Source organism: Ceratotherium simum, chromosome 3 (assembly GCF_057802395.1).
Source record: "Ceratotherium simum simum isolate JZ-2026a chromosome 3, ASM5780239v1, whole genome shotgun sequence".
Lineage (NCBI taxonomy): Eukaryota > Metazoa > Chordata > Mammalia > Perissodactyla > Rhinocerotidae > Ceratotherium > Ceratotherium simum.
This window is the reverse complement of record NC_141902.1, coordinates 93,549,430-93,604,943: the sequence shown is the minus strand read 5'-3', so window position 1 is coordinate 93,604,943 and position 55,514 is coordinate 93,549,430. Positions and strand designations below refer to the sequence as shown.

General features: G+C 53.4%; 2 protein-coding genes across 5 annotated transcripts; both read left to right on the top strand.

Annotated features, from left to right (window-relative positions):
- The first annotated feature begins 23,197 nt into the window (after positions 1-23,197).
- Positions 23,198-35,207, top strand: FURIN (furin, paired basic amino acid cleaving enzyme). Of its 3 annotated transcripts, none has more exons than XM_087428975.1 (16): positions 23,198-23,399; positions 27,308-27,647; positions 28,053-28,151; positions 28,264-28,359; positions 28,678-28,806; positions 28,917-28,993; positions 29,308-29,396; positions 29,923-30,095; positions 30,531-30,743; positions 31,210-31,310; positions 31,410-31,513; positions 31,604-31,721; positions 31,834-32,013; positions 32,435-32,559; positions 32,674-32,784; positions 33,053-35,207. In XM_087428975.1, the coding sequence occupies exons 2-16, from the start codon at positions 27,471-27,473 to the stop codon at positions 33,640-33,642; spliced, it is 2,382 nt and encodes a 793-aa protein (XP_087285101.1). In that variant the 5' UTR covers positions 23,198-23,399; positions 27,308-27,470; the 3' UTR covers positions 33,643-35,207. The 3 variants fall into 3 exon arrangements, with proteins under 3 accessions (XP_087285101.1, XP_087285102.1, XP_087285103.1); XM_087428976.1 differs by lacking the exon at positions 23,198-23,399 and adding an exon at positions 23,521-24,034; XM_087428977.1 differs by lacking the exon at positions 23,198-23,399 and adding an exon at positions 24,505-25,409.
- A 1,006-nt stretch (positions 35,208-36,213) lies between these two features.
- On the top strand, positions 36,214-52,746 carry FES (FES proto-oncogene, tyrosine kinase). 2 transcript variants are annotated; one of them, XM_087428973.1, is made up of 19 exons: positions 36,214-36,333; positions 36,856-37,077; positions 37,267-37,440; positions 38,899-38,995; positions 39,125-39,308; positions 47,252-47,389; positions 47,464-47,583; positions 47,730-47,852; positions 47,982-48,168; positions 48,292-48,375; positions 48,957-49,166; positions 49,521-49,643; positions 50,001-50,054; positions 50,597-50,715; positions 51,015-51,109; positions 51,208-51,331; positions 51,570-51,727; positions 51,832-51,954; positions 52,385-52,746. In XM_087428973.1, exons 2-19 carry the CDS (start codon positions 36,865-36,867, stop codon positions 52,525-52,527), a joined length of 2,469 nt encoding a protein of 822 aa, XP_087285099.1. In that variant the 5' UTR covers positions 36,214-36,333; positions 36,856-36,864; the 3' UTR covers positions 52,528-52,746. The 2 variants fall into 2 exon arrangements, with proteins under 2 accessions (XP_087285099.1, XP_087285100.1); XM_087428974.1 differs by lacking the exon at positions 47,252-47,389.
- Positions 52,747-55,514: the final 2,768 nt, after the last annotated feature.

The following is a 55,514-nucleotide window of genomic DNA, read 5'->3' as shown; positions in this document are numbered from 1 at the left end:
ACCCTCCCCCCCGGAGCTGAGGGCTGACCCGGCCTGCAGGCCACCCTGGGCTAGGCTGGAGGAGCCCATGCCAGCTTCCCTCAAACGCTGCTCTGATTATATGGCATTCCTAGATAGAGAATCCAGTTTCTTCTGCCTTCTTTTGAGCATTTCAGGAATTTTTAGCTGATTGACTTAAGGGCTCTTGTGCCTAGGATTGGCAATTCTAATAAGCATTTGTGGAATCTCCTGGTTTTAGACCTAAGGCTTCACGTGTCCCCGCTCACCTCCATTCTTGGTGAGATTTGCCTGCATTTGTGCAGAGAGAGAGCTCATCACCCAAAGTGGCCCGTGCCCAGTGCCTGCTCCCTGACTGGTGACGAATGACTGCTTCAATTGCAGCGTCAGAAGATACAATGGATTCTACCGCAGAAGTGCATTTAGCTCCCCGCAGACACGCCATTTGGAAGGTGACACTGCGTTGTGCCATCCCCAGTTTACATGCACATCAACGCCTGGCAATTGGTCACCAGCATGATTTCATTTCACTCCAGCTGCCTCCACCCTTCATGAGTGGGGCTGAAAGATCAGCCTGTTTCAGCAGCTCCTGATGGTCTCACCGGGATCCAGGTCAGGAAACTTGTTGCTCAATGCCCACTGCTGAGAGCAGGCCCCTGGGCCTTTGCACACGTGTCCCTCTGCCTGAGTGCCTCTCACTATCATCCTTTTAAAAAGAGGTAAAAGGGGCCGGCCCGGTGGTGCAAGTGGTTAGGTGCATGCGCTCTGCTACGGCGGCCCGGGGTTCGCCGGTTCGGATCCTGGGCGTGCACCGACGCCCTGCTTGGCAGGCCATGCTGTGGCAGCATCCCATATAAAGTGGAGGAAAATGGCCACAGATGTTAGGCCAGGGCCAGTCTTCCTCAGCAAAAAAAAAAAGAGGAGGATTGGCAGATGTTAGCACAGGGCTGATCTCCTCACAAAAAAAAAAAAGAGGTAAAATCGTGACTGTCATACATATACAGAAATGAACACGTGTTAAAGAGTTTATTATACTCCTGAATCAGTGAGGGAACCAGGCAGCTGTGATCACCAGTTCAAAAGAGAATGTGAAGAACAGACATTTTTTTTTTCGTAGGGGAAGTTTTGCCCTAAGCTAACATCTGTTGCCAATCTTCCTCCTTTTTTATTCCTTTTCTCCCCCTCAAAGCCCCAGTACGTAGTTGTATATAGTTGTAAGTTCTAGTTCTTCTATGTGAGCCACCACTACAGCACGGCTACTGACAGACGAGTGGTGTGGTTCCACGCCCAGGAACCGAACCTGGGCCACCAGAGCGGAGAGTGCCCAACTTAACCACTAGGCCATCAGGGCTGGCTCCAGACACATTTATTGATATGAATAAATGTGCGAATGGAGGCAATATTGAAATGAATGTGCAAACAGAGGCAAAACTGGGGAGAGGGAAGTCAACTGGTGTTCCACAGGACGGTTCAGAATCCGCAGGTCTGTGGACAAAAATTATCTCGCATTACTATCAGTTGTCTACAATTTGCAGAGTTGTGAAATAGCATGCATAGAATGGAATCAGATAATACCAGGGGTGTCCTGCAAAGTCAACATAATGCATAGCTTTTCCACAGACGTACAATTTTCCTACAACCCTGACCACCCAAAGGCCTCACCTGGCCAACTTAGCCCATGTCTTGCCCAGGAAGCGCCCCCTGGGTCCCAGGCTGGGGCAGTTGCCATTCACTCGGCTCCCACCGTCCCTTCAACTTCTGGTCACACGTTGTTCTGTCTCCTGTCTCCTCCACCAGACTTATGAGAATCTTAAAACAGTAGTTGTCTTCTCCACCTCTCATTGTGCCTGTGAGAGCTCAAGAGACATTTGTTGAATGAATCAATGAATGAGGGAACAGAGGAACAATACAGGGTCCTAAAACTAGGGTGGTCCATGGGGCGCCCCCATGAGACAGTAAGAGACCCGTGGTGCAGCACTGGAAGGTCAGTAGTGCCTCAGGAAAATGTGTAGGTTTCAAGTTTGATCTTAATGAGGACTCCTCAGAAAAAGCTTTGAGAGCCAACAAGCTTGGATGTGCTGAGTTACACACAAACAAGCTGTTTGCTTTTTTCCTTTTAACCACAGCACTTCTGAGAGCCTTTAATATCCCCAAGTGCCCTATGACTCTCTCAGAAGGAGAATGCAACGTTCCAGTGTTTTCCATGCTTATCTAATGGTGAAACATTTTTTTTTTGCTGATTTTTTTTTTTTTTGCTGAGGAAGATTAGCCCTGAACTAACATCTGTTGCCAATCTTCCTCTTATTTTTTTTTCTTTATTCTTTTTGCTTGAGGAAGATTAGCCCTGAGCTAACATCTGTGCCAGTCTTCCTCTACTTTGTATATGGGTCACCACCACAGCATGGCTGACAAGTGGTGTAGGTCTGCGCCCGAGATCCGAACCCGTGAACCTGGGCACTGAAGCAGAGCACACTGAACTTAACCACTAGGCCATGGGGCTGGCCCTGAAGCTTTTTTTTTTTTTTTTTTTTTTTATGGAGCGAAGACAAGGACTCTGGAGAATTTACATTGAAAAATACCAATTTAATTCAGCCGGCCTGATTTATTTAATAATACATAAATTATTATTGCCTGGATCATAATTCTGCCTCCAGCGTCAGTGTTCCTGTGGCCTTGGACAAGTTACTTAATGTCTCTGCACCTCGATTTCTTCGCCTATAAAATGGGACTAAAAAGAGAACTCCCCTCAAAGTTGCTGGGAGGATTAAATGAGTTTCTGTGAGGAAAACACTTAGGGTAGAGCACGATACAGTGTGTACCCAATAAATATTACCATGTCAGGATTATTTATGAAAACACCACGTGCCGTTTATTGACTGTGTGTCTTTGCATCATCTCGCATGACTCTCACGACAACCCTGAGGCCGGATGAGGAAGATGAGGCTGAGGAAGACAGAACGTTTAGGAGGCGAGGTCACCGGCTCAAGGCCTTGTAGCCGGCAAGCAGCCAGGGTTCTTGGACCAGACGCGCGGCCCTAAGAAGCAGCTAGTTGAGGGCTTGGCGTGAAGTAGGTGCTTAATAAAGACTGGTTTCTTCTATACCACCCTCCTCCCTCCTTCCCTTCCAGCCAAGAGTCATGCTGGGCCCCAGTCTGAAGGTCACTTCTGGCCAGGGTCATGGCGGGATGGACAGTGCTTCAGGCCAAGGGCTGCCAGGTGCGTGGGCTGGGCAGGACCCAGCTGAGCCTGGCCTCCCACCCCGTCCTCCCAGCTGAGGCCCTCCCTCTCTTCCTCGTCTTCCCTGAGCCTCGCCCCTCTGCCAACTCCCTCAGTTATTTGGGGATTTAAGAACCCAGGGGTTCCTCCCTTTCCTTCAGCCATCATAGAGACAGGGCTCCACTTTTGACACACAGAGGGGCTTAAAATTGTTCTCCATTCAGTGAATAAATAAATGAAGCCTATGCCCTGGGGCTTGAGTGGGCCTGCCAGGCCACCTGGGGCTGTCCACAGGCTAAACACAGACCCACACAGAGCCCCACCCCAGGCCTTGGCCAAAAATGCTGCCCCAGCTGAAGGCTTGCTCAGAGAAATGACTCACCTTGGGTGCTCAATGTAATTTCCATGTTTTGTAGACTGAAGGTGTTTTCATAACAGCTGGGGATGATGAGCCAGCAGCAGACCGTAAACAGAGCAATGATCTGCTCAAAAACGCCCCACTCTGAGCTCCCACCCACAAGCAGGGCCTCTGAGGCTGTAAGCTTCTCCACGGCGGGGCCTCCTTCATGCCCAGGTGAGGCCAAGGGCTCCTTGCTTCCTCCCAGTAAGTAGCACAGACCCCCAAAATGACATGGAGACTCACCCAGGCCACTTCCTTACCTGAGGGGGGAGGTGAGTGACAGCCAGCCCTGCAGCCTAGGGGGCCTGCTCTGTCCTCCTGGATGCCTGGGGCCTCCTGTGGGACTGGAAGCCTTCCACGAGCCAGTGTCCTGGGACCAAATATCTGGGGGGCCCAGCACTGAGCCAGGCTGGAGGGTAGGGGGAAGTACCACCACACAGGCAGGGAAGATGTCCCTCCCCCAGTAATGACAATCCTGCTTGGGGGACAGGACACAGATACACTGAAGCAACCAAAGGTGTGAAACAAAGAGGTGCTTAATCTTCCCTGAGGACTCAGACACACGGGCGGCAGGAAGTGAGGCCAGCACCACCGGCTCACTCCCCCACCTCCCCATTCATTCAGACAGTCATTTATCAGGCACTTTCTAAGGGCCCACCTGTCAGCTTCACCCCAGTCTTTCCCATCTCAGCAAATGGCACCACCATCCTCCCGGCTACTTTGGCCAAAAACCAAGGAGTCATCTATGATCCCAATTTTTCCGATCTGTCAACAAATCCTGTCCACTTTACCTCCACTACACATCCAACATCAGCCCACTTCTCGGCCACCTCCCATGGCCAAGCTGCTCACCTCTTGCTTAGATAGTGCAGCAGCCACCAACTGGACTCCCGACCCTTTGAACTTGACCTCTGAAATCCCTTCTCCAACTCCTCAGAGTGACCTTGTCACAGCATCATTCTCACTATACCTTTTCTTGTCTTCAAGTCCTCCATTGGGTCCTACCAAATAGTAAAAGTTTTTAAAGAAATTAAGTAGACCAGCTATGGCATCATGTTATAAAGAGATGAAATGAACAGAAGAAGGGCCCAGAGGCAGAACTCTGCATAAATGGGAACTTGCTATATGACTGAGAGGCATCACCAACCGGTGAGGAAAAGATAGACTTTTTATAAGTGGTGTTGGGACAAGTGGTGATCCATATGGGAAGAGCAAAATTAGACCCCTACCTAACACCACACACACAACTCCAGGTGGATTCAAGGCTCACAAGTGAATAACAAAAGTTTAACATATTTAGAAGAAAATCTGGGGGAATATTTTTATGACCTCAGAGTAAGGAATGATTTTTTTTTTAAATAAACTTTTTGTTAATTACAATATGCATAAAGAAAAATGCATGTCATAAGTGTGCAGCTCGATAAAATTTCACAAAGTGAACCCTGCTTTGTACCCAGCACCCAGACCAAGAAATAGGCTGCAGCCAGCAACTCAGTAAGTCTCTTTCTGCCTCTTGATAGGGAAGAGTATCTTAGGTACAAAAAGCATCAGCCGTAAAGGAAAATATTAATAAGTCTGATGACATTAACATTCAAGTCAACATAAAATACCATAAACAAGATTAAAAGATATGCCACAATTTGGGAGGAGATACTTGTAATACATACAACCAGCAGAAGATTAGTTTCCAGAATATGTAAAGGACTTCTGCAAATCAAGAAGACAGACAACCAACCCAACAGAAAAGTCATCAATAAGGTGTGAACAAACACCTCACAGAAAAAAGAAACCCATATGGCCAATAATCCTACAAGAAAAGAGGCACTACCTTGCTGGTATCAGAGGAAGATAAATTAAAACAGCAATGAGATATTATGTCTCAGTCATCAGATTGGCAAATATTAAAGGAAAAAAAGCTGATGCTAGCAAATGTGGACCCCAGCCTTAAACCCGGCTGGTGGAGGAGTAGATTAGTATGGCCACCTGGCAGGGGCATGATATGGCATCTCGCCTGGTTGAAGGCGAACATATGCATGACCCGGCACTTCCTCCCCCAGGAACAGACTCTACAGAAGCTCTCATGTGAGTGCACCGGGAGGGAAATTGAAAAGATCATCAAATTCTTTTCTTTCTTTTTTTTTTTTTTTGTGAGGAAGATCAGCCCTGACCTAACATCCGTGCTAATCCTCCTCTTTTTTTTTGCTGAGGAAGACCGGCTCTGAGCTAACATCTATTGCCAATCCTCCTCCTTTTTTTTTTTTTTCCCCCGAAAGCCCCAGTAGATAGTTGTCTAGTTGCTGTATGTGGGACGCGGCCTCAGCATGGCCAGAGAAGCGGTGCGTCGGTGCGCGCCCAGGATCCGAACCCCGGCCGCCAGCGGGGAAGCGCGCGCACTTAACCGCTAAGCCACGGGGCCGGCCCTCATCATCAAATTCTGATACAGTCATGTGACAGAAATGGCCTGGCAATTAAAATAAACAAAATAAGAGTGAATTATCAATGAGATACAGCAAGCAGGACATGTGCACAAGGCAGGACATGAGAGATGGGAGCAAGACCAGAGCCTTTGGGAGGAGAGAGAAGCCCCCTGAAGGGGCTGACCCTGGGGAGGTGAGACACAGGCTGGGCTTGAGCACTGGGGAGAATTTATGCACAAAGAAATGGGAGAAACAACAAACTTTTCTTCGTCTCCCTCATTTGCAGGTGACACAGATAATCTCCAAGAAGGAAAATGACTTGCCACATTGGTGACCAAGCTGAGATGATCTGTGCCCTTTCTATTGTCCCCCCTCCTCTGTCCCATGCTCCCTGCCTGCGGGCCCCTCCTCACAGAGGCGTGGCCCAGTGCAGCAGCCTCCTTGCTGATCTCCCTGCCTCTGTTCTCCAGTCTGCCCACGCCTGAGAGGCTTTCTTAGCCCAGTACCATAGTCACACAGCTCCCCTACTCAAAAGCATCCCGCAGCCCCCCATAGCTCCCCACCCTAAGTCCAGACTCATAGTGGTCTCCTATTTAAGGGATAAAACCACTGGTACTAGGCTCACAGATTCTGTGGGCCAAAAATTTGGACACGGCCCAGAGGGGACAGCTTGTGTCTGCTCCACAACATCTGGGGCCTCAGCTGGAAGACTTGAAAGCTGGGGGCTGGAATCTTGAAAGCCCCTTCGCTCACATCCTTCACTCTTTTACATTCCCAAAAGAGAGAAGAATTCAGAAGACTACTGTATTTCGTGGCTGTTGTAGCACATCTTTCTGAATTTAAATTACACAAAGAAAGCGACAACCAAATGTTGTCAAAAGGATATTCTCAAAAGCTATTGTTGACAATAAAAATTTACCCAAAGGCAAAACTCATCTTTGGTTCTCTGAATGGGATGATCGATGCGGGTGATTGATCAGCAGAGATGTTAGCTGAGTGATGGCTGGAACGTCTACATGTGGCCCTGCCGTGTGTCCTGGCTTCCTCACAACGTGGTGGGTGGGTTCAAAAGTCGAGGGGGGGGCGGGGGGGGAGAGAGAGAGGGAGCGGCAGAAGCCTTTTATGACCTGGCCTTGGAGGCCACCACACAGCATCACTTCTGCCATGTTCCAGTCATCAAGGCAGCCTGTGCAGCTTCAAGGAGAGACGAGATGGAGGCACCACCTGTGGGGGAGCAGCAAGGTTTAGAAGACCACGTGGGACTGGAAACTTTCTGTAGCCATTTTTAAACAGTTCAACATAGGAGAATATTAATGATCAGAGCTGGAATAGGAGCCTCTCAGGCTGTGGGCAGAGGAGAGGAGACGCAGGGAGGCCAACGAAGAGGCAACTGCACTGGTTCTGGCCTTTGTGAGGAGGTGCCGTTGGGCTGGGAGGAGGAGATGAGGGGGGGACAATAGAAAGGGCACAGAATTGCAGGTGAGGCCCAGTGATCCTCTCAGCTTGGGCATCAGCGTGGCAAGTCATTTTCCTCCTTGGAGCTTATCTGTGTCACCTGTAAGATGAGTGACACACACACACACACACACACACATACACACAAAGGGAAGAGTTTTCTTATCCATATTGCGGACCCTTTGAGAATCTGATGAAAGGAATGAACCCTCCTCCCAGGGGAAGAAAGACACACTGGGGCACATACATGTCAAACTGGGCTGAAAGTTCCAGGGGTGCTCAGAGTCAGGCCAGCTTGGTGGTTAAGGATGAGGCCTCTGGACCCACAATGTCTGGGTGTGAATCCTGCCTCCACTCCTTACCAGGGAAGAGACCTTGGGCGAGGGACTCGACCTCTCTGTGCCTCTGTTTCCCAATCTGTAGCAGTTAGGAATGCATTTGGCTGCAGGTAACTGAGAATCTCAACATTCATTCAGTGGCTTCAGCAAAATGGCAGCTGTTTCTCTCATCTGGAAAAGCCCAGATGTGTGCGTTTGGTGGTGTCGGTTCAGGAGCTTGGATGGAGGATCTTTGTCCCTTCTCTTAGAAAAACCTCTTCGCCCTGAAGACTTCCCCTTAATCTCATTGCCCAGAGTGGAGTCGTGGGACCAGCCCACCGTGAGCGAGGATGAGGAAGGGGCAGTGGTTGGGCGGTTCTCAACCAGAGCCGAGTCGCAGCTCCACGGGATGTTTGGAAACGTGTGAGGACATTTCAGGTCGTCACAATGACTGGGCATGTAGTGGGAGGGGCCGCTACACTGCATGGAACAGTCTTACGTGAAGAATTGTCCCCCTCAAAATGCCAAGAGTGTCCGCCATCGAAAAACTCCAATGCTCTTCTGGTCCCTACAGCGGAGGCAAGGAAGAAGGAAGGGCTGGGAATGCGGGTCCAGTCAGCCAGCCCGAGGCACCTGCCAGTACATCGCCTCCCGGGCTGCTGTGAGGAGCAGCGGTAAGTGCTCAGGTCAATGCACAAGCAAATGCTGGGATCCCCTCAGGGTCAAGAGACTGCACGTGAGGCCCATCTGGGAGCCCTGCCAGACCTTGTGGCCAAGGTCTGAGAGGAGATGCTGCAAAGAACCACCCACAGGACCGGGGGATGGATGCATGTGGGAACACAGAATGTCTCTGCCAGTGCTCTGATTTTCCTCGGAGCTTCTTGCCTCTCTTTGAAGCTCGCCTGGCCCTCGGGGGCTGCCCGCGTGTCCTGCCACATCCCGCCATATCATGCCACATCCCGCCTTCAGTCCCCAAAGGGACCCTGACTCAGCAGCAGACACAGCAGGGCAGGTCAAAGGAAGTGGGGAAAACGTCACTGTTGCTTGTCACCACCACGTCCGTCCGCCTGGCCCAGTTCCCGGCAGGCAGGGAGTTGGCCCCCGGTGGGCGTGGGCCAAAGCCACAGATCTGCCAGAGGGCCAGCAAGATGGTCGGCAGGACCTCTTTAGGACTGGGGGACGGGAGAGGTCTGGGTCTGACCCCCAGGCAAGAGGGACGAGGTTTCCCCAGCCTGAGGAACAGAGAACCAGATCTCACCGTTTCCAAGGAGTGGACCTGGCCCCACCGCAGCCTGAGGGTCCCCACCCCTGTGGGAGCCGGTGAGCAAGTCTGCCCTCTGCTCACAGCTGGAGCCCAAACCATAGGCTTCGTGCGCCACTGTTTAAAGATAGTGCTTTCTGGGGCCAGCCCGGTGGTACAAGCGGTTCAGTGCGTGCGCTCCTCTGTGGCGGCCCGGGGTTCGCCGGTTCGGATCCCGGGCTGGCACCCACACACCGCTTGGCAAGCCATGCTGGGGCGGCGTCCCATATAAAGTGGAGGAAGATGGGCACGGATGTTAGCCCAGGGCCAGTCTTCCTCAGCAAAAGAACAAGGAGGAGGATTGGCAGATGTTAGCACAGGGCTGATCTCATCACAAAAACAAATAGATAAAAAAAAAAAAAGATAGTGGTTTCTGTTGTTGCTATTCCAATGTTACAAGTAAATTGTGTTCACTATGGAAAAGTCTGACAGGCACAAAGAAGAAAACAAAAATCTATCCTCAAGCCCTTCACCTAGGACAACCACTCTCTGCCTGTTGGTATATTTCCTTCTAATCATTTTTCAGTATGTGTATATAAACTTCATTTATACATACTATTTTATAACTAGCTCTTTTTTTTCCTTTAAAACTACATTATGGATCGTTTTTTGTTTTAAAACACTGTAGACCAGTCAAAGCCAACTCTTCCTCCTCCCAGCAGTCCCTCCAATGTTCCCTTCGGGACAATGTTCACCTCCTGTATGGTGAGGGTGAGCACACAGGAGCTGACATCGCTGGGAATGGGCCCTTGGGAAATCAGAGGTGGGCAGAGTTACACGCATCTCCTCACCAGAACCTGTGTCCAAGCGGGAGATTCGCTGATCACCGGCCCGTCCCTGGCCGGCCACACGGGGAATTCCCTCCCTGAACGGGAGGGGCCTCTGTCTACAGCACCCCCACACACACACGTGAAGGAGGCCACAGAACATGGGCTCCGGGAGCAGCTGCTTGGGAGCTTCTGGGCTGTGCCTCAGAGAGAGGATAACCTCATCTCTCTCGTCCTTCCCCAAATTCAGTAGAAACCAATTTTCTCATCCTCCAAACTTGGCCAAGGTATTTCAGTTCTGACTACAGAGCCAGAGAGAGATGGACAGTTTCCCATGGGAAAGTGTAGGTCGCATGCTGGGCTCTTAGATCTGGAAAAGTCCTCAGGTAATTCCAGCTGTCCTCCCTGAGCACCTGCTGTGTGCAGGGCATCATGCCAAGCATTTTATAGCATTAGTTCATCCCATTCCTATGGCATCTCAGAATTCACGGGTGAAGAAGCTGAGTCTCAGCCAAGTTAAGCCACAGGTCAGCTTCCTCATCGATGGGTTGGGCATCTGCAGCCGAGAGAGAAGAGGACCTGCCCAGAGTAGGGACCATCCTAAAGCAAAGCTTGTCCGCCTGGACTGGGCTGACTGCCTCTGTCTGAGGGGCCTGGGGAGTTTGCCTTGAACACAGGCCAGGGATAAGGCTTAAATGGACATGTCAGGCCAGCAGCTACATTCTGGGCACCAGGCCTCCCCAACATCTGCCTACTGCTGCCCACTGACTCCTGGAGCGCAGAAGGTACAAACTTTATAAGGCCAACTCAAGCCCCCTGGGACTTCACACTTGCTCTAGTTGACATGTGGGGCTAGACTGTCTTCTTCCGCTGCACGTGTGGGCATGGGGACACACATGTGTCTTCTGTCTCCTGGACCAACTGTCCAGTCACAAGCCACAGCTCTGGGCCAGCAATGGGAAGACCAGAGCTCCAGACCCGCCCTCCCCAACTAACGCCTTGTGTGACCTTGACCAGGGCTCACACCCGCCCTGAGCCTCGGTCTCATCATCTGAGGAATCCTAACCCCTGACTCCTGGAGGGCAGGGATGGTGAAGACACATTTCTTTTGCCCCACCCTAAAGGATGGCTCTTCCACCAGCAACAGCCATTACGTTTTACCTCGTACTTGAATGCTGCTAGATTGGCAGCGACCGTCTGGAACTCTGTGTGGTGACGGATTAGCAGTGTCTGCCGTGGACCAGGACAGAGAAGTGGTGGCGCATGTGCTGTGTGTTGGCCATAACTGTGATCCCCATGTCCTGTCCCAAGTGAATGCTCAAGGAGTTCCCCAAATGCTTCCCGTAGGTGAGGTGCCTCAGTAACCCCATTTCTGTGAAGACTGAGTCCTTGGAGAAATTATGTAGCTATTGAGAGGGGATTTTTCATCGGTTTGTGCTCTCATCGCCACTTCCTGTCCCAGATAACTGTTCCAGTGCCTGCAGGGGGTTATCTGTGAGGTCACAACCGCGTCCTGAGGTCTTGGGTTCTGAGGACTCCCATCTCGGAGAACAGCCCTCACAGGCTGCCTGCTTTCCTGTGAGCGTGCCTGCTGCTAAAGGTTCCCATTACCAAACTCCCGCCCCCTCCTGCCCCATTCTTGGCTGACATGCAAATTCAGACCCGGTTTACGTGGTCAAGATGGCAGAATGCCCGACCCTCCCAGGAGGTCACTCTGAAAGCAGAAACGTGAGTCTCTCTAATGATGGAATCATTAGACATCGCAGCAGGTAGATGGGGACACATCTGAGGATGTGGACACGGCCTCATTCCTCAATCAGCTGGGCCGGTGAGCATCCAGCGCGGCGTCACCCACCTCCGTCACAGTCGGCCAAATGCAGAGCAGGTCTCTGCCGTGTTTCTTCCCGGTGCAGTCTTGTGTGGCTCCACTCGGTGACGTCACTCTGCCCTGTTTCCCAAGCCTTCTGGGCTGGGGGAGCCCCTGCCCAGTGCTGAGGGCCAGGGGAGAGCCCTGTGCTGTTCAGCGGCTGTTAATCGCAGAGCATGACTCCTGGCAGCAGGGAGCGTTTTGCAGGATCCCAGAGTTTTCCTGAGAGCAGGAGTTACAACTCCACCCAGTGCACACGTCCTTCCACAGCCCTCGCCAAATGGACGCCCAGCTTCCACCTAAACGCCTCCAGACATGGGGAGACCAGTTGGAGTGTTGGCAATTCTAGGCATCTTTTATTTATTCTTTGTGTTTTCATGTAGACTCAAGTTTTCTGCAATGAAATCATTCATTCAGCAAGTATTCACAGGGCACCTACTACGTGCCAGGCACTGCTATAGCCATTGGGGGTATGGTAATGAGCAACACAGACAGAATCCCTGCCCACATGGAGCTGATATCCTCAGGGGAGAAGAAAGGCAACAGGCAGACAAATAAGAGAATATAAAGCGTGTCCAATGGTGCAAGTGCTGTGGAGAAAAAGGAAGCAAAGAAGGGTGGTGGAGTGCTACATTTGCATTTTAACATACTGTAGGCAGTGAAAGTGACATTCAAGCAATGTCCTGAGAGACGAGGGGGCTAAGGCATGTGGGTGCAATAGAAAAGAGGTCCAAATACAGGCAACAGCCTGTGCAAAGGCCCTGAGGTAGGAGTGCAGTTGGAGAGATAGAGAAACAATAAGGGAGGCCAGTGTGCTGGAACCAAATGAGCCAGGGGGAGGACCGTGGGAGATGAGATGAGATCAGGAAGGCACAGGGGTGGGGAGGATGGTGCTTAGATATGTATGGCTTCTGTAATGCAGGAAGCCACAGTTTTAAATAGGAAAGGGTTGGATTCTAGTAGAAGCTCAAATCCAGATGAAAAGAATACCCAAATCCAATCACGGTGAGCCAAGTAAAGACCTGCACTGCAGGGAAGACTGGGAACTGCATGGTGGGACCAGCATTTCTGCAGCTCCAACAGTGCCTGCACATCGCCAGGAGCCAAAGGGACAGAGTAACTTCGTTTTTACAATCAGTCTTACTGATCTAGGAAAACAGAAACCAAATTGCTATGGGGGGTAAGAGGCTTAACCAAAAGGGCTGGGCTTCCTGGGGCCGAGTGGGGGTGAGGGGGAAGGGTGTTAGTGTTCTCAGGCCTGGAGCAGAGGAAGGTGAGGTGGGCATGGAACCGTGGGTGCCTCCCAGGATCCTCGCCAGAAGGGGCTCTTTGGCAGGCAGTAGGAGTACCCAGACCCTGAGAGGGCCCAGGCGTTTGTTACAGAAACCTTCTTGTAAGTCAGCCCTGAGCAGTCAGAGCGAGCAGCCTGGGCAGCCCTTGTCGTCCTGATCTTTGAGGGCTACACCCACCCTGGGGTGGCCATTCAGGAGGACGGCAGCCAGCTTGCTACATACAGGACTCCACGGGGTCATCGACCTGTTAATAAGCCTGTTGCCCAGGAAGCATATGTAACTCAGACACGCTCCATGACGTGGTGACTAGGCGTGGCTGGGCCTCCATCTGCAGGCCTACCTGCCTGCCCTGTCTCTCCTGAACAACAGGGAGCAAGGACAGGCCCGGGTCCGTTAACGAACTAACAGGTAGTGACAAGAGAGGGGGTGGGAGCGTAAGTGAGACGCGGCAGGAGGAGAAGGAGGCAGTAGGCCACAGGGAAGTGACGGCCGCAGAGTCTGCACTTCATCTTGAGCCCTGGCCAGCCTCAGCCCAGCACAGCCGGCCAGGGACTGTACAGGAACATTCAGAACTCTCAGTCATTCGCCAGAACCTGACAACGTGTCATTGCTACAGTCATGGACCTGGATCGTTATCTTCTGAATGACACTTTTGGCGTGTGCATGTTTATTTGCTTTGATACCGAGAGAGAGCAGGCAGGGTCACATGCCAGGCTTGACGCACTGTCACTCAGGACTCAGGGAGAGGCTCCCCAGGGAGTCCAGGCCCCAACAGCGATAGTGACCTCCCCACTGCCCTTCCGCCCTCTGCCCCAGACCCCATATATGCTGCCTAGCCCAGCCCAGCAGGGCTTAGCCAAAGTGAGCATTTATGGCCAGGAACTGATGGCAAAGAGCATAGTAAGGTCCCTGCCCCAGCCACCAGCCCTTGTAGTGGTCACTGGGGTCAGCCTGCCACGGGTGCAAATTCTGACTGTACCACTTCCTGTACACGTGACCTTGAGCAAGGTGTTTAATCCCTCTAAGTCTAAATGTTCTCACCTGTAAAATGAGTAGCACTTACTTCATAGGGTGGTTTGGAGGATTACATAAGACCCTGCATGTAAAGGTCTTAGCATGGTGCCAGTGCATAGCGAGTACTCAGGAAATGTTAACCATTACGATTGTTTTCATCATCATTACTGTCAGCATGACCACCTTACACTCTACTGTTGACACAGGATTTCACTGCCCGAGTTTGCATTTGTGTTTATGATTGTGTTGGCATCAAGCAGTCCTTTTTAATTGCTGCTGGCTAACGAGAAAAGATCAGAGGCGGATTTAATGCGTAAATGATGCGTTGAAGCCAAGAGAAGGCCAAACGATGTAAGAGCCCACTGTGCAAACACAAGTATTGCAGTAATTCAAATAGAGAAAAGTGGTGGGAGAACTGAGTCACTCCCAGCACATGGCAGCATCCACAGTCGTGTCAAACTCGAGAGACCTGCTCTCATTGGTCAGGCCTGTATCACTGCAAGGGGCGATTTGGTTTCAGCCAAAAAACGTCATCCTTCCCATTAAACTAATGTTGTCACTTTGAATTGTATTGGGTTTGTAAAGTTTTTGTTCGTATTTATTATGTAAATATCTCCAGAATGTATTCCTAAGTAAAAAAACAAATTGCAATATGCTTCCTTTTGATAAAAAAGGGAAGTATGAGAATAGAGAGATATAAATGTGTGTATATATAATTTATTTTTTCTTGCAGAAAGAAACACTGGAAGGATAAATCAGATCTAATGAAAACTGGTACTCGAGTGTGGAGGGGGACTCATAGAAGGGGTTGAGGAAGGAGCAAGATTGCTTTATGTGTATTTTTCTATCTAGTTTTGACCTTTGAGTCATTTTGGATTAATGGTTGCATGAGAGCTATCAGAAGGAATGTATACTTACTATAACAAAAATAGTTCACCTCAATCCGCACTGGGGAGGCTTCAGGAGTCTCTTTCTGTAAAGGGAATGTACAAGGCTCAGATTAGAGACCCGTGTCAGTGACAAAGAGCCCTATTGCTTCCCAGGAGAACAGCCTTCCTAGAACACTACCTGGAAATTATTTCTTCTCTCTAGAAACTAGAAGGTCAGGAAGATCAGCCCTGTCAGGACCTATGAAGAGGGAACTTAGTAAGGACAATGGTGTGGCCAGCACTGGGAGACAGTATGGCCACCTGTCCCCCATGTGGCCAGATGGCCAGGCACCCCTTGGGGAGAACAGCCCACTAGTGTGCCTGAAATGGTTTCTAGAGCCTTCAGCTCCCAAGCAGGCATCACGGAATGGGGTGGCAGCTGCCAGCAAGGCCCTGCCAGCCTCATTCAGGTTGGCCCACTTGCCCCAGGGGGCTGTCCGCCTATTCCTCATGTCACCATGTGAACAAGTTGGGAAGCACTGCCTCAGAAGACTGTCTGCTGACCACTGACCTCAAAGGCAAATGTCAAAGGAGCAGGCAGCTTGCAAAATGGATAAAAGGCACCTCGTGGGCCACCCAGGGACCAGGCCACACCAAAGGGTGCTCTGAGTACAGACAGCAATGCCAGGAGGCTGGCAGCTCTCCTGCCTAGGAAAAAACAACCTAGCAGCACCAGAAGAAGAGCTGCAGCAAGGGCAGAGATTTCATCCATGAAAGCCTGGGGTTAGGCCACGGCGGAAGAGTTAGAAAAACCTCCAGGGTCAGCCCACCGGCACAGCCTTCCTGCCTCAGGAGGAAGGAGGATGCACCTTAATCATAGTAGCCATCGTTGCTGGCCAGGCACTGTGCTGCATGCTTTCCAGGTGTCTCCTGATGAGCTGGGTAGCCTATACTCCATTTTACAGACAAGGAAACTGAGGCCCCAGGAGGTTAAGTCATTTGCCCAGGGGGTATTCCAGTGAGGGTCAGAGCTGGATTTGAACCCAGGGCTAGGCTGGTAAGCAGCACACCAGACGCCTCCTGCAAGGTTTGTGTGGGGAAGGGCAGCTCAGTGGCTCCACGGCACACACGTTATGAAAACACCAGCATGTGCTACTGGGAGAATGCAGGTGAACGAGCCTTGTCCAGGAAAAAGTCAGACGTGAATCACAGCTGAGGGCCGGCCCCGTGGCCTAGCGGTTAAGTGCGCGCGCTCCGCTGCTGGCGGCCCGGGTTCGGATCCCGGGCGCGCACCGACGCACCGCTTCTCCGGCCATGCTGAGGCCGCGTCCCACATACAGCAACTAGAAGGATGTGCAGCTATGACATACAACTATCTACTGGGGTTTTGGGGGGAAAAAAAATCACAGCTGAGCCGCCCATGTCCCAAAGCCTGAGGGAACCGGCGTCCGATTCAGCTGTAGCTCCCCCTCTTCTAGAGGGAGAAGACTGAGTGGCCATTCTGTTCTCACTCCCCAGGTTCAAATCCTGGATCTTCTTCCTAACTGTGACTCCCAGCAAGTTCTTGAGGCCTCAGTTTCCTAACCTGTAAAACAGGGATAATAGTAGTGCCAGCTCCGGGGTTGTTATAAGCATGAAATGAGGCAATCAGCATAAAGGACTCAGCATAGACACAGAACGAACAAATGGGCGCTCCCTGAGTTGCAGCTGTTAACTCAAAGCTTCCCTTGTCAGCAAGTCCTCTGCTAACGATGTTCACACAGGCGTGGCTTAGGGAGAAGCACCCGAGACCACCCAAGCAGTTGGGCAGTGGGACCCCAGGCCTGGCAGCCCCGGTCAGCTCTCAGCCTGCAGAGGCTCCAGCTTCCCAGAGCAATGGGTGGTACCCCATCCTTCCCAGGCCTGCTCAGGAGCCCACAAACCCACTTACTGGGTTATGAAAGTCACTCAACTTCCCCAAGCCAGCCCCCGCCCCCCCAACCCGTGTAACGTGGGAGGGTCACCAGTGTGCCTCCCGCGTAGGGCTGTGGTGGGCTCCCACTCCTACCCCTCTGTGTCTTCTCCCTATGGTAGTCAGAGGGGCCTTTTAAGAGCGTAAATTAGCAAAATTTTCCAAAAACTGTCCACTGCTCTGAGAATTCAGTTCAACATCCTGACTGGCTGCACAGGCTCCAGGACTCGGCCCTTGCCTCCCCTTTTCATCTCATCCACTGCCACTCCCGCCCTCTTCCACCGCGCTCTAGGACGTGTCTGCTCTCGACGTGTGTGAGCTCACACACCGGGCCTGTGTCCTCCTGGTTTCCCCTGCCCGGGACACCCTCTCTCCAGATCTCCACATCTTTACCTCTTTCTTTTTTTCTTTTTAATAGTACAAACCCACTTTTTTTTTATTGAGATATGATTAATATATATAACAATGTGTAAGTTTAAGGTGTTCAGTGCGTTGATTTAATACATTTATCTGTTTCTTTGTCTCTTTCTTGAGCCTTGGTTCAAATATAATCTCCTCCAAGAGACCCTCCCTGACCACCCCAGGGACAGCAGCCCTTGCCCTCCCCAGGCACTACCACATTTCCCTCCGTATGACTTTTTCTACCAGAGTACTTACAATGATCTGAACTTCTCTTATAAACTGGCTTATTTACCTGCTGTCTGCCCCCCTCACCACAGCTGGAGGCCTGGAGGAGGCCCTGCACCCAGGAGGTGTTCAATCAACAGCTGAGGAATGAAGGAATGAAACGCCCAGTGCACAATCAACCCTCCGCAGAGGTTTTCACTGTCACACGTAGCTTTTCCCCATTACGAGTCCTCTCCTCGAGCCCCTTCCTCACTCAGGGGTTCCTGAGAACCTCGGGGGAGATCTCCATCATCAGTCCTGACTTGGACCGTCAGGGAGCGGCCCCTCACTGCTTGCCGCCCACAGCTCTCCCTCCTGGCCTCTCAGCACCCCTGCCTTCCGAGTGCACCCTGGTGGGCATGAGCAGTGCCCGAGCCTTTCTAGTGCAGGTGGCTGCTGTAGACGGACTCTGCTCCCCAGGGTGCCATGCCCCGTGAAGGACAGCACCGGCCTCCTCCAGGGATTAACTGACTTTTTCCCCAGCAATGTTTGCTTTAAGGATTGAAGTTAGTGGAGGAGCCTGTAATTTCCAGAATCATCTGTTCCTTTCCCGGTAGCCAGCACTCCATTTGTTACTTTATTTTCCCAAGCCCCTGATAATACCGTTCCGGACACTCAGCCGGCGGAAAAACTTGCCAGTGCTTCCCCCAAGCCACAGACGGCCTCTCACTGGCTTCACAGAGGGACAGACGCCTTTCCCCACTTTCTTAGTTCAGCCTTGGGGCCCACGATCCTGTTCTCCTTTTTTTCTGTTTTCTTTTTAAGGATGATGGTGACTCCTCCCCCCTGCCCATTTATCTGGCACAGTCAAGAAATGGGCTACTTCATGTTAATAAATTTTCAAAATAATGCCTTTCAAGCACTAAAACTTTATTTATTTTTTAAATTTTATTTATTTTTTCCCCCAAAGCCCCAGTAGATAGTTGTATGTCATAGCTGCACATCCTTCTAGTTGCTGTATGTGGGATGCGGCCTCAGCATGGTCAGAGAAGTGGTGCGTTGGTGCGCGCCCAGGATCCGAACCCGGGCCGCCAGCAGCGGAGCGCATGCACTTAACCGCTAAGCCACGGGGCCGGCCTAAGCACTAAAACTTTAAACAAATACATTTTAAAAACAGCTTTATTGGGCTGGCTCGGTGACGCAAGCAGTTAGGTGCGTGCGCTCCGCTGTGGTGGCCCAGGGTTCGCTGGTTCGGATCCCGGGCTTGCACCCACGCACTGCTTGTCAGGCCATGCTGTGGCGGCGTCCCATATAAAGTGGAGGAAGATGGGAACGTATGTTAGCCCAGGGCCAGTCTTCCTCAGCAAAAAGAGGAGGATTGGCAGATATTAGCTCAGGGCCGATCTTCCTCACACACACACAAAAAGTATGTAACTTGATCTGTTTTGATGTTTGTATACCCCCATGAAACCATCACCACAATCAAGAAAATGAACATATCCATCACTCCAAAAGCTTCCTCCCCACCCCCTTTCCCAAGCAACCAGATCTGCTTTCTAAATACATATGGAATGCCCAGCTCTCACCCACTTCCCCACCTCAGTAAACGGAGGGTGATCAACAAGCTGGCTCCTCTCCTCGATTCAGCATTACTGTCAACGCGACTGAAAGCGACGTTCTCAGATGTCATGGAGATACATACGATCGTTTGCCCCGAATGCTAAATGGCCCCACTGTTGCATTGCCATGCAGGTGGTTCGGGGGTTTGGGAGTTTTCTTGCTCACAGCCAGCTGTCTTCGTGAACAGCTCCCAGCAGACAACTCCTGTGGCCTCACACCCTGGCACACCCACCACCTCCCTCCCATTCCCATTCCTCACTCTGGATCAGTGGTTCTCAGCTGGGGGCAGTTTTGCCCCTCAGGGGATATTTGACAATGTCTGGGGACATTTTTGGTTGTCATAATGGGGGTGGGGGTGCTACTGGCATCTAGTGTTTAGAGACCAGGGATGTTGCTAAACATCCTACAAGGCACAAAAAGAAGGATCCGGCCCAAGATGTCGATAGTGCCAAAGAAATCCTGTTCCGGATGACAAAATTGACTGGAAAACTCAACAAGAAGTCATGATAATTGACTGTTTTACTTTTCTGGATCAAGAGGGAGAAGGAAAGGCAGCGGCATGTTGGAGCTGCAAGGCTACACTGGAGGGCACAGGTTCAGGAAGATCCTGGCATGTCTCAGGTACCTGCTTCCAACTCTATCAGAGGTGGTCGCCGGCTTCCTGAGGATAAGCTTCAAGGGACTCAGCTTGAGGCCCCAGGGCCCAGCATTCAGCAGGTGCTCAATGAATGTCTACCAGACCAGACTGCACCCAAAGCCCCTATTCAGTGCCCAATTGTGGGTAGCGCTGGCTGGGCATTGAAGGCAGGCAGAAGATGCAGAGCCCACAGAAGGGAGCCATTAAACCGACCAGTGACTGGGAGGCGGCAGAGCCACCCCAACAGCTGGGAAACTGAGAAGGGCTGGCCATGCTGGGATCCTGTCCCATCGTGAACCAATACGTCACCACCAAATCGCTTCCAGCTCCTCCTCCCACCCACAGACGCCCTGTTTGTCATATAAGGGAGGTATGCCCAAAGTGGTTCAGCCAGAACTGGAAGGGCCCTGCCCTGGGATGGGACAGCAGGAGCCTGACTTGCCCAGCAATATTCAGGATAGACTCCAGGTGTTCTGGAGCTAGATGCTGAAGTGTGGGCATGCTTTATTCAATTTTGCATGCTTAAAGGTTTAATTATTTTATTGTAAAAGTTATTGTAGATATTCCTGAAAATGCAGGTAAGCAAAAAGAAGAAAACAAAAAGTTTTCAAATCCCACCCTTTCAGAGAAAACACCAATCCCATTTTGTTGTGTGCCCTTCTATGCATGTATGGTTCTAGTATGGACATTTTGATTAGAACCAGGTGTGGGTGCTGCTGCTGAAGGCTTTGTTGGAGGTGCCTGAGAGTGGGGAAGAGGTTTTGAGAGAAGGGGACCCCAGAGCACTCCAAGGGGACAATGGGAGCGGCAGGGTGAGGGTGACAGGGGACTATGGTTGCTCTTGGGAGCCTCCCAGATTAGCCCCAAATCCAAAGATAAAGAGAGGCTTGGCTGGCTGGCCCCTTGCCCCGGGAACCCTGCTGGGAAGGTGGGAACCTCTTCACAGCCTCTTCCTCCCTGAGGCCTTACCCATCAGGCCCTGCTCCTCCCACAGGTCGCCCCCCCCACCCTCCCCTCACCCCCAGCCAGGCTTCTGTCACATGGTGCCCCGTATCCTATTAACTGCTGTGTAAATCTGATAAACTGTGGTCCGCAGGCCCTGGGGCTCCTAAGGGCCCAAGTCAGGGGACCTGGGCTCCAGGGGGAGTTTTGCTCTCTCAGGCCTCAGATAAATTGTTGGCAGCGATAAGGAGAACAATACCTGCCCACAGGACTCAGTTCAGGGAGATAAAGGAAGAAGCTGGCTGGCAGCCACCAGCTGTGGCAAGCTGGAATCCTCTCCAGAAGGGTCTCAAGGAGGGTAGCTTCTAAATTCTTTGTAGCAACAGAACTGTTGTAAAATACAGTCGTATGTGAAACTCTAAAGTAGGAGAGGGACCAAGGTGGAGATGCTCCAGGCAAAGCAAGGACAGGTGCTCACTTGCTCGGTCCTCCCCTCTCCGCCCCTCAGTGACACACGTCTGAGCAACACAGCGAGCGTAAAGAATTCTGCCTGATGCTGAAGGCAGGATCGAAGGGGCAGGCTGGTGGGGAGAGACTGGGCAGTTTCAGTGTCTCTGCGGGGTGGCTGGAGACAGGGCTTGCCCCTCCTCCTCCTCAGACCCATTGCAGCTCCCCTGGGGCCAGCCGTCAGGATGGGTGGGGCACCTGGAGGCAGCCAGTATTGCTTTCTTTCCGGGTTGACCTTTCTTCTAGGCCAGAGGACAAGTGGGAAGGGCACTGGGGGACTCCAAGTCTAGGTGGGGCCAGCCCTGTCCCGATTTCCCCTCAATGAGGTTCTCTTGCTCACAGGCTGAGGAAGAACCGTGACTCACTTCCTGCCTCAGTCTGACTACAGAAGCATTGTTCTCCCAACTGTGGCTGGTGCTGGTGGGGGATACCCCAGGGTCTTAGCGACTTGTGGGGTAAGTTCTCACTCTGAGAGGAGGCCAACTGGACTTATCTCCCAGCTCAACTTTCAGGACCCCACGTTCTTCCCTGAGTTTCCAGTTTTTGCAGCATTTGTAAGGGTGCCCCAATGGTACCTTATCCCGTTGATTGAATATTATCTCCATTTTACAGAGGGCTAAATTGAGGCTCTGAGAATTAAGCAACTCGCCCAAGGTGGCATAGCATAAAATTGTGCTGCGGGGATTTGAACCCAGGTTTGCTTGTCGACTTGTCACCTAGTAAGTTACCTTAGGAATATTACTTAACCTCTCTGGTCCTCAGTTTCCTCCTCTATAAAATGTAGTGACACATAAAAGGTGCCTAAAGGAAAATGTATTGTACCTGCCTCATGGGGTCTGTGGTGAGGAAGAAACAAGTTAACACATGGAACCAGCCCAGAGCCCAGAGCAGGCTCTGCGACCTTGGAATAACCCAGCCTGGGGAGCTCTTGGCCACATTTCTCCTCCTTTCTTTCTCAGCTCAAGCAGTGGCCGCCTCAGCCAAGTGGCACAGACGTTTTCTAGGGCAGGGACCTAGGGAGGGAGAGGAGCCGGCTGGTATACTGCAAATAGCTTGGATTCCGGCTCTGCCAAGGCCCCAGATTTCTCAGGCTCTGAGGCCTGCTAGTTGTGGGACCTTGGGCAAATTATTTAAACTTTGTGTGCCTCAGTTTCCTTATCTGTAAAATGGGATCAATAATGTCAGTCTGAAAGGATTATGCGGATTAAATAATGTATATACAGAGGAGATAGTGTAAAGTGGCTGGCCTGGTGCCTGGCAGGTGGTTGGTGTAAAAAAAAAAAAAATTAAAAGGTCACGGGCCACTTGTTTTGCGTATCCACCTGTCTGTACAGATGCAGATAAAATCCCGACTCCTCGAAGACTAGGCCACGAGGAGGTTTGCCTCGCTGCTGTGAAGTCCGACCTCAGGTGGGGCACCCCAGTCCTCCCAGGGCACGGAATCGGGTCGTGCTCAGGCTCACGGCTCAGGAGTGGGGAAGAGGGCCAGCTCCCTCACAATCCAGCCGAGCTCTGAGGGACTCCTCGAGCCTTCCCAGCCCAAGCCGAGGGTTCTGAGTTCGGGTCTCCGCGGCCGCCAGCCCGGGGAGCTCGCGGCGCCAAGAGCCGAGCCCGGGGGCGGGGGCGCGGGCAGTGGGGCCTGGGGGACGCGCCGGGCGGCCGCGAGGGCTTTGGGGTCGCCGGCCCCACTTCCTACCTGCCCCGACCGGGAGCCGGAGGCAGCCGCGCCCCAGAAGGCCGCAGGGCCGCCGCTCAGGCCCGGCGCTCCGAGGCCTCCGCACGCGGCCCGGGCAGCATGGGCGGCCTGGGCGGGCCGAGCGCGGGCCGGCGGTGATGGCTGCGGCGGCGGCCGGCGCGCGGAGGTGGCGCCGCCAGGGGGAGGGGCGCGGCGGCGCGGGGGAGGAGCCGGGCCGCCGCAGCCGCTGACAGCCGCCCGAGTAAACAAGCCGCGCCGCCGCGGCCCGGCCGCTGCCCCCGCCCGCCCGCCCGCCCGCCCGCGCGGAGCCGGAGCCGGAGCCGGAGCCGGAGCCGGAGCCGAGGCCGAGGCCGAGCCCTCCCTGGTCGCGGCCCGGCCGAGGCCGCGCCGCCCGCCTCGGCGTGGTGACGCTCCTGCTGGGCTGGGGACCCGCCGGGCCAGGCCCCCGCCGCCGGCTCTCCGCTCGGCCGAGGGGCTCCGAGCAGCCGCGGCGCTCGCCGGAAAAGTTTCCCCTCCCGGGCTCTGCAGGGTAAGCGGGAGGGCGCGGGCCGGGGAGCCGGCTGGCCTGGGCCGCTCTGCCGGAGGAGTGGGCTCCGCGGCCCGGGCGCCTTGGCGGGGGAGGCTCGAGGCGCCGGCGCCCGGGCCGCCCTGACCCGGCCCCAGGGCCCGGCTGCCCTCCCGGCTCTCGAGACTGGCTGCGGGGCGGCCTCGAGCGTGCCGCCGCGGGGAGCGGGAAGGGCGCCCGGAGCCCACCTGCGCGCGCTGGGCCCGCTCGGCCCCCGGCCCCTACCCGGGCCGGTACTTTTCCGCTCGGAGCCGGGGCGAGCCCTCTGACCTCAGGAAGCGCCTGCGGGCCCCGCCGGGGGCGGGATGGGGAGAGAATTCCAGAGGCTCGGGCGCTCCCGCCTCCCCGCCGTCCTTCGGGGACCGCCGCCGGCTCGCCCACCCCGCGCTCCGCCGGGGAAGGAGGAGCGGGTGCGCGGGGCGGAGGCATCGTTCCCGGCCGGGTCCCCGCCCGCACACCTGGGCGACCCGAGACTCAGGTGCGGGCTCTGCGGGGCTGCCTCCCGTGGAGGCCGTGCGAGGTCCCTGCTGCCCCCGTGGGCTGGCTGCCCTGAGGGGCAGCCTGCTTGCCAGACAGGTCTGACAGCAGTCACTTGTCAGGTCAGTACCTGCTTTCCCGCCATCCCTTCCCCTTGCCCCTGGGGGTGCAGACCCTCATCCTCCTGAGGGTGTTGGAATTCTCTCTCTGACTTGGGAAGTGCCAGGGGAACCCAGGTGCTGTGGCCTCGGAAGGGTTGGACAGGTGTGGACACAAGATAGGAGAGTAGTCAAGCCTGACCTGTCTCAACCAGGGCGGCCCATGTTTTACTATTTCCTATATTGGGATTCTGTCTAAGATTTGATTTTTTTAACAAGGATTCTGTGGCTTTAAAAGAAAGTTTGAAAACCTCTGGTCTAGCAGTTTTGTTTTGTTGTTTTAAACATTTTTTAAAATTTTATTTTATTTTTTTCCCCCAAAGCCCCAGTAGATAGTTGTCTGTCATAGCTGCACATCCTTCTAGTTGCTGTATGTGGGACGCAGCTTCAGCATGGCCAGAGAAGCGGTGCGTCGGTGCGCGCCCAGGATCCGAACCCGGGCCGCCAGTAGCGGAGCGCACGCACTTAACCGCTAGGCCATGGGGCCGGCCTTGGTCTAGCAGTTTTTACCACCAGGGCAACTGAGGTCCAGAGAGAGGAAGTGACTTATCTAAGATCACACAGCAGATGAGTAGTTGAGCAGGGATTGGAAGGCAGAATTTCAGGGGAGACTTTCAGTGCCTGGAACAGGACCTGGCTTGGTGTCTCTCTGCTGGAGAGAGAGACCGACCGGGTTTCCTGAGCAGCCCCGTCCCCGCCAGACCCCCAGTGCCTGGGAAGCAGCAGCCGGACCCGGGGGTAGGTTCAGTTTGGGTGCCTTGGAGTGGCTCTCTGTGTCGGGAGGTTCCTGAGGCTGGAGGAAAGGGCTTTGACCGAGAACGCAGCCAGGAAGAGCACCCACGGTTCTCTCTCTGGCCACAGCTGGTGCTGAGTCTTATGTGAGAGGGCATCACTGGAGGCTAGAGATACAGCAAGCCTCTGGGTTTAAGCCGAACTGGGACTCAGAGGATGAGTCAGAGTCTGGGATGGGGGTAGGAAGCCCATTCATTCCTTGTTCTCAGCGCCTGCTCTTTTTGGGACGGGGATCCTCCCTCCCTCCAGGATCCTGAGGCAGGGCTGTCTGGGGGGCTTCAGGGCGTTGTGGAAGCCATAGACACTGCTCACCATGGTTGGGGATGCTGGGCAGAGGGAGGAGGCCTCTGCCTGAAGCCTGCTTTCTTGCCGGGTGCTGCGAGGTAATTAAGTAGTTGGTTAATCACTTTAACACCAAGCAGCTGCAGCTCGATCCTCTGTGTGCCGGGAACCTGGGCTAGACCCGGATGAACCCAATGTTGATTTGAGGGCTCCAGCAGGAGTGGCTTTGCTTGACATCTGGACCCAAGAGGCAGCTGTTGTGGTGGTAAGAAGGGGAGAAGAGGCCTTGTTCCTAACTGGCCCTGCCCAGAGGGCCCCACATCCTCTGTTTAATAAGGGGCTTAGGGGTCCCTTCATCCCTTAGGGCCAGATATCTGGCTGCCCGGCCATTGCTCAGACCGGCTTTCTGAAACTTGGGTGCTGGAGGCATCATGGGGCTGTGGCTTCCAGGCCTGTTTGGGAGTCCTGTGGACTCTGCCCGTTGGGGTGAGGAGAGCTGCGTTGTGGATGCCTCTTGCCATCAGCTGTCAGGTTATTTTGGTGTAAACTGAAAATACTACAGGAATTGTGTGTTGAGTGCCCCTATCCTGCAGGGTGGGACTGTAGCAGGAGCAGCCAGGGAGACTGGTTGTGGCTGATAGCAGTCCTGGGAGAAGCGAGGGTTCCCAGGGGTGAGCCTGCCCGCCCAGCTCCCCAGGGCCTGGGTGAGCTGGGGAGCTTCATTTTGCCGTCTGGTAGAGTGGCTTCCTTTGGGGCTGGCCCCTGTGAGTGGTGGGGCATCCAGGGTCCTGTGGGCAGGTGCTCTGCCCAACAAGCTTGGCACTAGAGGTCCCCACTGGGACCTCCCCCAGCTTCTCTCCACCACAGGGGCTTGGCTTCTGCCTCATCAGGGGCCCTATGTGGGGACAGTTATGTGGCCCTGGGCAGAGAGGTCCCGCTGTCTGTTTGCTGAAGGAGGAAAAACAACACGAGGACTATTGATTCAGCCTCACCTTGGCGCTCCTGGCTCAGCAGCTGGTGTTTGCCCTGGCTGCCCAGGCTCGGGTTACGCAAGGCTGGTGGGCGTGGAGTGAGCAAGGGGGCTGTTGGGGGTGCCCAGGCAGGGCTGGGTGGCCCCAGTGTTCCCCAGGAAACAGCATAACAAGAGCCTGGCCCCTGAATTTGCTGATGGCCACCAGTCTGGGCCATAAAGGGAGGTGAAGCCACTGCGCTCCCCCGTGCTTGGCCCCCAAAGCCCCTGTCCCACCTGGGGTCACGTACCCTTTCTTCCCAGGGGCTGTGGGTCTTTGCAAATAAATCCCTGTGGCTAGGTCTGCTTTGCTGAACCAAGAAACCCTAGTGAGCTGTGTAGATGCCACCTATTAAGAAACATTAAAGGGGCCAGCCCGGTGGCACAAGTGGTTAAGTGCGCGCTCCACTGCGGTGGCCCGGGGTTCGCCTGTTAAGATCCCGGGCGCACACCGACGCACCGCTTGTCAGGCCATGCTGTGGCAGGCATCCCATATAAAGTGGAGGAAGATGGGCATGGATATTAGCCCAGTGCCAGTATTCCTCAGCAAAGAGAGGAGGATTGGCAGATATTAGCTTAGGGCTGGTATTCCTCACAAAAAAATAAAAAAGAAACGTTAAAAAGCCAACATTTTATTCCTTTATAAAATATACCTAGGTACTTTGGAAAATATACAGTGACACAAAGAAGAAAATAATTACTTTTAATTCTCACCATCTTGAGAGAACCATTGTTAACGTTGTAGCGTGTGTCCTTCCAGATTTTGTTTTGTGGTTATGTATAAATATACATGTATAAATAGTTTTTTAAAAACAAAAGAGGGTCGTGTGTGCATACTGCTTTATACTCCATCTTTTTTACTTGGATTCTGGTGAGAGTGTATTCAGTTGTTGTTTCTAATTTTGAGTGACTCAAGCCTTCATACTCTTCATCCTACTTCCGTCTTCTTGTGTGGAGAGAGGCTTGGGAGCTGTGTGTGTGTGTGTGTGGGGGGGGTCCATCTGTCCATCTATCCAGCTGACCTTGGGGCTGGATTTTCACCTGTCTCCCCCAGAGCCCCTTCAGGCCTGGCTTGACCAGTTGGGTGGGAAGGCAGCTTCAGCACATGGCTGGGGAGGGACTGACTTTCCCTTTTCCTCTCTTGTTCCTCTCAGAGCCAGCAGCCCTCATCCTCCCCCCACAGCCTTACCTCTCTCGGCCCCATGCCCCCACCAGTCAGCCCCGGGCCACAGGCAGTGAGCAGGCACGCGGGAGCCGGGGCCCTGTGACCAGGCCAAGGAGACGGGGGCTCTGGGGTCCCGGCCACCTGTGCCCCCCATGGAGCTGAGGCCCTGGTTGCTATGGGTGGTAGCAGCAGCAGTAGCCTTGGTCCTGCTGGCAGCCGATGCCCGTGGTCAGAAAGTCTTCACCAACACCTGGGCCGTGCAGATTCCTGGAGGTCCAGCCGTGGCTGACAGCGTGGCACGCAAGCATGGCTTCCTCAACCTGGGACAGGTAGGTGTTCTCACTGCCTCTTGCCTAAGCATAGGACATTGCCAGGGCGTGGGGCCAGGGTGGGCAAGGGTTCCGGCACTGGGAGCAGGCACTGTGGGGCTGGTTTTCTCAGGGGCATCTGGGTAGTAGGCATGTTCTGGGTGGCCAGGGGGATGGGAGCAGTGGCTTGTCCTGCCCTTGGGCCTCTAGCATAGGTCAGTCAGAGGACCAGCATATACCAGGGCAGGGGGGTGAGTCCCCCTTGATCCCCTGCACCTTCTTACTGGGTCCTGGGCAGGGAGCAGATGCACCTCCACCCCCGGCCGTTGTGTGCCTCCCCTTGCAGCCGGTTGTCCACCCCCATCCCCCGCCTCCCTGCGGACTGACAGATGGAAAGCCCAGCTCAGTCTCCCTGCTCTGTTACAGATCTTCGGCGACTATTACCACTTCTGGCATCGAGCAGTGACAAAGCGGTCCCTGTCACCTCACCGCCTGCGGCACAGCCGGCTGCAGAGGGAGCCTCAAGTGAGTGCAGCCCAGCCCCTCCTACTGCCACTCTTCCCTTCCTGCTCTCAGGAGCGCCTGTCTCTTCCTCTCTCTCCTCCGCCCACACCGTCTCTCCCTCACTCCCTCACAGGTACAGTGGCTGGAGCAGCAGGTGGCAAAGCAACGGACCAAACGGGACGTGTACCAGGAGCCCACGGACCCCAAGTTTCCCCAGCAGTGGTACCTGGTACGTTGCCTCCTTGGATCCCAGCTCCTCCTCCCCAGCTGCACCCATCCCTCCCGTGGGTGGATGAGGCTGACTTTGAGGCCTCCTCTCATTCTTCCTCTTTCTGTATGCTGAGCAGTATCTCCCTAGCCCATCCTGTGAGGCCTGGGGATTTCCCTCCCAGGGAGCCCAGACAACCAATGGTGGCATTTCAGGAGCAGAGCTGGGTGGAGAAAGGAGGTTTTGGGGTGGTGAAGGCATTCTTTGAGGTACCCCTAACCTCACGCAGCCAACCACATCTTGTAAGTGCTGGGGCAATGGGGGTGGGTGTCTCTGCAGTCTGGCGTCACCCAGCGGGACCTGAACGTGAAGGATGCTTGGGCCCAGGGCTACACGGGACACGGTATTGTGGTCTCCATTCTGGATGATGGCATCGAGAAGAACCACCCAGACTTGGCAGGCAATTATGTGAGGAGGTGGGAGAGGGAGGCAGCCATCCCTGGTAAGGGATGTCTAGGGGCAGTCCTGTTGTGCCAGTGTAGTCAGGCTGCTCCTGATGATGGCCATGTCCTTTCCAGGATCCTGGGGCCAGCTTCGATGTCAATGACCAGGACCCTGACCCCCAGCCTCGGTACACACAGATGAATGACAACAGGTAAGAAACAGCAGGTCCCCGGCCTCTGCCTCCCTCCTTGTCTTTTCCACTGAGGAAGCAGGGCTGAGACTGGGTTGAGACATGTCCTGCCCGAGAGGCCGAAGTCTTTTCCCAAGTCCTGGTCCAGCTGGAGCTCCAAGGGAGAGTTTGGTCAGAGCGGAGATGGCCATAGGCCAAGTGGAATGTGTGGAGGGGACTGTGCACACAGGTGGGACAATGGTCCTGGGTCGAGAGGCACACAGACCCTTCCTGCTCCTCAGGCTGCACCTGCCATGCTCTGTCCACCAGTAATGCTATGCTTTTGGCCCTGGCAGGCATGGCACACGGTGTGCAGGCGAGGTGGCTGCGGTGGCCAACAATGGCGTCTGTGGCGTAGGCGTGGCCTACAATGCCCGTATTGGAGGTAGGTGTGGGTCTTGGCCACCCTGTCCTTGGGAGATCCTTGGGGTGGCATTTTTCTGCACCCACTTTCCGTCCAGCCAGTGTCTGTCACTTTCCCACTGTGGATCATTTTGACCACGTGGCTATTCCTTAGAGAGTTCTTAGCAACTCAAATGCTGAACCACCAGTGCTGGTGGGCCTATGCTGTGGAGTGGGGTGAGTGTTTCTTAGCAAGAGTTTCCCCAAATCCTCACCACTCATTCTGAGTCCTTACATGGCAGGCCTGATCACCTCACTCCCTTGGGAACCCAGAGCCTCATTCTAGTCCAGAATGTGTGGTTGAGGGCAGGGGTGTTTTCCTCTTTTCTCCTCCCTGGATCTTGTCTTTGAAAGGCAGAGGCAGGCCATTTACGGGCCCAGGGTTTCTCAGTACCAGCCTCTACCTTCCCCTGCCCATCCTCTGGGTGCAGGGCTGGGTGTGCTCTAGGGGATGCCCCTGGCAGCTGGACCCATGCAGCATCCCTCTCCTTGCTCCCCTGTGTGGCCAGGGGTGCGCATGCTAGATGGCGAAGTGACAGATGCAGTGGAGGCACGCTCGCTGGGCCTGAACCCCAACCACATCCACATCTACAGCGCCAGCTGGGGCCCCGAAGACGACGGCAAGACTGTGGATGGGCCAGCCCGCCTCGCCGAGGAGGCCTTCTTGCGAGGGGTTAGCCAGGTGAGGTGGGGGTCCTAGCCCAGCCCTGGAAACCAGGCCCTGCCTCTGGGGGCAAGCTGGGTGCTGTCTTTTCCATGGCTTTCTTCCTTGTATTTTTCTGCTCCTGTTTCTTTATTCTTGTGTTTAATTTTAATTTTACGCAAAGCCTGTTAATAATATGTTAAGGGACCAGAAGGACAGAAAAAGAGAAAAGTAAATAAAAATCACCCATAATTCCACCCCTGGGATCACCACTCTGAGCATTTTGGTGGTGGTTCAGGTCTGTTTTTTTGGGCATAGACATATTTGTGTATATACCTGATCCAGCAGGGATCTCACAGGGGAACCCGGGGGTGGGTAGAGGGTCCCCCAAGAACGAGGCTCCGGCAGCATCTTCCTGCCAGGCCTCCCCCAAGTCCTGTTCTCGAGTGACCTCAGCCCCTACTCTGTTCACAGGGCCGTGGGGGGCTAGGCTCCATCTTCGTCTGGGCCTCAGGGAACGGGGGCCGGGAGCACGACAGCTGCAATTGCGACGGCTACACCAACAGCATCTACACGCTGTCCATCAGCAGTGCCACGCAGCTTGGCAATGTGCCCTGGTACAGCGAGGCCTGCTCATCCACACTGGCCACGACCTATAGCAGCGGCAACCAAAACGAGAAGCAGATTGTGAGTCCTGCCCCGGGCAGGGACTAGGGTGGGGGGTGGGGAAATGGGCTGGTGGCTGGCTCTGCCTGCTTTCTGACCCCGTCTGCCTCCCACCCACACATCGCTGGGTGATAGTGGTGCAGGCATCATGGAATGGGAGCTGAGGGCTCTCAGACTCCTGGGGGCCATGGAGCCCTCTGTGAAGCCCCTGAGAAATATAAGCTCTCCCCAAAAACAAGCATTATTCTTAATGATCTCCAACCTCTAGTTCAACCCCCTTGTTCCTTGGGAAACAGGCCTGGAAAGGGCCAGGCGTTGGCCTATCCACAGCAAGTTAGCAAGTAAGTCCCTGGGACTGAGGTGTCTTGGCCCTGGCTCACCACACCATCTGTGGTATTCAGGGCCTGTAGGCAGAGGGTGGCCAGGCAGGTGGCCTCTCTGGTCCCCTCCACCCATCACAGGTCCAACACCATTGTTCTCCTGGTAGGTGACCACTGATTTGCGGCAGAAGTGTACAGAGTCTCACACGGGCACCTCAGCCTCTGCCCCTCTGGCAGCCGGCATCATTGCTCTCACCCTGGAGGCCAAGTAAGTGGTGGGTCCCCACCCGCGCCCTCTGCAGGGCCACCCTTGGTCTCCAATGTCTCTCCAAAGAGACTGAGCCCCCAGCCTCTCCCTCCTTTGCAGTAAGAACCTCACCTGGCGGGACATGCAGCACCTGGTGGTTCAGACCTCAAAGCCAGCCCACCTCAACGCTAACGATTGGGCCACTAATGGTGTGGGCCGGAAAGGTGAAGACAGGGTGGTCCAGTGGGCTGGACTAGCGGTTGGTGGGAGGCACTCTGTGCATCCCAGCTGACCCCGCCTTCCCTGCCCCACAGTGAGCCATTCATATGGCTATGGGTTGTTGGACGCAGGTGCCATGGTGGCCCTGGCCCAGAACTGGACAACGGTGGCCCCCCAGCGGAAGTGCATCATCGACATCCTCACTGAACCCAAGTGAGGGCTGGACCCTGGCTGGGAGGGGGCAAGTGGAACCTGAGGGTCGCAAGGGGTGCCTGCTGGTCCCTGTGGGCCAGGCTGACGGACCATCATGGTGCTGTCTGCACAGGGACATCGGGAAGCGGCTAGAGGTGCGGAAGACTGTGACCGCCTGCCTGGGGGAGCCCAGCCATATCACACGGCTGGAGCATGCTCAGGCGCGGCTCACCCTGTCCTACAATCGCCGCGGCGACCTGGCCATCCACCTGGTCAGCCCCATGGGCACCCGCTCCACCCTGCTGGCTGCCAGGTGCTTGCCCTGTCCCCTGTCCAGCTCGTCCTCTCCCTCCCACCCACATGCATTCACTCATTCACTCTCATGGCCCAAATGGTCACCAAATACTTCTCGATGAGGGGGGCGCTGTTGGCATTTTGGGAGAGATGGTTTTGCCTATGGGACTGTTCCATATTGCAGGAATCCCTGATTCTGCCCATTAAATGCCACATCTGTGTGCCTTCCCATGTGTAGCACCCTTGTACATTTCTAGAATCTTCTGGTTGACAACATTTGGTCTACTGGGAAACAGAGCCAATAAGCATTTCTAGCCCTGTGGGGTTGGTGCTGCACTGGGGGAAGGTGTGTTGTCCATGTGTTGTGGGCTTGGTGCCACAACTTGGGTCCTAGGGTCCCCCAGAGGCCTCAGATGGCTGTGTGTACCCTCCTCTCTCAGGCCACATGACTACTCTGCAGATGGGTTTAATGACTGGGCCTTCATGACGACCCATTCCTGGGATGAGGACCCCTCTGGCGAGTGGGTCTTGGAGATTGAAAACACCAGCGAAGCCAACAACTATGGTATTGGGGCGCTCAAGGGCTGGAGGGAACGAGGAGGAGAGCTGGAGGGGTCTGGGATGCCAGGAGGGGTCCCACTGCCCTCTAACTCTTGCCTCCTCCCCCACCCCGGAATAGGGACACTGACCAAGTTCACCCTCGTGCTGTATGGCACGGCCCCCGAGGGACTGCCCATGCCTCCTGAGAGCAGCGGCTGCAAGACCCTCACGTCCAGCCAGGCCTGTGTGGGTCAGTAGTGGGTGCTGTTGGGGTGTGGGGGCCTGAGATGGGAGTGGACAGAGAGGGCTGTCCAGAAACCCAGCTCTAGGAGAAAAAGGGGTCTGAAGAGACCCTGGAGTCCTTGGGATGATCACAGTTCTGGGGCTGGGAGCTCCTGGGGACTGTGATGACCGTGCTTGGAGCTGCAGGTCCACAGGGCTGCCCCTCTCCTGGGGCTCACACGGCCCGTGGCCGTGGGCGGCTTTGCTGACACCCGCCTTCTCTCCTATGCCGGCAGTGTGCGAGGAAGGCTTCTCCCTGCACCAGAAGAGCTGTGTCCAGCACTGCCCACCAGGCTTCGCTCCCCAAGTCCTCAATACACACTATAGCACCGAGAATGACGTGGAGACCATCCAGGCCAGCGTCTGCGCCCCCTGCCACGCCTCGTGTGCCACATGCCAGGGGCCGGCCCCCACAGACTGCCTCAGCTGCCCCAGCCACGCCTCCCTGGACCCTGTGGAGCAGACGTGCTCCCGGCAGAGCCAGAGCAGCCGCGAGTCCCCGCAGCAGCAGCCACCCCGGCAGCCCCCAGAGGTGGAGGCAGAGCCACACCTGCGGGCAGGGCTGCTGCCCTCACACCTGCCCGAGGTGGTGGCCGGGCTCAGCTGCGCCTTCATTGTGCTGGTCTTCGTCACTGTCTTCCTGGTCCTGCAGCTGCGCTCTGGCTTCAGCTTCCGGGGGGTGAAGGTGTACACCATGGACCGGGGCCTCATCTCCTACAAGGGACTGCCCCCCGAGGCCTGGCAGGAGGAGTGCCCGTCCGACTCAGAAGAGGACGAGGGCCGGGGCGAGAGGACCGCCTTTATCAAAGATCAGAGCGCCCTCTGACAAGCGCCTGCTGCCCGCCCCTTCAAGCCCGTCCCTTCCTTGGGCACTTTTTACGTCACCAAAGTATTTTTTTATCTTGGGACTGGGTTTGGACCCCAGCTGGGAGGCAAGAGGGGCAGAGACGGCCTCCCACCCTACCCTTGGGCCACCTGACTGCCTGAGGTGGGGCCCCAGGACCAGATGAGGGGCAGGGGAGGGTGACGTCCCACCCCCAGCACCCTCGTGTGTGGAGAAAGGAGTGAAACCTTGAGGGCAGCTTTCCAAGGGCCAGGCCCCAGCCAGAGCTCCCTGCAGAGTAAAGAGGGGCAGCCCTTCTCTTTCTGGATTCCTGCCCTGGGCTGCAGCTCTTCCCCTTCCCTGTCCCTCTGAAGCAATAATGGTCCCCATCCAGGCAGCAGGGAGGCTGGCCTAGGGGGTATTTGAAGGAGGAAGCCACCTCTCCAAGGGCTTTTGCATCCCTGACCCTGTCCCCCACCTCTGGTGAGCCTCGGGCAGAAGCGGTGATTGAAGGAAGGGACCAAGGCAAGGCAGGTGCTTCCAGGGTACACATGTATGCACACGTGTGTGTCTGTCCCTTTGCCCACCTCCACCACAGCTGGCTGCCTGCTGAGCGAGGCTGGGCCGGGCTCAGCCCTGTGCTGGCACCCTGACCCCCTCCCCTCTCTGGCACCCTCCCCTCCTGCCAGGGCCCAAGTCCCTGTTTTCTGAGCCCGGGGCTGCCTCGGCTGTTGGCACTGACAGTCCCGGAGCCCCTGGGTGGGTGGTGGGGAGGGACGGTGGCCCAGCCAGCCTCTCCTGCCTCCCACCCGATGCTGCTTTCCCCTGTGGGGATCTCAGGGGCTGTTTGAGGATATATTTTCACTTTGTGATTATTTCACTTTAGATGCTGATGTTTTGTTTTGTTTTGTTTTGTTTGGTATTTTTAATGGGGGTAGCAGCTGGACCACCCACCTTCCCACACCCACTGTTCATCCTGCTGTTCCCCCAGCTGCCCTGGCCCTGAGGTGTGGGGGGCTGCAGCATGTTGCTGAGGAGTAAGGAGTAGCTGAGCCCCAAGTCCTGAAGAGGCAGGCAGGCCAGGCCTAGGAAAGGGGGGTCATGGTGGGAGGGGCAGGCTGTCATGTTTCACATGGGGCTCATCGTGCCAGGGGCTCATGGTCACTGGTTCTCCAAGTGCCAGGGGTGGGCAGGCAGTGGCCCCGAGCCCCCTCCAACACTGTGCCCTGATGGAGAGAGCACTGACCTGTCCTGCCCCCCAAGTCGCCCTCTTCTGATGTGCCTTTTGCACCCCTCCCTTTAGGACAATCAGTCCCCTCCCAGTTGGGAGCCCCCTTTTCTTTCCCCAGCCCCTCCTGGCACCCAGCCACCTGCCCGGGGTGCCCCCTCCTCTCCCATCCCCCCACCTTGTGGCCAGCCCAGCTGGTTTTGTAAGATACTGGGTTGGTGCACAGTGATTTTTTTTCCTTGTAATTTAAACAGGCCCAGCATTGTTGGTTCTATTTAATGGACACGAGATAATGTTAGAGATTTTAAAGTGATTAAACGTGCAGACTATGCAAACCAGGTCTGGTCTCCAGTGTGGTGATAATTGTTCTTCCTAGGACCCTGGGACTACACCCAGGATGGGGGTGGGGTGGGGACTGGGGGTGAGTTAGGTGCCCATGGGCTGTCCTGCCTGCCTCTCGGTGGGCCCAAGGCAGGACACCAAAGTGCGTCTCCTGAGTGGTTCTAGGGCCTCCTTCAGGGAGCAGCACGGAGTGGAAGGAGACAGCAGCTGGAGACAAGCCCCAGGGCATGGGACAAGCTGAGCACATCCACCACCACAGGCCTAGTCTTCAGCAGGGTGGAGAGGAATGGCCTGTGTCCTGGTTGCTCAGGGTCTCCCTTGGCTGAAGCAGCCCAGCCACCTGCTGTGGGGCTGAGGCCTACAGTGGGGCCTGACTGAACCAAGAGGGCTTCTACAGGGGAGAGCCTGAGTCTCCCTGGAGGCAACTACACACCTCTCCACTCCCCAGCCCCTGCCTCTGCCCCTCACCTGCCCCAGGTTTCCCTTGGGACAGGAAGCCCCCTCCTGGGGGTAGGAGAGTGGTGACGGTTCCACCAGGACCTATGCCCAAGAAGCAGGCCTCTCCTTGGGATATTTACTTGGAAATTTTATTCAAATGGAGACTGGCGCCTGAGCTGTCCTGTGGGAATCTGGTGGTGTGGGGGGGCTTGGACGAGGCTTCCCCCGTCCTCTTCTGGGGCCTCCCAAGGCTGCTGCTAGGACTGCCCGCTTGCCCGCAGCCTCCAGATCCCCAGGCTCCCCCCGCCCGAAGCCCGCCTGCGGCCTCACCCTGCCTAGGCCCCCGCTGCACCCTTGCGCGGCCTCCCCGCGTTCCTGGGCGCTGCCCGAGCCCTGGGGACCGCCGGGCGCAGGCCGCTCGGCACGGCCATTCTTCCCCGGCCCCCTCCTCCCTTCCGTTTCCGCGCCGGGCGGGCGGCCGGAGGCGGCGGCCGGCGCTGGGCAGGGGGGCCGGCAGGCGTCGGGGCCGCCCGGCGCTCCCGCCCGCCCCTTCCCCTTGGCGGGCCCGCCCCGGGGCCTGGGCCGACTGCAACCGCAGGAGGAGGAAGCGGCGAATCAGGAACTGGCCGGGGGTCGGCGCGGCCCTAAGTCGGTCCTCGGCGGCCCAGGAGCAGCTGCCCGCGCGGGTAACTCCTGTCCGGGGCCCATGAGCCGGCGGGCGGGCGGGCGGGCGCGGGAGGCAGGGGCGGCCGGCGGGGACCGGGCAGGCGTCCTGAGAGCCGGACACCGGACTGGGCGGGGCAGGGCCCGCGGAAGGGCAGGGGCGGCCGTGGTGGCAGGGCTCGGCTGGGGCTGCGTGGGGGCCGGCAGGGGCAGGCTTGGCCTGCCGAGGGCACTGGGCACACACGTCCTGGCAACTGGTGCTGGGTGGAAGGGCCGTGGAAGGGAGGCTCTGGGCGGCTCCTGTTCCAGGACTGGTAAGGGGACCCCTGGCACCAGGCCTTGGCCTTGGACGCAGGAAGCAAGGAGACCCAGTCCCAGGCCAGGCGGCTCTTTTGTACCTATAGCTGCATTTAGCAGGACAGGACCCCACCTCCTGCCTGTCAGCAGCTCCTCCTGGCCCAGCAGCCCCTAGCCTCCCTGACCCGCCCCTCCAACTCCAGCTGCTGCCTTGTCCCCAGTGGTGGCCTCTTCCTCTCTGTCCCCAGGACGGCACTATGGGCTTCTCTTCGGAGCTGTGCAGCCCGCAGGGCCACGGGGCAGTGCAGCAGATGCAGGAGTCAGAGCTTCGGCTGCTGGAGGGCATGAGGAAGTGGATGGCCCAGCGAGTCAAGAGTGACAGGGAATACGCGGGGCTGCTGCACCACATGTCCCTGCAGGACAGTGGGGGCCAGAGCCGGGGCATCAGCCCCGAGAGCCCCATCAGCCAGGTGGGCTTCTATGGGGCCCTAGGCCTCCTCACCACCTTCCCGCCCTCGCCTGAGGTATTCCTCTGGTTGCCAGGTTATCTGCCTGCCCACTTCCTTCCCTGGAGCCCACTGGGTAGGGTGGAGATTTGGCAGGCCCAGGCTTGGGAGCCATTGTCCCCCATTCCCTGTCTCGCCCATCCTGTGCTGTAGTCCTGGGCAGAGATCACCAGCCAGACGGAGGGCCTGAGCAGGTTGCTGAGGCAGCACGCAGAAGATCTGAACTCAGGGCCCCTGAGCAAGCTGAGCCTGCTGATCCGGGAGCGGCAGCAGCTGCGGAAGACCTACAGCGAGCAGTGGCAGCAGCTGCAGCAGGAGCTCACCAAGGTGGGTGGGTAGCACTGGGGCTTCACCTGGTCATTTCTGCTTAATTTTGAAACTAAAAGGGCTGGTTTTGCACAAGAGCTGCTGGATTCACTGGGGAAGTGGAAGTCCTGACCGCAGGCCCGCTCCCAGGGCCTGCTCCAGCCTTGCCACAGCTTCCTCCTTCCCCTCGCCCTTGGGCTGGCCTGCAGCAGGACCTCTCTGCATTTTCTATCGTACTATGTGCCTGGGCAGAGTGCTGGAGTACAAGGACAAGTGATCCAGCCATTCCCTAGGAGGAACGCGAGATCTGTGACCCATCTCCCGCGCTGCACCAGGTGGCTCTGGGGTCTGAGAGACAGAGAGAGGAATGAGGGCTAGTCTTCTGCCCTTGGCCTAGGCGGGCTCCCCCCAGGGCCCCAGAGACACCACAAGGCAGCAGTGTGGCCCCCTGACACAGAGGTTAAGGCCTGGGGCTGTGAAGTCGGCCTGCCTGCGTTTGAATCCTGCCCAGCTCCTCAGTCTAGAGGTTGTGTGACTGGCGCTATTTATCTGGGTGCTTCAGCCTCCTAATTCAACGTACTGGTCAGCCCCCTGCACCACAACCCTCCCATCAGCGCAAACCTAGCGTTGCCACAGACTCACAGCGGCCCCTGGTGGCCAGTCTCCACCCACTCCTCTCTCACTAGAAGCTCATCTAATTCAGGGGTCTGCCTGTTTTTATAGGTACTTTATAGAACACATTCACGCCCATTTGTTTCCATTTTACTCATGGCTACTATAAAGCTACAATGGCAGAGCTGAGTAATTTCAACAGAGACTCTATGGCCTATAAACCTAGGATTATAGGCCAGATTACCATCTGGCCCTTTAAGAAAAAGGCTCATCTAGTCTATACTTTCAGCTCAGTTACAGATGGAGAAACTGAGGTTCAGAGGAGAGGGATGGAACTTGCCCAGAGTATCCCAGTGCATCAACAGGGGAACTGGGATGAGAACTCTGGTCTTGACCGTCTGTTGTTCCTGCCACCAGGAACAAAATTTGCAGGACTCAGTGCGAAATGAAATTGTAGGGCCCCCTGTCAAAAAATTATAAAGAATTTCAAGGTGGCATCAACAGAGCATTAAACCAAGCACGGGGCCCTTCTACGTGTGGAGCTCTGTGCAACCACTGCACAGGCCGCACATGCCTGCAGCTGGGCCCCACCTGCCACCAAATGGCACTCTGGGCCAAGGAGGGACAGTTGTAGCCTGCCTAGTCCACCTCTCTGTCTTCCCAGGGGCCTAGCCTTAACCCAGCCCCTCTGACCCTAACCTCAGCAGCAGAGATTAGGCCCCAGAGGTCTCCAGGCCCTTCCTGGAGGATGGACTTGGATGTGCAGCCTGCCTGGACTGCAGGACCTGTCCAGGGCTTCACCTTGGGAGAGTATCTCCCATGTCCGGGGGACCTGCTACCCCACACTGGCCTCTCCTCTCTCCCCAGACCCACAGCCAGGACATTGAGAAGCTGAAGAGCCAGTACCGAGCCCTGGCACGGGACAGCGCCCAGGCCAGGCGCAAGTACCAGGAGGCCAGCAAAGGTTTGTGGCTTCCCTCACTGGCAGGGAGGGAATCCCAAAGGAGCCCTGACCTGTCCACAGGTGCCCAGGGAGTGGGGGCTGCCCAGGCCTCTGTGCCGTCACCCACACCTCCCTCCCCTCCCGTGGCAGACAAGGATCGCGACAGGGCCAGGGACAAGTATGTACGCAGCCTGTGGAAGCTCTTTGCTCACCACAACCGCTACGTGCTGGGCGTGCGGGCTGCACAGCTGCACCACCAGCACCACCACCAGCTCATGCTGCCCAGCCTGCTCCAGTCGCTGCAGGACCTGCACCAGGAGATGGCGAGCATCCTGTAAGCCCACAGCCCCTCCCACGCCCCATCACAGCCCTCAAGCTCGGCCGCCACACCTGGAGGCAGGGTCCGGAAAATCCAGTTCTGTAAAATTGACGGTCACGTAATCACGTGAGAACGGGCCCTGGGCCAAGGACGGGAGCCAGTCAACTTACATCTGAAATACATTATTCCAGGGCCCATCATTGCCGAGTTTTATTATATTTATTGAGTACTGTACTAGGCTCTGAGAACAATGTAGATAAAAACATCTGTCTTCTAGGATTGTTCATGTTAGTGGAGAGAGAAAAGAAAGTCAATAAGTAAAATAGCATGTTAGAGGCGGTAAGTGCTAGGGAGAAAAATGAAACAAGAAAAGGGGCTTGGGAGGAGGGAGGGCCGGTGAGGAGGTTACAGTTTTTTTCTTTTTTTTAAGAGATGTATATTTTGTTCACATTTAATCCTTTTTTATATGAAATTGATTTTCGTGTCTGATTAAAAGCAGGGATGAAAATTACAGTTTTGCCAGTTGGATACTATATTTCCCCTGAACAATTTTTTTTTTTTATTACTCCTAAGATTTTTTTTAATTGATGTCATAATAGTTTATAACATTGTGAAATTTTAGTTGTACATTATTGTTTGTCAGTCACCATATAAATGGATCCCTTCACCCCTTGTGCCCACTCCCCCCCAACCCCCATCCCCCTGGTAACCACCAAACTGCTCTCTCTGTCCTTGCCTTAGTTTATCTTCCACATATGAGTAAAATCATGTGGTGTTTGTCTTTCTCTGTCTGGCTTATTTCGCTTAACATAATACTCTCCAGGTCCATCCATGTTGTTGCAAATGGGAAGATTTTGTCATTTTTTATGGCTGAGTAGTATTCCATTGTATATGTATACCATCTCTTCTTTATCCAATCATCAGTCAAGGGACACTTGAGTTGCTTCCACTTCTTGGCTATGTGAATAAAGCTGCAGTGAACACAGGGGTACATAAGCCTCTTTGGATTGTTGATTTCAGGTTCTTTGGATAAATACCCAGTAGTGGGATAGCTGGATCATAAGATGTTTCTATTTTTAATTTTTTGAGGCATCTCCATACTGTTTTCCATAGAGGCTGCACCAGTTTGCATTCCCACCAGCAGTGAATTAGGGTTCTCATTTCTCCACAACCTCTCCAACATTTGTTATTTTTTTGTCTTGGTGATTATAGCCATTCTAATGGGTGTGAGGTGATATCTTAGTGTTGTTTTGATTTGCATTTTCCTGATGGTTAGTGATGTTGAACATCTTTTCATGTGCCTATTGGCCATCTGTATATCTTCCTTGGAAAAATGCCTATTCATGTCCTCTGCCCATTTTTTGATCAGGTTGTTTGTTTTTTTGTTGTTGAGTTGTGTGAGTTCTTTATATATTACGGAGATTAACTTCTTGTCGGATATATGATTTGCAAGTATTTTCTCCCAGCTGGTAGGTTGTCTTTTCATTCTGATCCTGGTTTCATTTGCCTTGCAGAAGCTCTTTAGTCTGATGAAGTCCCACTTGTTTATTTTTTCTTTTGTTTCCCTTGTCCGAGTAGACATGGAGTTCAAAAAAATCCCTCTGTGACCCATGTCAATGAGTGTACTGCCTATGTTTTCTTCCAGGAGTTTTGTAGTTTCAGGTCTTACCTTCAAGTCTTTGATCCATTTTGAGTTAATTTTTCTGTGTGGCAAAAGAAAATAGTCTACTTTCATTCTTTTCCATGTGGCAGTCCAGTTTTCCCAGCACCATTTATTGAAGAGACTTTCCTTTCTCCACTGTATGTTCTTAGCTCCTTTGTCAAAGATTAGCTGTCTGTAGATGTGTGGTTTTATTTCTGTGCTTTGAATTCTGTTACCTTGATCTATGTGTCTTTTTTTGTACCAGTACCATGCTGTTTTAATTATTATAGCTTTGTAGTACATGTATATATATATATATATATATTTTTTTTTTTTTTTTGAGGAAGATCAGCCCTGAGCTAACATCCATGCTAATCCTCCTCTTTTTGCTGAGGAAGACCGGCTCTGAGCCAACATCTATTGCCAATCTTCCTCCTTTTTTTTCCCCCAAAGCCCCAGTAGATAGCTGTATGTCATAGTTGCACATCCCTCTAGCTGCTGCGTGTGGGACACGGCCTCAGCATGGCTGGAGAAGCAGTGCGTTGGTGCGCGCCCAGGATCCGAACCTGGGCCGCCAGCAGCGGAGTGCGCGCACCTAACAGCCAAGCCATGGGGCCGGCCCCTGTAGTATATTTTGAAGTCAGGGATTGTGATGTCTCCAGCTTTGTTCTTTTTTCTTAGGATTGCTTTAGCTATTCGGGGTCTTTTGTTGCCCCGTATGGATTTTAGTATTCTTTGTTCTATTTCCATGAAAAATATCTTTGGGATTCTGATTGGGATTGCGTTGAATCTGTAGATTGCTTTAGGTAGTATGGACATTTTAACTATGTTTATTCTTCCAATCCATGTGCATGGGATATCTTTCCATTTCTTTATGTCATCATCCATTTCTTTCAATAATGTCTTATAGCTTTCATTGTATAGGTCTTTCACCTCCTTGGTTAAATTTATTCCTAGATATTTTATTCTTTTTGTTGTGATTGTAAATGGGATTTTCTTCTTGAGTTCTCTTTCTGTTAGTTCATTATTAGAGTATAGAAATGCAACTGATTTCTGTAAGTTGATTTTGTACCCTGCAACTTTGCTGTAGTTGTTGATTATTTCTAATAGTTTTCCAATGGATTCTTTAGGGTTTTCTATATATAAAATCATGTCGTCTGCAAACAGCGAGAGTTTCACTTCTTTGTTGCCTATTTGGAATCATTTTATTTCTTTTTCTTGCCTAATTGCTCTGGCCAAAACCTCCAGTACTATTTTGAATAAGAGTGGTGAGAATAGGCACCCTTGTCTTATTCCTGTTCTCAGAGGAATGCCTTTCAGTTTTTCCCTGTTGAGTATGATGTTGGCTGTGGGTTTGTCATATATGGCCTTTGTTATGTTGAGGTACTTTCCTTCTATACCCATTTTGCTGAGAGTTTTTATCATAAATGGGTGTTGGATCTTGTCAAATGCTTTCTCTGCATCTATTGAGATGATCATGTGGTTTTTATTCCTCGTGGTGTATCACATTGGTTTTTATTCAATGTGGTGTATCACATTGATTGATTTGCAGATGTCGAACAATCCCTGTGTCCCTGGTATAAATCCCACTTGATCATGGTGTATGATCTTTTTAATGTATTGTGGTATTTGGTTTGCCAATATTTTGTTGAGGATTTTTGCATCTATGTTCATCAGCGATACTGGCCTGTAATTTTCCTTCTTTTTATTGTCCTTGTCTGGCTTTGGTATCAGGGTGATGTTGGCCTCACAGAATGTGTTAGGATGTCTTCCATCTTCCTCTATTTTTTGGAATAGTTTGAGAAGGATAGGTATTAAATCTTCTTTGAATGTTTGGTAAAATTCTCCAGAGAAGCCATCTGGCCCTGGACTTTTATTTTTGGGGAGATTTTTGATTACTGTTTCAATCTCTTTACTTGTGATTGGCCTATTCAGATTGTCTGTTTCTTCTTGATTCAGTTTTGGGAGGTTGTATGAGTCTAAGAATTGATGTTTCTTCTACATTGTCCAATTTGTTGGCATATAGTTTTTCATAGTATTCTCTTATAATCCTTTGTATTTCTGTGGTATCTGTTGTAATTTCTCCTCTTTCATTTCTAATTTTATTTATTTGAGCCTTCTCTCTTTTTTTATTAGTGAGTCTGGCTAAGGGTTTGTCAATTTTGTTTGTTTTCTCAAAGAACCATCTCTTTATTTCATTGATCCTGTCGACTGTTTTTTTGGTTTCAATTTCGTTTATTTCTGCTCTAATTTTTACTATTTCCCTCCTTCTGCTGACTTTGGGCTTTGTTTGTTCTTCTTTTTCTAATTCTGTTAGGTGTAGTTTAGGGTTGCTTATTTGGGATTTTTCTTGTTTGTTAATATGGGCCTGTATTGCTATGAGTTTCCCTCTCAGGACTGCTTTTGCTGCATCCCATATGAGTTGGTATGGTGTATTTTCATTTTCATTTGTCTCCAGATATTTTTTTATTTCTCCTTTAATTTCTTCAATGATCCATTTGTTGTTCAGTAACATGTTGTTTAGTCTCCACATTTTTGTCACTTTCCCAGTTTTTTTCTTGGAGTTGATTTCTAGTTTCATAGCATTATGATTGGAAAAGATACTTGTTATGATTTCAGTCTTCTTAAATTTATAGAGGCTTGCCTTGTTTCCCAACACATAGTCTGTCACTGAGAACGTTCCATGTGCACTTGAGAAGAATGTGTAATCTGCTGTGTTTGGATGGAGTGTTCTCTATATATCTATTAAGTCCATCTCATCTAGTTTTTCATTTAAGTCCACTGTTTCTTTAATGAATTTCTGTCTGGGTGGTCTATCCATTGATGTAAGTGGGGGGTTAAAATCTCCTATAATTATTGTGTTGTTGTTAATATCTCCTTTTAGGTTTGTTCATAGTTGCTCTATGTACCTTGGTGCTCCTGTGTTGGGAGCATATATGTTTATAAGTGATATGTCTTCTTGGTGGAGTGTCCCTTTTATCATTATATATTGCCACTCTTTGTCTCTCATTACCTATTTTATCTCGAATTCTACTTTGTCTGATATAAGTATGGCAACACCTGCTTTCTTTTGTTTGCCGATATCTTGGAGTATTGTCTTCCATCCTTGCACTCTGAGCCTGTGTTTGTCTTTAGAGCTGAGATGTGTTTCCTGGAGGCAGCATATTGTTGGATCTTGTTTTTTAATCCATCGTGCCACTCTGTATCTTTTGATTGGAGAATTCAATCCATTTACATTTAGAGTGGTTATTGATATATGAGGGCTTAATGTTGCTATTTTATCGCTCATTTTCCAGTTCTTTTGCATTTGCTTTGTTTCTCCTCCCATGTGTTTCAGACTACCCATTCAGTTTGGTAGTTCTGTGTGGTGGTTTTCTTAGTTTTCTCTTTATTGATCGTATGTGTCTCTGTTCTGATTATTTGTTTAGTGGTTACCATGAGGTTTGTATAAAAAATCTTGTAGATGAGATAGTCCATTTTCTGATGGCCCCTTATTTCCTTAGACTAAGTTGGTGCCATCTCTTTCCTATTCCCCTTCTAAGTAATTATTGTCACAACTTATTCCATCTTGTGTTGTGAGTTTGTGTTTAAAGTGATGCGGTTATATTTATTTTTGGTGTTTTCCTTCCCTTAATCTTTGGTGTTATAATTAACTGTTTGCTAACCTATTCTGATAGAGAGCTGCAATTTTCCTGATTTTGCCTACCTGTTTTTCTCCTTGCACAAAGCTTTGTATCCCCTTTCTCTTTTTTTTTTTTTTTTCAGGCAAGAGAGCCTTCTTGAGTATTTCTTGCAGTGGGGGTCATGTGGCAATGAACTCCCTTAGCTTTTGTTTATCTGGGATAGTTATTATTTCTCCATCATATCTGAAGGATGTTTTCACTGGATAGAGTATTCTTGGCTGAAAGTTTTTGTCTTTCAGAATTTTGAATATATCATTCCGTTCTCTCCTAGCCTGTGAAGTTTCTGCTGAGAAATTGGCTGAGATCCTGATAGGAATTCCTTTGTATTTTAAAAAAAATTTTTTTTGTCTTGCTGCCCCTCATATTTTTTCTTTATCATCGACTTCTGCCAACTTTACTACTGTATGCCCTGGTGAGGGTCTTTTCATGTTGATATATTTAGGAGGTCTATTGATTTCATGCACTTGTATTTCCAGCTCCTTCCCCAGGTTTGGGAAGTTCTCAGCTATTATTTCTTTGAACAAGCTCTCTGCTCCTTTTTCCCTCTCTTCTCCCTCTGGAATACCTATGATCCTTATGTTGCATTTCCTAATTGAGTCAGATGTTTCTCGGAGACTTTCTTCATTTCTTTTTAGTCGTGGTTCTCTCTCCTCCTCCATCCGGAACATCTCTGCATTCCTATCCTCAATATTGCTAATTGTTTCCTCCATATTGTCAGCTCTGTTCTTTAAAGATTCCAGATTTTTTTTATGTCCTCCATTGTGTTTTTCATCTCCAACATTTGGTTTTTCTTTATAGTTTAAATGTCTTTTGTGAAGAAGTTCCTGATTTCATTGAATTGTCTATCTGTGTTTTCTTGTAGTTTGTTGAGCTTTTTTATGATAGCTATTTTGAATTCTCTCGTTTAGGTTATAAATTTCTGTGCTTTCAGGATTGATTTCTGGGTGCTTGTCATTTTCCTTCTGGTCTGGAGATTTAATATATTTTTGCATACTGCTTGAGGGCAGTATGAGGTGAATGGATACATGAGACTGGGCTTATTGTTCCTCATTCTGAAAATATCTGGTTGCAGCTTCTACCTGCCGCCACTAGGTGAGAGTCAAGAGCTGTGTGATCAGCAGGTGCTCTGGCTGACTGGCTGTGCTGGTGCTCCGGGTGGTGGGGAGGGGCTCTTTCTTTCACCTGCCCAATCCCTGGGGGCTTCTCATTCTTCCCTTGCTACCTGCTCTCCTAGGCTGCTAGCTTGATGAAAATATCCCCACAGCAGTTCAGTCCCCTCCATATGGGAATTTCCCACAGGCTGTGAGAGAACTTGGAGAGAGACAGTTTTTCCACGGAGGACCATCCCTTCCCCCTCTCTCTCAGAGAGCTGCGCTGTCCACGTCCCAGAGTTGCTGTCATTGGGGAAGGAGAGGAGTTCTCCTTACCTCCTTCCACTTCCTCTGGGGGTACCAGCACCTCCACCTTCAGATGTAAGGCTGTGTGGGTTTCTCAGACCTCTTTTGTGTTGTGTGAACGTCCTCTGTTGTTATATGAATGTCCTTTTTGTTGTATCTTAGCAGAGGAGAGTCTAAGGGGGAAAGCTCACTCTGCCATGATGCTGATGTAAACTCGAGTTTACAGTTTTAAACAGAGTGGTCTGATGAGAGCCCCGGAGGTGCAGGAGGGAGCTGGGGGGGTTTGGAGAAAGGCCATTCCAGAAGGAGGGAACAGCAGGTATGCAGGCCCTGAGGTGGGAAAGTGCCTGAAATCAAGGAATAGCAAGGAAGCCAGTGTAGCCCATGCAGAGTGGGGGGAGGGCAGAGTTTGGGGGGCTGCTGGATGTCCAGCAGGCCATTGTGAGGACTTTGGCTGTGTTGAGAATGGACTTCAGGGCACAAGGACAGGGGCAGAGACACTGGACAGGAGGCTATTGCAGTAATCCAAACCACTTAGACCAGTGGCAGTGGAGGGGAGAAGTGGTCAGGTCCTGGATATATTTTGAAGGTGGAGCCAGTGGGATTTCCTTATGGACTGGAAGTGGGGTGTGAGATAGAGGAATCAAGGATGACTCCAAGGATTTGGCCCCAAGCACCTGGAAGATGGAGTTGTCATTAACTTATGTGGAGGAGGCTATGGGAGAAACAGGTTCAGGAGACAAGAGCGGGAGTTCATTTTTCAAGTAATGGAGTTTGGGTGTCTAAGAGATGTCCAACAGAATGTTTTGAGCAGGTGGATGGATACATGAGACTGGAGCTCTGGGTATGTGCTGGGATCGGAGATGTAAATGTGGGGTCAGCAGCGCCTCAGTGGTGTGTGCGTGTATCGGAGCCCTAGAGCCCCAGCTGTTGGGCTGGCTGCCCAGGGCAGGCATGATTGCAGCTCATGTTTAGCAAGCACTTCGTATGTACCACACACTCTGCACACAGGATCTCACTGGGTCCTTATTGAGACTCCCAGCATCCCCATCATACATATCAGGAAGCGAAGGTCAGGGAGACGTTAAGTAATTTGCCTATGGTCTTTTGACTGGCAAATGACGAGGTGGGGGTCCACCCCAGGGCTGACTCCAAACCCAGTGTCATGGGCCCTGGGCTTCCCTGAGCCTTGCCCAGCCTGAGGCCCCTGTAACCAAGGGTCCTGTCTGGGGACAGGAAGGAGATCCTGCAGGAATACCTGGAGATTAGCAGCCTGGTGCAGGACGAGGTGGTGGCCATTCACCAGGAGATGGCTGCAGCTGCCGCCCGCATCCAGCCCGAGGCTGAGTACCAAGCCTTCCTGCGACAGTATGGGTAAGCCCCTCCTTGCTCCTGCCGGCCACCAAGGCTGCTGGCCTGTTCACTGACAGGGCACTGTCCCCCCGCAGGTCCACACCCGATGTCCCACCCTGTGTCACCTTTGATGAGTCACTGCTTGAGGAGGGTGAACCGCTGGAGCCTGGGGAGCTGCAACTAAATGAGCTGACTGTGGAGAGTGTGCAGCACACGTGGGTAGTGGCTTGGCACAGGGTCGGGGATGCTGGGGGGTAGACACTGTCCATACAGAGCTGTGCCCAGGTGGCCGGGCTTGCTTGGCTCTGCAGGGATGCATCTGAAGGGCATGGCTCTAATATTGCCCTTCCTTTGGGCACAGGCTGACCTCAGTGACAGATGAACTGGCTGTGGCCACGGAGACAGTGCTCAGCCGGCAGGAGGTGGTCACTCAGCTGCAACGTGAGCTCTGGAACGAGGAACAGAACACCCACCCCCGGGAACGGTGAGCGGGTCCACCCAAGCACCCTTCTGGCTCTCCTTCCTCCCTCCTGCCTGCCCGACCCCCTGCTGGCTGCCAGCTACAGGCTGAGCCCTTCTCTCTCCCTCACCTCCCGCCTGCCCCTGCCTGCAGGGTGCAGCTGCTGGGCAAGAAGCAGGTATTGCACGAGGCCCTGCAGGGGCTGCAGGTAGCACTGTGCAGCCAGGCCAAGCTGCAGGCCCAGCAGGAGCTGCTGCAGGCCAAGCTGGAGCAGCTGGGCCCCGGCGAGCCCCCGCCCGTGCTGCTCCTGCAGGATGACCGCCACTCCACGTCGTCCTCGGTGAGCCGCCTACCCACTGCCTGCCGCTGCCAGCCACGCCTGCCTGCCCGGGGCTGTGCTCCTCATTTTCGCCCTCCCCCTCCCTAAGCCTGGCCACCCGCTGACGTCTGTCCCTGGCCTCAGGAGCAGGAGCGAGAAGGAGGAAGGACGCCCACCCTGGAGATCCTTAAGAGCCACATCTCAGGAATCTTCCGCCCCAAGTTCTCGGTGAGTGGAGCCCAGCCTGGGCCCACACCTCTGCCCTTCTCTAAGGGGTGGGTCAGGCCAGGGGCCTCAGAGGTGACCCCCGCAAGCCCCTTGGGTCAGTCACTGAGTTGCCCTAGAGAGGAGGCCCTGCCCAGGCTGCTTTTACTGGGGAGTCCCTCTCTTGCCTGGATTCCAGGCTGCAGATGTCCCCAGATCCTGCTGCCCCTGCACCCCCTTTCTCTCTATAACCATGTGTGCTGAAGGGACCTGCAGCCTTGTTGACCCACGGCTCCCCCTGCTCTGGGAGTGGTTAGGGGCTGTGGCTTGGTAGAAAGGACGAAAGCTTGGTTTGGGATCTGCCGGCCTGGGCTTCCCATCCTGGCTTTGCCTAGAGTAAGCCTGGGAGAGTCTAGTGCCCACTCCAGGGGCCTGCGGATGGCTTGATGTGCCATTCAGGTGGTTTGTGAGGACTGAGGGGCATATGAGAGAGAGAGAGAGAGAGAGACAAAGACCCCCCCCAACTGACCCCTGGCTGGCCTAGTGGCCTCCCCTGACGAGCTGGCTGAGTAACCCCTTCTTGCTCCGCCCCTGCTCCTGCCCAGCTCCCCCCACCACTGCAGCTTGTTCCAGAGGTACAGAAGCCCCTGCATGAGCAGCTGTGGTACCATGGGGCCATCCCACGGGCAGAGGTGGCTGAGCTGCTGACACACTCTGGGGACTTCCTGGTACGGGAGAGCCAGGGCAAGCAGGAGTACGTACTGTCAGTGCTGTGGGATGGCCAGCCCCGGCACTTCATCATCCAGTCTGCTGACGTGAGTGGGGCCTGGACTCCATCCCCTCCCCTCCCTTCCGCTCCCCTCCCCTCCACCCTTGAGAGGGTAGGAAGGAGCTGCTGTGTCTTAGATGCCTCCCTGGCAGAGCTGAAAGGGGCCACAGAGACCACCCAGTTCCTGTAACAAAATAGAGGCTGAAGCCTTCAGCATGAGTCCTCCCCTAAGGCTGGGCTAGCAGACTTGTCCTGCACCCTCAGGTGGTGCCTTTTCTGCAGGTCCCTCTGCCTCTCGTCGCAGGCAGGCCCTTTCTCCCTGCTATTCCTCCTCTCCTCTCCCAGGGCTCAGGCCCCCTCAGCGGTGAGGCTGTTGACCCCAGGTCCCCCTGTCCCACAGAACCTGTACCGACTGGAAGGTGACAGCTTTCCCAGCATCCCCTTGCTCATCGACCACATGCTGCGCTCCCAGCAGCCCCTCACCAAGAAGAGCGGTGTCATCCTGAATAGGGCTGTGCCCAAGGTGAGCCCATGCCCAGCCCGGCCCATGCCGCCCATGGGGCTTTCCAGGCCCCCAGTCTACGTACAGGTATGAGGTGACTCCTCACTCCTCAGGGCAGCCTCCCTCTAGGTTTGGAATGTCAAGGCCATTCCCATTCCGTGGGCCACACACAGAGGACTGGCGCTCACCCACTTAGTGTCCCTGCCTGGTCCCCGACGTCACCTGAGTGTGATCTTGACGTAGTCCAACCTCCCATTTTACAGACCAACAAACCAAGGTGCCAAGAAATGAAAGGCATAGCATTGGTGGGGCTGTTCGGTCCTTCACAGGGCCCAGCATGCTTTCCCTTCACTGACTTCTGACCCCCGCCTTCCCCAGGACAAGTGGGCACTAAACCACGAGGACCTGGTGTTGGGCGAGCAGATCGGGCGGGTGAGTTGAGTGGGGTGTGACTCTGCCAGCCTCCTGGCTGCCTGTGTTTTCCCTCCCCCAGCACTGCTTCCTTCCAGCCCACAGCTGAGTCGCCCCCAGGCCCCACCCTCGCTGAACTCTTCTGCCTCCCTGCTCCCTGCCTCAGTCTGATTCCCAACTCATCTCCCGGACTCCCCGCCCAGCCGCTGCCATACACTGTCCCTCACCCCCACCCCGCCTCCTCAGGGAGGGGAGACACCCTGTTCCTGTGAGCTGTAAAATACTTAGGAGAGAAGTCATTTTCTTAAAAATCAGAACGCTTTTCCAACCCAAGTGACAGTGATTTTTGGATTTTCCATGTCACTTCTCAGTGAACGGGGCAAGTCAGAGAGAAAGTTCTCTGCCAATGCCATGTGTACCCTCTCAATTTGGGGGGAGACTCCTAGAGAGCTGGGATTGGGGGGCACTGAGTGAGGGTGGGTGGGGACAAGGCGGGCTGTCCCCTGAGCAGAGAAGAGAACCACGATCCAGGGAAGATTGGTGGGAGCCCACTACCATTTCAGGGGAACTTTGGTGAAGTGTTCAGTGGACGCCTGCGAGCCGACAACACCTTGGTGGCAGTGAAATCTTGTCGAGAAACGCTCCCACCAGACCTCAAGGCCAAGTTTCTCCAGGAAGCGAGGTGGGTGATCAAATAGCCATCACTGTACACTAGGATCCCTCTGTGCATGGCACCACATGAAGTACGAGACTTGCGTGGAGTCGTTAATCCTCACGGTCCCCCATGCCGGTACCCCCCACATAGTGCGAGGGGTGCAGGCTCCGTGACCCACCCCAGGTCACACATCCGGGACTGCTGGCCTCAGATGCCAAGCTCTTCTCTCCTGCTGCCCTCTCCCATCCTCCCTCGGGTTCCCTGGGGCTCCTGGGGCTGGGGAGGCAAGCCCCCAAGGCAGGATCCTAAGCAGCAGTGCCCTCCAGGATCCTGAAGCAGTACAGCCACCCCAACATCGTGCGTCTCATTGGCGTCTGCACCCAGAAACAGCCCATCTACATCGTCATGGAGCTTGTGCAGGGTGAGCAGGGGGAGCTGATCTCCAGGGCTAGGGCACTCAGACCTGCCAGCTCAGCACCCCGCAGGTGGCTCAACGAGGCTTCCTCCGCCCACCCCCAGGGGGCGATTTCCTGACCTTCCTCCGGACAGAGGGACCCCGCCTGCGGATGAAGACTCTGCTGCAGATGGTGGGGGATGCGGCTGCGGGCATGGAGTACCTGGAGAGCAAGTGCTGCATCCACCGGTGAGTGAGTGGGCAGGGCAGGCCCATGCAGCACACACAGGTCCCTGGCCACCCGCACCCGCTGCAGGTGGTGCTGTCACCAGCACTCAGGGCTCCAGAGGTGGAGTTTGCCTCTCCTGATGGGCCTAGGGGTAGGGAGCAGCTTTTGTTCATGGCTCTGTCTAGAGGGCCCGGGCCAAGCAGGTGACGGTTGCTGCATGGACATTGGCTGAGTGAGCCCCTGCCCTGCTTCGCCCAGGGACCTGGCTGCTCGGAACTGCCTGGTGACAGAGAAGAACGTCCTGAAGATCAGTGACTTTGGGATGTCCCGGGAGGAAGCTGATGGGGTCTACGCAGCCTCAGGGGGCCTCAGACAAGTCCCTGTTAAGTGGACCGCACCCGAGGCTCTCAACTATGGTATGTGGGCTGCAGGGCCTGAGGCTGGGCGTGGGTCTTGCTGGCTGCCTCACTCTGGCCCATGGGCGTGGACAGCCCATTCCCGAAGCCTCACCTCCTTGCAGGCCGCTACTCCTCCGAGAGCGACGTGTGGAGCTTTGGCATCTTGCTCTGGGAGGCCTTTAGCCTGGGGGCCTCCCCCTACCCCAACCTCAGCAATCAGCAGACTCGGGAGTTCGTGGAAAAGGGTAAGGCAGCCCTGCTGCGTGACAGCAGCCTCAGAGCCGAGCACTCTCCGCAGGGCTCCTGCCGGGCTCTCCCAGGTTGCCTAGCCTTCCAGCCTTCCACTGGGGCAGAATAATAACGATCCTGTAGCTCCCACTGACTGAGCACCTGTTATGTACCAAGCCATACATTATCTCATTTACTGTTCACAAATTGTGAGGTAGGAATTAATACGTCCCTTTTACAGACAGAAAAACTAAGGTTTGCAGAGGTCACACAACTAAGCATGTAGTGGGATTAAGGTTAGAACCTCTATGACCTTGGTGAAGAAGAGCAGCTCGTTAAGAACAGTGCGTCTTAAGCACCTCCCATTGCTTATGATATGCCCCCTGGGGCTGCCAGGGGCCCTCAGACTCCCTCCTCATGCCTGGTGTGCTGTTCCTGTCCTCACAGGGGGCCGTCTGCCCTGCCCCGAGCTGTGCCCCGACGCTGTGTTCAGGCTCATGGAGCAGTGCTGGGCCTATGAGCCCGGGCAGCGGCCCAGCTTCAGCACCATCTACCAGGAGCTGCAGAGCATCCGAAAGCGGCATCGGTGAGGCTGGGAGCTGCTTCTCAAGCCAGTGGCCTCTGCAAGCGGGGCTGTACCTCCTCACCAGCTCCTGCTCTCACCGTTGGACACTGTTCACAGGCCTGGACTCCAGCCAGCAGCATCTGTGCTGCTGGCAGGGATGCGGCTCCATGTCTGCTGTGCATCCCTGCTCCTGCCAGGGCTCCCTCTTCCAGGCAGAAATAATAAAACCACTTGTGCCCATCAAGTGCTCTTAGCATGTATGCTCCTCTGGAGGGCAGGGTTAGGAGGAATAGAGGGCCTGTACTGCGGCCGTGGGGAAGGGAGAGAACGGGGAGTGTTCACAGGCAGAACTGGCATGGTTTGTAGCTGCTGGATGTGAGACACAGGGAAGTGGGAAGGAGATCAGGATGATATACAGGCTTCTGACCAGATGGTGGTGTCATTCCTGAAATCAGATCACAGGCAGAGGAGCAGAGCTACGGGGAGGATGGAGTTTGGAGGTGTTGCATTTGAGGGGGCTGTGGAGACGAAAGTGTGATGTATATGTCCGTAAACCCAGACAGAAGTAAAGGCTGAAATTGAGGTCAGAAAGTCATTAGCTGTCACATGTTAGAGTAGCCAACACTATGGATGTGTACAGCAGTCACATGAGATTCAGGAGAGATGAGAAGAGAGTCAGGGAAAGTTAGAGTTACAGTCAAAACAGGCTGGATGGCTGAAGAGAAAGAAAATGCTTCCCAGGGAGTTTCTCTCTCAATACAAATTTACTGAGAAATGGGGTAGCAGAGCGGGGAGCCTTCACCTCCTCCCCTGAGTGCCCCCAAAATTATCTGAAACTTTTCTGGCAGCAACGGTGAAGATCAAAAAGACAAAGAAGCGTGAACAAACTGAAAAACAGAAACTGGGAAAGATTTAAAGAACAAAGCAGGAAGAAATTTGAGGTAAAATGGCCATCCCTCAAGAGACTTTAGGAAATAGTTGACATCTCTTTTCAAAAGCCCTAAAACTTGTTTAAACGAGAGGAACTCAGGTTAGAATGTGACTAAATGAAAATCCTAAGAAGTCAAAGCGTGTCTCCATTGAAAGCGGTAAAAAGCAGAACTGAAGAACTTCTGCTTCTGGGTAGGATTGTGGTCTGTCTCTGCAGGCCACCACTCCCATTGCAGCAACTAGGAGGAAACAGATAAGATGAGCGTAACCATGTTTAAAGAGAATGGAGAGTGGTGGAAGAAATAAGGACCAGATGGACTAAAATTCCAAGGAGGAAAGAACCCCTCCAAGGTGAACTGCTGATGGGAGGCTGTTTTCGTCCCTGAGACGTGCTGATTCAGGACAGCTGTGATGATCAGAACTTCCCCAAAGAGAGAGAGTCTACTTGGGAAGAGAGAAATGAAGTTTCTGGTGCTGGCAGGAACTATGCTATGGATTGGAAACTAGAGGATCCCGAAATGCAAAGTCACTTCTTCCCATGGAACATTTGCTGAGTTCCAGAGCAGTGTGGGCAACTGGGAAGGGGCTGGGCCGGAGAAGCAAGTCCCAGTCTTGCAGTGTTTAGAGGGAGGGGGCCTGAAACAGACAGATAAGATTTTGAACTTGTGTGGGTTGGGAGGCTAAAGAGCTAACTTCAAAATCTCTGAAGAGAAGAATTTGAAGGGCTGAGAGAGACAGAGACTGGCCAGGCTTTCAGCCCCAAATCCACTCATAAGGGATAGGAACAATCTAGAGGAGGACTGAGTTTTATCAGAACTATAACTCAGTTCAGTACTTGATTACATCTAGATGACTAGCTCCTCTGGGAACCCTTGGGGAGGGAGGAGAAGAATAATCTTTGACTCTTCTTTTGTACCCAATATGCAATATACAATCAAATATTATAAAACATTCAGAAAAAGGGGAAAAAATGGGGCCAATACACAAGAGAAAAAATAAACAATAGAAGCAGACCCATAGATGATCCAGATATTGGAGTTGGCAAATAAGGGTTTTAAAATAACTATGCTTAATATGTTAAATGGAGAAAAAGATGGACAAAATTGATGCAAATAAAGAGAATTTCAACAGGGCTGGAAGCTGTTTAAAAAGAATCAAAAGAGCATGTAGAACTGAAAAATACCATCTCTGAAATTACAAACACATTGGATGGGTTTCATGAAAATTTATAGAACTAAAGAATAAAGTCACAATCATAGTTAGAGACCAGACACATCAGAAGACAGGACTACTGAACTTGAAGATAGATTAATAGAAGGTTTCTAAACTGAAGTATAGAGCGAACAAAGAAAGAATGGAAAGAACAGAGCCTAAGAAATGTGGGACTCCGATACATGAGTAATTGAAGATCCAGAAGAAGAGAGAGAAGTTAGGACCAGAATAAACTCGAAATGACCCAAACGTCTATTCAGCAATAAAAAAGAACAAACCACTGATGCATGCACCAACACTGATGAATCTCAAACACGTGTGAAGAAGCCAAACATGAAAGAGTGCATACTTATGATTCCTTTGTATAAAGTTCAAGAACAGGCAAAACTAAGCTATAAAGAAGTCAAAGTAGTGGTTATGTCTGGGGATACTGATCGTAAGGGTGTGAGGACATAGGGGAATAGCTCTGCCCTGGTGTCCTTACAACCTTGCAAGTCTCTACATAGGCCATGTAGACGAGGCTTGAGTAGTGTGACTTGGGTCTTGACAGTGTGCACTACAATTACTCCTGGAGTCAGGGGACATAAGCAGCCTAGAGAAAAGCCTCCTTATCTTGAGGGAGACTGCCACAAAGCCATTTCTCATCCATCTTCCTAGTTTCATTGAGTGAAGGGCTTTCCATCTGGCCCTTCCCCTTGTAGAGTGCAGCCATAGGCCATACAACTGCTTGGCTGTAGTTTGGAATTGGCTCCTTAACCGCGGAGTGACCTACCACCATGCCTCTTGTCATCTGGTCCCTCCAGTTCAGTGTCATCCTATGGGACAAGGGATGCAAGAGGTTGACACCATGCTGGTCTTTCTTTTGCTGTC

Coding starts and splice junctions, on each gene's coding strand:
- FURIN (XM_087428975.1), top strand. CDS start 27,471: ATGGAGCTGAGGCCCTGGTTGCTATGGGTGGTAGCAGCAGCAGTAGCC. Junction 27,648..28,052: donor GCTTCCTCAACCTGGGACAG/GTAGGTGTTCTC, acceptor GCTCTGTTACAG/ATCTTCGGCGACTATTACCA. Junction 30,744..31,209: donor ACCAAAACGAGAAGCAGATT/GTGAGTCCTGCC, acceptor TTCTCCTGGTAG/GTGACCACTGATTTGCGGCA.
- FES (XM_087428973.1), top strand. CDS start 36,865: ATGGGCTTCTCTTCGGAGCTGTGCAGCCCGCAGGGCCACGGGGCAGTG. Junction 39,309..47,251: donor CAGGAGATGGCGAGCATCCT/GTAAGCCCACAG, acceptor GTCTGGGGACAG/GAAGGAGATCCTGCAGGAAT. Junction 48,376..48,956: donor TCTTCCGCCCCAAGTTCTCG/GTGAGTGGAGCC, acceptor GCTCCTGCCCAG/CTCCCCCCACCACTGCAGCT.